Genomic DNA, 72,089 nt, shown 5'->3' on the forward strand with positions numbered 1-72,089 from the left:
ATTTTAATTATTTCCTGCCTTCTGGCTTTGGCATTAGGCTGTTTTTATTTTTCTAGGTTCTTGAGGTGTATCATTAGGTTGTTTATTTGGTGACTTTCTGTTATGTGAGCACTCAGTGCTATAATTTTTTCTCAACAACACCTTCAAATTGTCTCATAGATTTTGGTATGTCATGTCTCCATTTTTGTTTCATTCCAAGAATGTATTTGTCCTCTTATTTCTGTTCTTATCCACTCCTCATTCAAGAGTATATCATTCAATCTCCATGTATTTATGTAATTTCTTTTGGTCTTCCTGTTGATTTAAACTTTTGTTCCATTGTTATCTGAAAAGATGCAGGAAAACATATTACATATTTGAAATTTTCTGGTGCTTGCTTTGTGACCCAGGATGCTGCCCATGAAAATTCAAGTTTCATGGGCAGCTGAGAAGAATGTGCATTCAGCTATTGCTGGTTAAAATATTCTGTAATTTTGCCAGGCATGGTGGCGCATGCTTGTCATCCCCGTGCTTGGCAGGCAGAAACAAGAGGATCACACAGATTTGAAGTCAGCCACTCTTGTTTAAGAGACCCTCTTTTCAAATAAAAAGTATAAAACAGGTCCGGGAGTGTAGCCCGGAGGTAGAAGGGTTTCCAGGAACCCCAGTACCATATATATTATATATATATATATAGGCAAAAACAATCAATTACTGAGAAGGCAGCTCCATGACAAAAATGCAGCAAAGATATTTATGAATAAAAACACAATACAGGGAATCACAGCATAAGAATATCTAATACTCAGATCATGAGATCTACAGCAAAAGCCCAAGTGTGCAACTGACCCGGTGTGGGCACTGCAGCCCAAAAAATTCTGGCAAGTAAACCAAGGACTTTAAGTGCAAAAAGTGGCAGAAAATCTCCAACATCTTAAGTGACCAATACCACACTGCAGGAACAGTGAAGAAGATCCAAAAGCCTGTGTGTTCACCAGAAGTCAGCACCTACAGTGGCACAACATGCCCTCCAGAGACCTCGGCCCATAAACAGAAAGGTAACCACCACCCAGTGTAGCCACTGAAACTCTGGGGGCTAAGATCTGGCAGCCCACCCCTGAGGTGGTCAGGTTATAACATACAAACACAGAAAGGGCCCAAATGCCCAGGGTGCAGTACCAGCACAGGGTCACAGTGGGTTGCTCCATGATTACACTGGACACCCATCACTGGTGCAGGTAGGAAGGTGCAAGCCTAGGGCCAAATGGTACAGACCCCAGAGACAGAAGGCATAGATGCCAAGGGGCTAAAAGCACAAAGCTCAGAGCCAGAAAATGCAGAACCCAAACCCAGAAAAAAAAGCTGAGGGCTTGAAAGTGCAGAGCCCATGCCTAGAAATATCAGAGCTGAAGACCTGAAAGTAGAGAGATGATAGCCTGAAAGCACAAAGCACAGGGCCAGAGATATCAGAGCCCAAGGCCAGAAAGCATATAGCCCAGAGCTGGGGAGCATAGAGCCCAGGGCTGGAGAGCATGGAGCCCAGGGCCAAAGAGTGAAGAGCCCAGGGCTGGAAGGCACAGAGCCCAGGGTGAGAGAATGCAGAGCCCACAGCTGGAAAGTGCAGAGCCCATAGCTGAAAAACACATAATCCTGTGCTTACACGGAACCCATTTAAAGTGACACCTGCCATCCTAACACTTGAAAACAAAGAGGTCAGAGGCGAGAAAAGAACAAAAACACTCATGAAGTGGATCAAAAAAGTTACAAATAAGGCCGGGCGTGGTGGCGCATGCATGTAATCCCCGCGCCTGGGAGGCAGAGACAGGAGGATCGTGCAGGTTCGAAGCCAGCCACGCTGGCTTAAGAAACCCTGTTTCAAAAATATAAAAAATAGGTCTGGGAGTGTAGACCAGAGTTAGAAGAACTTCCAGGAACCCCAGTATCACACACACACAAAAAAAAAGTTACAAATAGGTTCAAAGAAATTGAGAGATATTGGAATTTACTCCAGAATCTACTACAGAGAACAGATATGGCCCTGTATATGTAAATTAGCCATACTAATTTTTTTGCTTTTTTATTGTTTGTTGACTTTGATTTATTTTTATAATTATTAGTTTTTGTTGCTTGTTTTGTTATTATATGCATGTTTGTTTGCTATATCTCCCATTCCTTTTACAAACTTCCTCCCTCTATCCTATCTACTGTCCTCTCAAATTCTTTTTATTACTTATTCTGTATCTCTTTGTTTTATACTCAAGCTATTTCATATTTTCATACCTAAATACATGTACTAACTACAAAATTCCTACTATATCACCATCCCTCATTCTCAACCAGACACTAACTCATTATACTTAAATTCTTTTTTTTTTTTTTTTTCGGTACTGGGGATGGAACCGAGGGGCAGTCTATCTCTGAGCTACACCCCAGCCCTAGTTTTTATTCTTTATTATAAAACAAGGTCTCACTGAGTTGCAAAGGACCTAAGTAGCTGAGGCTGGCTGCAAAATGGTATCCTCCTGTCTCAACCTCCCAAATGCTGGGATTAAAAGAGTGTATCACCATGCCCAGGTTATACTTAAATTCTTACTCAATCCTAACCTCCATTTACCCTACCCCTGTACCCATTACCCAAGCTCCTCCCCACTCACCTAACCCTCACCATTGAAAAAAACACTATTTACCCGTGAATGAACCTGCTAACACTTCTAAATCTCTACTGCTAGGATTGGATCAGACAGGTTATCCAAAGACTCAAAAATAAAAAGAAAGAAGATGTTAAGACAACAAAAACACAAACTCAAGAATTCTGAAAATATGAGAATAAGGAACAGTGATTAAATAAGGAAAATCACAAATATTGACCTATAAGAAATGACAAGAATCTGGATCTTCAATATGATGAAAGGCCTCACAGTAAGTGTACAGAAAATGAAAGAGGATATTAAGATGTTAAGAAATTTTCAGAAAAAGGCCTAAAATAAAATAAAAGAGTCAATAAATGAAATAAAATCAGTAATAGAAAAAATTTTGGGAGATTAGATGAAATGAAAAACAGAATATCACTGTTAGAAGACACTTCATTAAAAATCAAAAGCACAGTCTACAGAAAACATTACAACAGAATCTAAACATCCAACAACTATAGGACAATATGAAATATCCTAACTTATGGATAAAAGCCAAAGTAGAAGGGACAGAGGCACAGACCAAAGGTATCCATAATCCTTCAGAGAAATAATTTCACAGAATTTTCCAAAAATAGAAAGAGACATGGACATCCACATACAAGAGATATACAGAGCTTTGTTAAGACAACGCCAAAGAAGGACCTCCCCACACCATGTCATAATCAAAATAACCAACATAGAAACTAAGGAAAGAATCATAAAGGCAGTGAGAACAAAAAAAAAAAAAAAAACCAGATGACATACAGAGGCAAAACATAAAAATTACTCCAGACTTTACAACCAAAATCATAAATGCCAGGAAAGACTGATATGGTGTAATCCAGATCCTGGAAGACAACAACTTCCAACTGAAATTGCTATATCTAGAAAATTTAGCATCCAAAATTGATGGAGTGCTTCAAGATAAAAATCTCAAAAAACTTATGAACACTAAGCCAGCACTAGAGAAAATACTTAAAAAAATAAATTATAAAGAAGAAAAAAGAAGCAAATTTCAGAATCAGAGAAGAGTTGAGTTTGATTAACAGAGTAACTAATCAAAGAAAAATGACATTATATAAAACAGAATACAGAACACAAAATGACAGGAAACTTTCTTCCTCTATATATACAATTGTAGAGGTTTTTAACTTCAAAATATGTTCAAGGTTTAATAACCATTATTTTTGGTTATAAGTAAAATTAAAAATTAGGGAGGTTACATCATTTTCAGTTGGTGGGATAGAATAAATCCATTTGAGAAGATAAATATGCTCTCTCTTTGGCTTATCTTCCCTATGTATCCAATCTCAAAATTAGTAAAGCAGATGAAAAAAATATATACTTATTCAAAAATATTTAAGTTTTTACCTCAGTAAAACTTATAAGTATAATGAAGATCATAACAATAATATTAAAATATCACAAAAAAATTATGAAGAACTAAGATAACAGTACAAACTGAAAAGGCAAGAATTATTATATATATAATTTATATATTATATTATATATTATATATTACATAATATATTATATATTATTATAATATATAAATATATATAAATATAAATAAAATATACAAATATAAAAAATAAAATATATAAAATATATAAAATAAAATATATAAATATAAATATATAAATTATATAATATATATAAATTATATATATATATATATATATATATATATATATATATATAAAACCTCAAAAGGAAAGAGAAAGTGCTAATAGAAAGGCAGTACTACTATTATATTTCAAAGTCTCAGTAGTGTTTCCAAACCTCCAAACAGACTTTAATTTATTGTTGTACAGATAAAACCCATACAGAAGATAGCTCCTACATATATAATAATTGTAAATTTTCAAATAAACAAAGCTAAAAATATCTTATAAGACATTAAAACTTAGATATATGTAAATTGTGCTTTAACAATATATTTATACTGTTAATATTACAAGTTATGAGGCCAAAATCCTGGGTCATAATTGCCTAAAATACTTCTGAGAAAATTTTTCATCAAGTATTTTTCAGAAACTAGCAATAAAATAATTGTCACCATAATATTGGCTAACCTAAATAAAGAAATAGTAATCTTGATATAATTCTTGTAGACACTAACAGCTGTAAAATTAAATGTGGTTCAATACCAGTAGTGCTTTCGGTTATGCTGGTCTTACTTTCTTCCAACTCTGAGCTCTGCAAAATATAAGGTTGCATGGGTACTTAGGAGCTTCAACAAAATTCCTCTTCCTATTTATTTATTTCCTTTCTTCTTTTAAGTTTTGTCTGATTAATTCCAGCATACATATAAAGAATTAAATGGAAAAAGATCACATGATATCATCTAATTCCATTTTAAAGCATATACAACCATCTAAAATAAAGGTTCTTAAAGATAACAAGATTGAGCCTTCAAAATGTTCTTTCACAGACATCTGTATAATTATAAATTTTAACTATTTAAGTGCTCCTAAATTCTAAAGATAATATTTCAATTTTCTATTTTATGACTCAAGATATAAAATTGATCTAACATTTCTGTACATTTTTCAAAAATTAGAAAGAAGTGAAGATTAAGATGTTAATTCAGCATCTCCTTTGCAGGTTTCTGTAAGAGGGATCTTTCTGATGATAGTGAGGCAGATCCCCAGCTGTGTCCTTGAAGATGGCTCTTGGCTAAAAGCCTAGGAACAAGACAGAAGAATAAAGCCTTTTTTACATACCCCCTCTGAGGTGAGCAAAGGTCCCCTTAGGACCCCACAAGATAAGGAATGTAACTGCTAGAGAAAATAAATATAATGCACAGACTAACTGCTGTTCTGCTTCTGAATTCTGCGTATGCTAGGCAAAAGAAATTTCACACTCACTTCTCCCCCTTCTGAAAATTAAGTGAGCAAATGCATGAAAGGACTCACATGGTCTGACCTCGGGGGCTCAAACCCGGAGTTTCGCTTACTGAGCCACAACTGTCAAAAAAGAAACTTGCTGTCCTACTCTGGCTTCTGTTTCTTTTCTCCATAGATCAATTCTTCTGCAACAATGAAACAGTTCTGAATCTTAATTGTGGTAGTTATTGTACAAAATTGAATAATTTTAAATTTTAAAATAACATAATGCTATGCACAAACATAGCAATGCCAAATTCCTGATTTTGATATTGTTTTATGATAAAGGTATATAGTTCATCTTCATAATATCTTTGAAAATTTATGTACATCTATAATTTCCAAATAAAAAGTAAAAATGAGGAGAGAGGAATGGTGTGCCTCAAAAATCAGGTCTGTCACCAGTTAGCGCAGGACTGGCAAAGCTGTTACTGAAGCCTACAGAATGGAGTATATACTTTGTACAAAACTAAAACAAAAGCAACATCAAAATCCATCTTCTCTGCTCCACAGACTAACACTGTAATTCAATCTGCTGACTACTCCCCTCAGGATGTGAGCAGAAACCGACTGCTTATTTATCATTGAGGACGATGGAAGAGAAATGTACCAGAGACACAATGTTGTGTTTGCTATTTTAAGTGAGGCCCCAAACTATCCGGGAAAACAGGGGAAAAAAAAAGTGCTAAGGGTTGGAGAAGAAAAGTCTGAGGGGCAATGAGCAGCAGCCTCAGGGCAGACATCAGTGGGCCTGGCCAGACTGCGGGCTCTGTACTTGGGCTGTTGAGCTGCAGTCAGCGACAGCTCTGGGCGCGCCCGGGGGCGGAACGAGTGCTCATGCGCACGTGTGTGCCAGGTGGGCTCCGCTCCACAAGGCTCGGCTGCTTGGCAAGGGTCAATGTTCACAACCTGAAACTTGGCCCGTGGGCGCGTCTGGTCTAAAGATACGAGTTTCATTTATAGTTGGAATACATTTACATATAGTAAAACTTTTAAAAGTTTTTTTTTTTTTTTTTTTTTTTTTTAATGAATTGCTTCCAGGACCGCCAAATTGCTAGGTAGGTATAGCCTTGATGTTTCTGCAAGTTACCTGAGTTCTGCACCTTTGTTTCCCAAATGTTAATTGTTTTTAAATGGAGAGAGGGGGTAGTGAAAAGAAATTTGTTTGTTTGTTAGTACTTGGTATGTAATCCAGAGGCAGTGTACCTCTGAGCTACACCCCCAGCCCTATTTTTTATTCTTGGTAGGATTGGAATTAAGGTTAGGGATAGGGTTGGAATTAGGGTTAGGTTTAGGTTTTATATAACATTTATCTCAATACTTTTATGTGCATTAGATTTACTGCTAATTTTAAAAGCAGAAAATCATGTTTTACATATCATATATATTTGCAAAAATGTTAAGTTTCAGTGTTTTGTTTGAGTTTCAGTTATATTTAAGATTAGGGTTAGGATTAGGGTTGAGATTAGGTTTCGGGTTGGAATTAGTATTGTTAGGTTTACATTTGGAGTTGGAATTAAGGTTAGGGTTAATATCTTTAGGGTTAGGATTGGGGTTGTAATTAGGGTTAGAGTTATGGTTAGGGTTGGAATTTGGATTAGGGTTAGGGTTGGATTGTAATTAGCTTTAGGGTTCGATTAGGTTTGGAATTAGGGTCAGGGTTAGTGTTATAGTTGAAATTAGGTTTAAGGTTAGGGTTAGGGTTAGGGTTAGGTTTAGGGTTAGTGTTAGGTTTAGGTTTAGAGGTGGAATTAGGTTTAGGGTTAGGATGAGTGTGGGGTTGGAAATAGGGTTAGTATTAGGTTAGTGTTGGAATTAGGATTAGAGATAGGAATAGGGTTAGGGTTGGAATTAACCTTAAGGTTAGGGTTAGGATTTGGGTTTGGGTTGGAATTAGCATGAGCATTAGAGTTACAGGTTGGTATTAGGGTTAGAGTTAGTGTTGAAATTAGGATTAGGGTTAGGGTTAGGGTTGGGGTTGGAATTGAGGTTAGGTTTAGGGTTGAAAAAGGGTTTAAGGTTAGGATTATAGTTAGGCTTGATATTAGGGTAGGGATAGGGTTAGGGTTGATATTAGGATTAGGGTAAGGGTTAGGGTTAGTGTTGTAATTAGGTTAGGGGTAGTGTTAGGTTTAGGGTTAGGTTTGCATTGAAATTTGTTTTAGGACTAGGGTTAGGGTTAGAGTTGGAAATAAGTTAGTTTTAAGGTTAAATTTGGGGTGGAATATGCTTAGGATTAGGGTTATGGTTAAGGTTGAAATTGGGTTAGCGTTAGGGTTAGGGTTGGGTTTGCTATTAGGATTAGGGTTAGGGTTGGAATTAGGGTTAGGGTTAGGCTTGGAATTTGGGTAAGAATAGCGTTAGGTTTGTATTGTAATTAAGGTTAGGATTAGGGTTGTAATTAGGGTTAGGTTTAGGTTTAGGGTCAGGGCTGGTGTTGTAATTAGGGTTAGGGTTAGAGTTATGGTTGGAAGTAGGTTTAGTGTTAGGGTTTAGTTGGAATTAGCATCAGGGTTAGGGTTAGGTTTGGGTGGAAGTAGGGTTAGGATTAGGGTTAGTGTTAGGGTTGGAATAAGGTTAGGAGTTGGCATTAGGATTAAGGTTAGTGTTAGGTTTGTTGTAGAATGTGGGTTAGTGTTAGTGTTAGTGTTAGGGTTAGTGTTATGATTAAGGTTTGAATTAGGGTTATGTTTGGATTTGAAATTAAGGTTATGGTTAGTGATAGAATTAGGATTAGGGTTAGCATTAGTGTTAGGTTTGGAATTATGGTTAGGTTTAGGGATTGGGTTGAAATTAGGTTTAGGTTTAGGTTTTAAACATTTATCTCAGCCTGGCATGGTGCCGCACGCTTGTAATCTCCATGCTTGGGAGACAGAGACTGGAGGATCGCACAGGTTCGAAGCCAGCCTCTCTGGCTTTAAGAGACCCTGTTTGCAAATAAAAATATAAAAAGTAGGTGTCTGAGATTGTAGCCCAGAGATAGAAGGGTTTCCAGGAACCTCAGTACCACCAAAAAACAAAACAAAACAAAAACAAATTTATCTCAATTATTTTTTTGTGTTAGAGTTACCGCTATGAGTAAAATCTTGAAAAAGTGTTTTAAGTGTCATATATATTTGCAAAGACGTTCAGTTTCAGTGTTTTGTTCAAGTGTAAGTTGTATTTAAGTTTGGGATTAGAAGTAGCTTTGAGGTTAGGTTAGGGTTAGGCTTGCATACTATTTAGCTCATTGTTTCTATGTGCGTTAGAATTAGCACTAAGTGTAAAAGCTTGGAATAGTTTTATACTTGTGGTATCTATTTGCAAAGATTTTCTGTTTCAGTGTTTTTTTGTTTCAGTTGTATTTAGGTTTAGAGTTAGGGTTAGACGTTGCATAAGATTTAGCATAAAGCTTTTATGTCCATGAGAGTTACTGCTAAGTGTAAATCTTGAAATAGTGTTATACTTCACATATCTCCTTGAAAAGATGTTCAGTTTCAGTGTTTGGTTCGAATTTAAGTTATATTTATGATTAGGGTTACTATCAAAGTTAGGCTTTGCATCAGGTTTACCTAAAACTTTTATTTGGTATAAAGTTACAGCTAAGTGTAAAAACTTAGAATAGTGCTATACTTCAAGTATCATTTTGCAAAGATGTTCATTTTCAGCATTTTGTTCAAATATCAGTTATATTCACCTTTCAAGTTAGGGTTAGGTTTTTTTTTTTTTTGCAAATCATTTACTTCAATGCTTTTATGTGCATAGAATTATCACTAAGTGTAAAAGCTTAAAATAGTATTTTACTTGCCATATCTATTTGCTAAGATAATTAGTTTCAGTATTTTGTTTGAGTTTCAGTTCTATTTAATGTTAGGGTTAGGGTTAGGTTTGGGGTTAGGGTAGGGTTAGGGATGGGTTGGAATTAGGGTTAAGATTTGGATTAGTGTTGGAATTAGGGTTAGGATTTGGATTAGGGTTTGCGTTAGAGCTAGGGTTTGGGTTTGAACTAAGGTTAGGTTTAGTGGTAGGGTTGGAATTAGGATTAGTGTTACGGTTAGGGTTGGGTTTAGAATTAGGGTTAGGGTTAGGGTTAGTGTTGGAATGAGGGTTAAGGTAAGGGTTAGGGTTAGGATTGAAATTAGGGTTAGGGTTAGAGTTAAGGTTAGGGTTGGAGTTAACTTTAGTCTTCAGGTTGGAATTAGGGTTAGGGTTAGGGTTGGGGTTGGAATTAGGTTTGGGGTTAATTTTAGGTTTGAAATAAGGGTTATGAATATGATTAGGGATAGGGCTAGAGTTGGAATTAGGGTTTGGTTTAAGGTTGGGGTTGAAATTAGGGTTGGGATTAGGGTTATGTTTAGAGTTTTGGTTGGAATTAGGGTTAGGGTTAGTGTTTGAGTTGGAATTAGGGTTTGGGTTATAATTATGGTTGTGGTTGGAATTGGGGTTAGGGTTAGGGTTAAAATAAGGGTTAAGGTAAGGGTTAGGGCTAGGCTTTGAATTAGAGTAAGGGTTAGGGTTATGTTTTAGGTTGTAATTAGTGTTAGGGTTAGCTTTAGGCTTCAAATTGGAATTAGGGTTAGGGTTAGGGTTAAGGTTGGAATTAGGTTTAGTGTTCAGTTTAGGTTTGAAATTAGGGTTATGGTTATGGTTAGGGATTGGGTTAGGTTTGGAATTAGAGTTAGGTTTAAGGTTGAGGTTGTAATTAGGTTTATGGTTATGGTTAGGTTTGTGGTTGAAATTAGGGTTGGGTTAGGGTTGGAATTAGGGTTAGGGTTGAAATCAGGGTTAAGATTAGGTTAGGAGTTAGAATTAGTGTTAGGGTCAGGGTTATGGTTGGCATTAGGGTTAGGGTCAGGGTTGAAATTAGGATTATGGTTAGGATAGGTTTAAGGTTAGAATTAGGTTTAGGGTTAGGGTTAGGGTGGGTTGAATTTAGGTTTAGGGTAAGGGTTAGGGTTGGAATTAGTGTTTAGTTTAGGGTTAGGGTTATGGTTGTGGTTTAAATTAGGGTTAGGGTTGGAATTAGGGTTAGGGATGGAATTAGGGTTAGGGTTATTTTGGTGTTGGAATTAGAGTTAGGGTTAGGGTTAGGGTTGGAATCAGGGTTAGGGTTAGGGTTAGGGTAAAGGTTAGGTTTGGAAATAAGGTTAGGGTTAGGCTTAGAGTTGCAATTTGAGTTAGGGTTAGGGTTAGGTTTGGAATTAGTCTTAGGGTTAGTGTCCGGGTTAGGGTTGGAGTTAGTCTTAGGGTTAGTGTTCAGGTTAGGGTTGGAGTTAGTCTTAGAGTTAGGGTTAGGGTTAGGGTTGGAATTATGGTTAGGGTAAGGGTTGGAATTAGAGTTATGGTTAGGGTTAAGTTTGGGGTGAAATTAGGATTAGGATAAGGGTTAGGGTTAAAGTTGGAATTAGGATAAGGGTTTGGGTTAGGGTTGGGTTAGAAATTAGAGTTAGGTTTAGCGTTAGAGTTGGTATTAGGGTTAGGGTTATGGTTAGGGTTATGTTTGGAATTAGGATTGGGGTTAGGTTTTACATAACATTTGTCTCAGTGCTTTTATATCTGTTAGAGTTACAGCTAAGTTTAAAAGCTTGAAATAATGTGTTACATGTCATATCTATTTGCAGAGATGTTCATTTTTAGTGTTTTGTTCAAGTTCCAGTTTTCTTTAAGGTTAGGGTTAGGAGTAGTTTTAGGGTTAGGGTTAGGGTTAGGGTTAGGCTTTGCATGTGCATTAGAATTAGTGTTAAGCGTAAAAGCTTGGAATAGTGTTATACCTATTATATCTATTTGCAAAGATGTTGTGTTTCAATGTTTCAGTTTTTTTTGTTTTGTTTTGTTTTGTTTTTGTTTTTTTTTTTTTGCAGGTTTGGGGTTGGAACTCAAGAGCTTTTGACCTCCGAGCTACAACCCCTACCCTATTTTTTACTTTTTATTTTGAAACCGGGTCTCACTGAGTGGCAGAGGGGCTCACTAAGTAGCTGAGGCTGTCCTTGAATCACGATTCTCCAGGCTCAGCCTCTGAATGCTGGGAATAGAGCATGCACCATCATGCCTGGATGTTTCAGTGTTTTTAGTTTCAGTTGTATTTAGGTTTAGAATTAGGGTTAGAGTTTGGCATTGCAAAAGTTCAAGCATAATGTTTTTATGTGTATTAGAGTTACTGCTAAGCATAAAAGCTTAAAATAGATTTTATACTTGTCATATCTATTTGCAAAAATGTTCAGTTTCAATTTTTTTTTTTTTTTTTTTTTTTTTTTAGAGTTTCAGTTATATTTAGGTTTCAGAGTTAGGGTTAGGGTTAGGCCTTGAATAACATTTAGTGTAATGCTTTAATGGGCGTTAGCATTACCGCTAAGCATAAAAGCTTGAAATAGATTTATACTTGTCATATATGTTGCAAAATGTTCAATTTCAGTGTATTTTTGAGTTTCATTTATAATTATGATTAAGGTAACTGTTGATATTAGTCTTTGCATAAGTTTTTTTTTTTTTTAAGCTTTTATTTGGTTTAAGTTACCACTAAGTTTAAAACTTGGAATAGTGTTACACTTGACATAGGTATTTACAAAGCTGTTCAATTTCAGCATTTTGTTCGAATATCAGTTATATTCACTGTTAAGGTTCGGTTTAGGGTTAGGTTTTACATAACATTTAGCTGAATGGTTTTATGTGCCTTAGAGTTACTGCTAAATGCAAAAGCTCAAAATAGTGTTATACTTATCATATCTATTTGCACAAGTATTCAGTTTCAGTATTTTTTTTTAGAGTTTCAGTTACATTGAGGTTAGTTTAAGGTAGGTTTAGGGTTAAGGTTAGGGTTAGGGTTAGGGTTGGAATTAGCATCAGAGTTAGTGTTAGGGTTGGAGTTAGGTTTAGGTTTAAGGCTAGGGTTGGAATTAAGGTTAGGATTAGTGTTAGGGTTGGCACTGGAATTAGGGTTAGGTTTAAGGTTAGGGTTGGTATTAGATTTATGGTTAGGGTTAGGTTTAGGGTTGAAATTAGGGTTAGGATTAGGGTTAGGGTTAGGATTGGAATTAGGATAAGGGTTAAGGTTAGAGTTAGGATTGGAATTAAGGTTAGGATTAGCGTTAGTGTTGGGATTAGAATTAGGGTTAAGTTTAGGTTAGGTTTAGGGTTAGGTTTGGGTTTGAAATTAGGGTTATGGTAAGGGTTAGGGTTGGAATTATGGCTTAGGTAAGGGTTATGGTTGGGGTTGGAATTAGGGTTTGGTGTAAGGTTTACCTTGAAACTTTTATTTGGTATAAAGATACAGCTAAGTGTAAAAGCTTGGAGTGGTATTATTATTCACATATCTATTTGCAAATATGTTTGTTTTCAGTGTTTTGTTCAAATAATAGTTATATTCACAGTTAAAGCTAGGGTTAGTGTTAGGTTTTGCATAGCATTTAGCTCAATGCTTTTATGTGCATTAGAGTTATCACTAAGTGTAAAAGCTTGAAATAGTGTTTTACTTGCTATATCTATTTGCTAAGATATTTAGTTTCAGGGTTGTGTTCGAGTTTTAGTTTTATTTAAGGTTAGGGTTAGGGTTAGGGTTAGAATTGGGTTTGAATTAGGGTTAGGGTTAGAGTTAGAATTAGCGTTAGTGTTATGTTTAAGGTTGGGGTTGGAATTAGTGTTAGGGTTGGGGTTAGGTTTAAAATGAGGGTTAAGGTAAGGTTTGGGATAAGGGCTGAAATTAGGTTAGGGTTAGGGTTAGGGTTAGGGTTGGAATAAGGGTTAGGGTTGGAATTAGTGTTAGGGTTAGGGTTAGGGTTGGAATTAGGGTTAGGGTTATGTTTTGTTTTGAAATTAGGGTTTTGATTATGGTTAGGAATAGGGTTAGGGTTGGAATCAGGGTTAGGTTTAAGGTTGGGTTTGGATTTAGGTTTAGGATTCGGGTTGTGTTTGGAATTGGGTGAGGGTTAGGTTTGGAATTAGGGTTAGGTTTAGGGTTGAAATTAGGGTTAGGATAAGGGTTCCAGTTGGAATTAGGGTTAGGGTTAGGGTTAGAATTATGGTTATGATTAGGGTTAGGGTTGGAAATAGTGCTGGGGTTGCAAATTTGAGTTAGGGTTAGGGATAGGGTTAGGGTTGAAATAAGTCTTAGTGTTTGGTTCAAGGTTGGCATTGGGGTTGGAGTTAGGGTTAGGGTTAGGGTTAGGGTTAGGGTTAGGGTTAGGATTGGAATTAATGTTAGGTTACTTTTGGAATTAGAGTTAGGGTTAGGGTTTTGTTTTTTGGTGGAATAGGTTTAGGGTAAGGGTTAGGGTTAATGTTGGAATTAGAGTTAGGTTTAGCATTCGAGTTGGGTTTGGAATTAGGATTAGGTTTATAGTTAGGGTTAGAATTAGGGTTAGGGTTAGGTTTTACATACATTCATTTTAATGCTTTTATGTTTGTTAGAGTTACAGCTATGTTTAAAAGCTTGAAATAGTGTTTTACATACCATATCTATTTTTATTCAAATTTCAGTTTTCTTTAAGGTAGGCTTAGGGGTAGCATTGGGGTTAAGGTTAGGGTTAGGTTTAGGCTTTGTTAACCTTTAGCTCATTGCTTCTATATGAGTTAGAATTAGCGCTAAATGTAAAAGCTTGGAATACTCTTATAATTGTCCTATCTATTTGCAAAGATTTTCTGTTTCAGTGTTTTTTTTTTTGTTTCAGTTGTATTTAGGTTTAGAGTTAGTGTTAGAGTTTGGCCTTGCAAAAGATCTAGCGTAATGCTTTTAGGTGCATTAGAGATACCGCTAAGTGTAAATTTTAAAATAGTTTTATACTACACTTATCTACTTGCAAAGATGTTCAGTTTCAGTGTTTTGTTTGAGTTTAAGTTATATTTATGATTAGGGTTACCATTAAAGTTAGGTCTAGCATAAGGTTTACCTTAAAACTTTTATTTGGTATAAAGTTACAGTTAAGTGTAAAAGTTTGGAGTAGTTTTATTATTGACATATCTATTTGCAAATATGTTTATTTTCATGTTTTGTTTGAATATCAGTTATATTCATGTTTAAAGTTAAGGTTAGGGTTAGGATTTGCAAAGCATTTACCTCAATGCTTTTATGAGTATTAGAATTGCCGCTAAGTGTAAAAGCTTGGAATAGTGTGTCAAATCTATTTGCAGTGATGTTCAGTTTCAGTGTTATATTCAAGTTTCACTTTTATTTAGGGTGAGGGTTTGGGTTAGGGTTGGAATTAGGGTTAGGGTTAGAGTTAGGGTCAGAATTAGGGTTAGAGTTAGGGTTGGAATTAAGGTTAGGGTTAAAGTTAGCGTTGGGTTTGGTATTAGGGTTAAAGTTAGGTTTACTGTTAAGGTTAGAATTAGGGTTAGTGTTAAGGTTAAGGTTAGGATTGCAATTAGGCTTAGGGTTAGGATTAGGGTTAGGGTTAGCATTAGTATTAGGGTTGGAATTAGTGTTAGAATTAGGGTTAGGGTTAGAATTAGGTTAGGGTTAGTGTTGGAATTAGGGTTAATGTTAGCATTAGGGTTGGGGTTAGCATTAGGGTTAGGGTTAGGCTTAGGGTAGGAATTAGTGTTAGAGTTAGGGTTAGGGTGAAGGTTTGAATTAGGGTTAGGGTTACATTGGGATTGGAATTAGGTTTAAGATTAGGGTTAGGGTTTGGGCTGGAATTAGGGTTACGTTTAAGGTTAGAGTTAGGTTTGGAATTAGGGTTAGATTTAGGGTTTGGTTTAGGGTTAGGTGTAGGGTTAGGGTTAGGGTTAGCATTAGGGTTGGGGTTGGAATAAGGGTTAAGATTAGGGTTAGAGTTAGGCTTGCAATTAGAGTTAGGGTTAGTGTTAGGTTTGGGGTTGAAATTAGGATTAGAGAGGGTTTGAGTTTGTATTACTGTTTGCGTTAGCATTAGGGTTAAGGTTGGAATTAGGGTTAGGGTTGGGTTTGGGGTTTGAATTGAAATTAGGGTTAAGGTTAGTGTTATATTTAGAGCTGGAATTAGGGTTAGGTTTAGGGTTGTATTAAGGTTAGGGTTAGGGTTGTAATTAGGATTAGGGTTTAGTTAGGTTGGAATAAGGGTTAGGGTGGTGTTTGAAATTAGTGTTAGTGTTAGGTTAAGGGTTGGAATTAGGATTAGGATTAGGGTTAAAATTAAGGTTAGTGTTATGGTTAAGGTTAGGGTTGTAATTAGGATTAAGGTCAAGGTTAGGGTTAGGATGAGGTATAAAGTTGGGATTAGGATTAGGATTAGTGTTAAGGTTAGAATTAGTGTTAGGCTTAGGGTTGGAATTAGGGTTAGGGTTAGGTTTAGGATTAGGGTTGGAATTAGGGTTTGTGGTAGGGTTTGGTTTAGAAATGGAATTAGGGTTAGGATTAGGTTTAGGGTTGGAATTAGGTTTAGGTTTAGGGTTAGGGTTAGGACACGGGTTGGAATTAGGGTTTTAGTTAGGATTAGGTTTGGAAATTAGGGTTAGGTTTAGGATTAGGGTAGGACTTAGAATTAGGCTGAGAGTTAGGATTAGGATTGGAATTAGGATTAGAGTATGGGTTAAGTTTAGGTTTAGGGTTGGAATTAGGATTAGGTAAAAGTATTTAGGGTTAAGGTTGGAATTAGCTTTAGGGTTAGGGTTAGGTTTAGGTTTGGAATTAACCTTAGATTTACGGTTAGGTTTAGGATTGGAATTAGGTTTAGGTTTAGAGTTGGAATTAGGGTTAGGGTTAAGGTTAAGGTTGGAATTAGGGTTTAGGGTTAGGGTTATTTTTGAGTTTGGAATTAGGGTTAAAGTTAGGGTTAGCCTTTGAGTTGGAATTAGGTTTAGGGTTAGGGTTAAAGTTAGGGTTGTAATTAGGGTAAGTGTAAGTATTAGGGTTAGGATTAGGGTTGCAATTAGGGTTAGGGTTAGCATTAGGTTTGGAATTAGGGTTAGGCTTAGTGTTGGAATTAAGGTTAGGGTTAGCATTATGGCTGTGGTTGGAATTAGGGTTAGGTTTAGGGTTAGGATTAGGGTTAGGGTTAGGGTTAAGTTTGGAATATGGGTTTGGTTTAGATGAGTGTGAAGATTGGAATTAGTGTAAGGTGTAAGTTAGGATTAGGTTTGGAATTAGGGTTAGTATTAGGGTTAGCGTTGGATTTAGAGTTAGAGTTATGGTTAAAATTAGAGTTAGGGATGGAATTAGGGTTAGGGTAATGGTTGGGGTTAGGGTTGGAATTAGGGGTTAGGGTTAGAATTAATTTGGGGGTTGGAATTAGGGTTAGGGTTAGGGATAGGGTTAGGGTTAGGGTTAGGGCTAGGGTTAGTGTTGGAATTAGGTTTAAGGTTATGGTTATGGTTGAAATTAGATTTAGGTTTACGGTTAGGGCTATTTTTGGAATTAGCATTAGGATTAGCATTAAGTTTGGGTTTGGAATTATGGTTATGGTTAGGGTTAGAGTTTGATTTGGGGTTAGGTTAAGGTTAGGGATTTTGTTGGAATTAGGGTTAGGTTTAGGATTGGGTTAGGATAGGGTTAGTGTTTGGGTTATGTTTTACATAAGACTTATCTCAATGCTTTCATGTGTGTTTAGTTACCACTAATGTAAAAGCTTGATATAGTGTTTTACATGTAATATCTATTTGCAAAGGTTTTAAGTTTCAGTGTTTTTTCGAGTTCAGTTATATTTAAGGTTAGAGTTAGGGGTAAGGTTCAGATTAGGGTTAGGGTTAGTGTTGGAATTAGGTTTAATTTACAGTCAGTGTTAGGCTTTGCATAACATTTAGCTCAATGCTTCCATGTGCTTTACAATTACCACTAAGTATAAAACCATGGAATTCAGTTATACTTTTCATATCTATTTTCAAAGATGTAGTTTCAGTGTTTTGTTGGAGTTTAAGTTGTATTTAGGGTTAGGATTAGGTTTAGGCTTTGTGTAACATTTAGCTCAATTTTTCTATGTGTTAGAGTTACCACTAAGTGCCAAAGCTTGGAATAGGAATAGACTTGTCATATCTATTTGCAAAGTTGTTCTGTTTTAATGTTTTTTTGTTTTTTTTTTTTTGTTTGTTTGTTTTTTAGTTTCAGTTATATTTAGGTTTAGAGTTAAGGTTAGTTAGGCATTACATAAGATTTGCTGTAAAGCTTTTATGTGCATTAGAGTTACCGCTAAGTGTAAATTTTGAAATAGTGTTATACTTCACATGTCTATTTGCAAAGATGTTCAGTTTCTGAATTTTGTTCCAGTTTTAGTTTTATTTTTTATTAGGCTTACCATTAAAATTAGGCTTTGCATGACATTTACCTTAAAACTTTTATTTGGTATAAAGTTACAGTCTAGATTAAAAGCTTGGAATAGTGTTATACTTCACAGATCTATTCGCAAAGATGTTCAGTTTGAGTGTTTTCTTCAAATATTATTTATATCCATGGTTAAAGTTAGGATTAGGGTTAAGCTTTGCATAAATATTAGCTCAATGCTTTTATGTGCGTTAGAGTTACCACTAAGTGTAAAAGCTTGTCAAATCTATTTGCAAAGATGTCCAGTTTCAGTGTTTTGTTCAAGTTTCAGTCATATTTGTGATTAGGGTTACCGATAAAATAAGGCTTTGCATAATATTTACCTTATTACTTTTATTTGGGATACAGTTATGGTCAAGTGTAAAGACTTGGAATAGTGTTAAACTTGTGATTTTTTTTTTTTTTGCAAGAATGGTCATTTTCAGTGTGTTGTTCCATCTCAGTTATATCTAGTGTTAAAGTTAGGATTAGGGTTATGTTTTGAGTAACAGCTCAATGCTTTTATGTGTGTTAGAGATACTGCTAAGCATAAAATCTTGAAATAGTTTTATACTTGTCATATATATTTGCAAAATGTTCAGTTTCAGTGTTTTGTTCAAGTTTCAGTTAAGATTATGATTAGGGTTACCATTAAAGTTAGGCTCTGCATAAGATTTTTCTTAAAACTTTTATTTGGAGTAAAGTTACTGCTAAGTATAATAGCTTGAAATAGTGTTATACTTCACATATCTATTCAGAAATATGTTCAGTTTCAGTGTTTTGTTCGAGTTTATTTTGTATTTAGGTTTAGGATTAGGGTTAGGTTTAGGCTTTGCATAACATTCAGCTCAATGATTCTATGTGCGTTAGAGTTCCTTCTAAGTGTAAAAGCTTGGAACAGGGATTTACTTATATCTATTTGCAAAGATGTTCTGTTTCAGTTTTTTGTTTTTTTTTCATTTCTGTTACATTTAGGATTAGCATCAGGGTTAGAGTTAGGCATTATCTAAAATTTAGCATAAAGCTTTTATGTGCTTTAGAGTTACCGCTAAGTGTAAATCTTGGAATAGTGTTATACTTCACATGTACTATTTGCAAAGAAGTTCAGTTTTAGTGTTTTGTTCTTGTTTCAGTTATATTTATGATTAGGATTACCATTAAAGTTAGGCTTTGCATGAGATTTGCCTTAAAACTTTTATTTGGTATATAGTTACTGCTAAGTGTAAAAGCTTGGAATAGTGTTCTACTTGTGTTGTCTATATGCAAAGAAGTTTAGTTTCAGTGTTTTATTTGAGTTTCAGATATATTTATGGTTAAACTTAGGGTTAGCATTAGGCTTTGCATAACATTTAGCTCAATGCTCTAATGTGCGATAGAGTTATCACAAAATGCAAACTGTTGGAATAGTGTTACAGTTGTCAAATCTATTTGCAAAGATGTTCAGTTTCTGTGTTTCCTTTGAGTTTCAGTTCCATTTATGATTAGAGTTATCATTAAAGTTAGTCTCTGCATAAAGTTTTCCTTAAAACTTTTATTTTGGATAGAGTTACAACTAAGAGTAAAAGCTTGGATTAGGGAAATACTCATGATATATATTTGCAAATACATTAAGTTTCAGTGTTTTTTGGAGTTTAAGTTGTATTTAAGGTTAGGGTTACGGTTAGTGTTAGGCTTTGTATAACACTTAGCTCAATCATTCTATGTGCGTGAGAGCTACTGCTAAGCTCAAAAGCTTGGAATAGCGAGATATGTGTCATATCTGTTTGCAAACATGTGCAGTTTCAGTGCTTTTTTCATGTAAGTTTTATTTATGTTTAGATTTTGGGTTAAGTTTAAATGGCATTTTATAAGATTTAGTATAAAGCTTTTATGTGCTTTATAGTTACCACTATGTGTAAATCTTGGAATAGTGTTATACTTCCTATGTCTAGTTACAAAGATGTTCAGTTTCAGTGTTTTGTTCGAGTTTCAGTTATATTTATGATAAGGATTACCACTAGAGTTAGGCTTTGCATGAGGTTTACCTTAAAACTTTTATTTGTTACAAAGTTACATCTAAGTGTAAAAGCTTGGAAAAACTTGTAATATATATTTGCCTAAATGTTCAGTTTCAGTATTTTGCATTTCAGTTATATTTATGGTTAAGTTAGGGTTAGGGTTAGGTTTTTATTTGTTTGTTTGTTTTTGTTGTTTTTTTCTGGTAATGGGGATGGAGCCCTTCTTCCTCTGGGCTATACTCCCAGACCTATTTATATTTGTTTTATTTGGAAACACGGTCACTTAAGCCAGTGAGGCTAGCTTTGAACCTGCATGATCCTCCTGTCTCCACCTCCCAAGCTCAGGGATTACAAGTGTGCACCACCACACCAGTTGAGGGTTAGGATTTTTTTTTTTTTTTTTTTTTTTTTTTTGGTGGTGGTACTGGGGTTCCTGGAAGCCCTTCTACCTCTGGGCTATGATCCCAGACCTATTTTATACTTTTTTTATTTTTGGAAACAGGGTCTCTTAAGCCAGCACGGCTGGCTGGCTTTGAACCTGCATGATCCTCCTGTCTCTGCCTCCCAAGCATGTGGATTACAAGTGTAGGCCACTAGGCCCCAGCGAAGGTTAGGTTTTGAATAACAATCACCACAGTGCTTTTATGTGCATTAGACTTACTGCTAAGTGTAAAAGGTTAAAATAGTTTTATACTTGTTATATATCTTTGCAAAATGTTCAGTTTCAGTATTTGGTTCAAGTTTTAGTTGTATTTTTTATTAGGGTTACTTTTAAAGGTAGGCTTTGTCAGAGGTTTACCATAAAACTTTTATTTGGGATAGAGTTACAGCTAAAAGAAAGAGCTTTGATTAGTGACATACTTGTGACATCTACTGACATCATATTAAGATTCAGTGTTTTGTTTGAGTTTCTGTTGTATTTATGGTTAGCGTTAGTGTTAGAGTTAGGCTTTGCATAACATTTAGCTCAATTTTTCTATGTGTGTTAGAGTTGTTGCTACATGTAAAAGCTTGAAATAGTGTTTTACTTGTCATATCTATTTGTAAATATGTTCAATTTCAGTTTTGTTTTTTTTCTTAGAGTTTCAGTAATGCTTAGGGTATGGTTAGGGTTAGTGTTGGAATTAGGTTAGGGTTAGGGTTAGGCATGGGGTTGGACTTAGGGTTATGGGTAGATTAGGGTTAGGATTGGAATTAAGGTTAGAGTTACGGTTGGATTTTACATAACATTTATCTCAATAATTTTATGTGCATTAGAGTTACTATGAAGTGAAAAAGCTTGATAAAGTGTTTTACATGTAATATCTATTTGCAAAGATGTTCAGTTTCAGAGTTTTGTTTGAGTTTCTGTTACATTTATGGTTATGGTCAGGGTAGGTTTGGTAATAGGGTTAGGGTTGGAATTATTTGCTATGATATTCAGTTTAAGTGTTTTGTTTTTGGATTTTAAGTTGCATTTAGGATATGGTTGGGGTTAGTGTTAAGCTTTGCATAAAACTTAGCTCAATGATTCTATTTGTTAGAGTTACCACTAAGTGCAAAAGTTTGGAATAGGGATATACTTATCAAATTTATTTGCAAAGATGTTCTGTTTCTTTTTTTCATTTCAGTTACATTTAGGTTTAGAGTTAAGGTTAGGTTTAGGCATTGCATAAGATTTAGCGTAAATCTTTTATTTGTGTTAGAGTTACTGTAAGTGTAAATCTTGGAATAGTGGTTTACTTCAGGTGTCTATTTGCAAAGTACTTTGGTGTCAGTGTTTTGTTCGAGCAGTAATATTTATGATTAGGATTATTGTTAAAGTTAGGCTTTGCATGAGGTTTACCTTAAAACTTTGGTATAGCCAGGCATGGTGGCGCTTGCTTGTAATCCCCGCCCTTGGGAGGTGGAGACAGGAGGAGACATGCTGGTTTGGAGCCGGCCTCGCTGGCTTAAGAGACCCTGTTTCCAAGTAAAAAGATATATAAAATCAGTCTGGGAGTGTAGCCCGGAGATAGAAGGGCTTCCAGGAACCCCAGTACCAAAAAAAAAAAAAAAAAAAAAAAAAAAAAAAAAAACTTTGGTATAAAGTTACAGCTAAGTGTAAAATCTTGGAAAAGTCTTATACTTCTGATATATATTTGCCTAAATATTCAGTTTCAGTGTTTTCTTTGAGTTTCAGTTATATTTACGGTTAAACTTAGGGTCAGGGTTAGGATTTGAATAACAGATAGAGCAAAGCTTTTATATGCGGTAGAGTTACCACTAAGTGTAAACGCTTGAAATAGTTTTATACCTGTCATATATATTTGCAAAGTGTTCAGTTTCAGTGTAACCCTAACCCTTATTCCAACACTAACCCTAACCTTAAACCCAACCCTTACCGTAATCCAAATTCCAAACCGAAACAAATCCAACCCGAAAGGTAATGCTATCCCTGATCCTAATTCCAACCCTAAACATAAAATAAATTCCAAACCTACCCCTAACCCTAATTCCAACCTTAACCATAACCATAACCGTAATTACACACTAACGCTAACCATACACTAACCAAAATTCAAATTTAACCATAATCCTAATCCTAATTACAACCCTACCCTAACTCTAACCTTTCCAACCGTAACTATAACCCTAAGCTTAATTCCAACCTAAACCTAAAATTACCACTACCCTAATTCCAACAAAACCCCAAATCCTGACCCTAAGCTTAATTCCAATCCTAAACCTAACCCTAATCCTCATTCCAACCTTAACACTAACCCTTACCCTAACCCTAATTTGAACCATAACCCTGATGGTAAGCGTAAAACTAATTTAAAACCTAACCATAAAACTAACCTAGTCCAACCCTAAAAATAAAACTCACACTAATCCTAATTCCAACCCAAATCCTAAACCTAACCCTAACCCTAATTCAACCCTAACTCCAAATGTGCACCAAACCCTAAACCTAACCATAATTTCAACCCTAACTCAACCCATAATTGCAAATCTATTCCTAACCCTAACCCTAAAACTAATTCTAACACAAAACTAACCCTAACCCTAAACTTTAGGCTAACCCTAATAATAACCTTGATGCTAACCCTAACCCAAACCATTAATTCGAATTCTAACACTAAACCTAACCCTAATAACAACCCTAACCCTAACCCTAATTCAAACCCTAACCTAACCCTAATTTTAACACAAACCCTAACTCACACCCTATCCCAAATGAGAACACAAACCCTAACCCTAAACCTAACCCTAATAACAACCCTAGCCCTAAACCTAACCATAATTTCAACCCTAACCTTCACCCTAACCATAAACCCAAACCTAACTCTAACCCTAAAAATAATTCCAACCCAAAACCTAACCCTAATTCTAACACTAACACTAACCCTAACCCTAATAACCATCCTGATGCTAACCCTAACCCTAAACATAATTCCAATACTAACACTAAACCTAAACCTAACCCCAAATCCAACCTTAACTTTAACTATAACCCTAGCCCTAATTCCAACCATAACTCTAACCCTAAATCCAACACTAATCCTAACCCTATCACAAATTAGAAAACAAATTTTAACCTTAAACCTAAACATAATTCCAACTCTAACCCAACCCAAAACCTAACCCAAATTCCAAACCTAATCTTTAGGCTAACTGTAACACTAATTCCAACCTGAACCCTAACCCTAATACCCACCTTAACCCTAACCCTAACTGTAACCCTAAACCTAATTAAACACCTAAATGTAACATGAACCCTAATTTCAACCCTAATCCAAACACTAACACTAATTCCAACCCTAAATCTAACCCTAACAATAATTCCAACACTAACACTAACCCTAACACTAACCCTAACCCTAACCATAATATCAAACTTAACCCTAACCGTAATAACAAGCCTAACCCTAATTACAACCCTAACCCTAACTCTAATTCCAACCCTAACCCTAATTCCAATCCTAACTCTAATTCCAATCTAACTCTAAACGTGCCCCTAACCCTAATTTCAACTCTAACATTAACCTTCATCCTTACCCTAGCTACAACCAAAACCATAACACTAATTCTAATTCCAAAACTAAGCTTAACCCTATCCTAACCCAAATTCAAATCCTAACCCTAACCCTAAAACTAATTCCAACCCTGAACAAAGCACTAACCCTAACCATAATCTTAATTCCAACCCTGAATTTAACCCTAACCTTAACTCTTATAATTCCAACCCTAACCCTAACACTAATTCCAACCCTAATCTAACGCTAATTCCAACCCTAATCTAACACTAATTCCAACCCTAACCATAATCTTAATCCATATTCCAAAAAACCCTAACATTTTATCAATTCCAAGCCTAACCCTTACCTTAACCCTAACCCTAAACCTAATTCCAAGCCTAACACTAATCCTAACCCTAATTCCAACCCTAACCCTAAACATAACTCTAAAGCTAACCCTAATTCTAAACCAAAATCTAACCCTAGCCCTAATTTGAAGGCTAACCATAACACTAACCTTAATTCCAACCCTAACCCTAACCATACCCTAACACTAATTCCATCATACCCTAACCCTAAACCAAACCCTAATTTCAACCCTAACTGTAATGCTAACACTAACCCTAATTCGAACCCTAACCCTAACTCAAAAATCTAATTCCAACCCTAACCCTAAAACTAATTACAACTTTAACACTAACCCTAAACCTAACCCTAATTCCAACCCTAACAATACACCTAAACCTAATTCCTACCCTAACTCTAACCCAAAACCTAACCCTAATTCCAACACTAACCCTAACCCTAAATTTAACCCTAACTCTTTCACTTACTGTAATTCAAACCATAAACCTTACTCTAATACCAACATTAATTCCTACCCTAAATCTAACCCTAATCCTAAAATCAACCTTACCCTAAACTTTATCCTAATTCTAATCCTAATCATAACCCTAACACTAATTCCAACCCTAACTCTAACCCTAACCCTAACTCCAACCATAACCCAACCCTAATCCTAATTCCAACACTGAACCTAAAACTTTCTCTAATTCCAAATCCTAATCCTTACCCTAAATATAAACCTATAATATATTTCCAAACCTAAAGTTAATCCTAACCCTAATACAATCCTAAACCTAACTCTAAACCTAACCCTAATTCTAAACCTAACTCTAACCCTAAACCTATTTTGAACAACTGTAAATTTAACACTAATTTGATTCCTAACACTAAACCTAAACATAATGCTAATTCCAACTCTAACCCTAAACCTAACCCTAACCCTAATTTCAACCCTACCCTAACTATAATCATAATTCCAACCCTAACCCTAACCCTAATTCCAAACATAACCCTATCACTAATCATAACCCTAATTCCAAACTTCACCCTAACCCTAACCCTAATGCCAACCCTAACCCTAACCCTAACCCTAATTCCAAACAACCTAAGTGTAACCCTAATTGCAACACTAACCCTAAACCTAACCCTAATTCCAATTCTAACACTAACTGTAACCCTAACCCTAACCTTCATTCTAAATCTATCTCTAACCCTAACCCTAAATCCAATGTAACCCTAACCCTAAACCTAACCTAATTCCAACCCTAACCCTTATTCCAACCTTAACCCTAACCCTAATTCTAAGATTAAAGCTATCTCTAACCCTAACCCAAATTCCAACATCAATGCTAACCCTAACAATAAACTTAATTCTAAACCTAACCCTAACTCTAAACCTAATTCCAATACTGAACTGAAACCTAAACGTAAACCTAATTACAATGTAAACCTAACACTCACCCTAACCTTAATTCTAACCCTAACACTAACCCTAATTATAACCATAAACCTAACCCTAAACCTAACCGTAATTGCAACCCTAAACCTAAACCTAACCCAAACCAAACCCTAATTCCAGCCCTACATTAACCCTAATCCTAATTCCAATTCTAAATTTAGTCCTAATTCCAACACTAACTTTAAACCTAATTCCAACGCTAATACTAATCCTAACCCTACTTCCAACCCTAAAGCTAACCCTAGCCCAAATTATAACCCTAAATCCACCTGTAAACCTAAACCTAATCCTAATTACAAACCTGACCCTAACCCTAAACCTAATTCCAAAACTAAACCAAACCATACACTAACACTAACTTCAACCCTAACCCTAACCCTAATTCCAACTCTAATCCTAAACCTAAACCTAACTCTAATTCCAAACCTAACTCTAAATCTAAACCTAATTTGAATGCTAAGAGTAAACCTAACCATAATTTGAACCATAAACCTAACCCTCATTCAAACTATAATCCTAATCATAACCCTAATTCCATTGCTAACCATCACACTAACTCTAACCCTAATCCCAACACTAACACTAACTCTAACCTTAATTCCAAACTTAATCCTAACCCTAATTAAAACCTTAAACTTAACCCTAACCCTAATTCAAAACCTAAACTTAACCCTAACTCTAATTCTAACCCTAATCCTAAAACTAACCCTAATTCCAGCCCTAAGCATAACCCTAAGCCTAACCCAAAATCTAACCCTAACCGTAACCCTAATCATAACCGTAATTGAAAACCTAAAACTAACACTAATGCTAATTCCAACAGTAACCATAACCCTAACACTAACTCTAATTCCAAACCTTACCCTAACCCTAGCCCTAACTGAAACCCTAACCCTAATTCCAACACTAAACCTATCCGGCCCTAACCCTAACCTTAAACATAATTTCACCCTTACCCTAAACATAAACATAATTTAAAATCTAACTCTAACATCAACCCTAATTCCAAAAATAACCCTGAATTTAACTGTAATTCCAACCCTATCAGTAACTCTAACACTAACGCTAATTCTAACCCTAACACTAACCCTAACCCTAACACTAACCCTAATACCAACCCTAACTGTAAACCTAAGCCTAATTGAAACTTTAATCCTGACCCTAAACTTAACCCTAACCCTAATTCAAACCCTAACCCTAACCCTAATTTCACCCCTAACCCTCTCTCTAACTGTAATTCCAACACTAACATTAGCCCTAAAACTAGCCCTAATTCTAACCCTCACCCTAATTACAAATCTAACCCTAACCCTAATTCCAACCCGAATGCAAACCCTAACCCTAACTCTAAATCAAACCCTAATCTTAACCCTAACCCTAATTCCAACCCTAACCCGATCCCTAACCTTAACCCTTTTTCAAACCCTAACCCTAACTCTAACCCTTACTGTAATTCTAAAAATAACACTAACACTAAACCCAAACCTAATGCCTAACCTAATCCTAACCCTATTCTAATTCCAACCATAACCCTAACACTAACACTAATTGCAATCCTAACCCTAACCCTAACCCTAATTCCCAAGCTAACCCTTAACCTACCCTAATTCCAACCCTAACCCTAATCTTCACCCTAATACCAACCCTAACCTAAATCATAAACATAAACCTAAACCTAACCCGAACCCTAAACATAACCCTAATTCCAACCCTAACACAAACCCTAACCCCAATTCCAACTTTAACCCTATCCCTAACCCTAATTGTAATTCCAACCCTAACCCTAACCCTAATTCATACTCTAACCATAACCCTAACCCTAATTCCAATGCTAACTTTAATTCTAAATACAACTCTAACCTTAACTATATCCGTAATTCCAACCTAACAGTAACCCAACCTAAACATAATTACAACCCTAACCCTATCCCTAATTTCCAAACCTAACACTAACCCTAACCTAACGCTAATTCCAACCCTAACACTAACCCAAACCTTAGCCCTAATTCTAACCCTAACACAAACTCTAATTACAATGTAAACCTAACCCCAACCCAAACCATAATTCCAACCCTAACCCGAACTCTAATTCTAACACAAACTCTAACACTTACTATAATCCCAAACCTAACCCTAACACTCCACAAATTTAATTCCTACCCTAACCTAAACTGTAATTGTAATCCCAATTCCAACCCTAATGCTAACGCTAACCCCAACCCTAATTCTAACCCTAACCCTAATCCTTACCCTAATTCCATTTAAAAAATTTTTAATACAAATTTTTTTATTGAAAATAAATTGTATATATTTAAACTATACTTGGTGCCCTCTCCCCCCACCCCCATTTTTCCTTCTCCCCTCCCACCAATGATTGTCCAGGGTAACCATACCATATTCATACTTTTACACATATTCTATGTAGACCCTCATTAAACAAATTCAGCCTTCCTCCTCTCCTATCTTTCCATTCAAACTTTGCTGATATTTCCCCTCCATTATCTGGAGTCCCTCTGGTATCCTCTATGTTCCCTAGTTTGGGCATATTAGAGGAAACATATGTACCTTCTCCTTCTGTGCTTAGCTGATTTAACTTAAGATAATGCTCCCCAGGACTTTCCATTTTCCTGCAAATGGCATGATTTTGTTCTTCTTTACAGAAGGATAGAATTCCATTGTGTGAATTTCCCATAATTTTGCAATTCATTCATCTGTTGATGGAAACCTGGGTTGGTTCCATATTTTGGATATTACGAATTGTGCTGCTATGAACATAGGTATGCATATGTTGCTGTAGTTCTCTGATTTTAATCTCTTTGGAAAAATACCCAGGAGTGGTAGAGTTGGATCATATGGTGGACCAATTCCCAGTTTTCTTAGGAATATCCACACAGGTCTCCATAGTGGCTGAACTAGTTTGCACTCCCACCAACAATGTAAAAAAGTTCCTCTTTCCACACATCCTGGCCAGCATTTGTTGTTATTTGATTTCATTATGCTTGCCACTCTGACTGGGTTTAGATGGAATCTCAGTGTAGTTTTGATTTGCATCTCCCTGATGGCCAATGATGTAGAACATCTTTTCATATATCTATTGGCCCTTTGTATCTCTTCTTTTGTGAAGTGTCTAGTTAGTTCATTTGCCCATTTCTTGATTGGGTTGTTTGTTTAGCTAGTGTAGAGTCTTTTGAGCTCTTTGTGTATTCTAGATATTAGATCCCTATCATAGTGGTGGCTGGTGAAGATATTTTCCCATTCTGTAGGCTTCTTCTTTAGGTTATTGATGGTTTCCTTTGATGAGAAGAAACTTTTTAGTTTGATGCCATCCAACTTGTTAATTCTTTCTTTAATTTCCTGAGCTTTGGAGGTTTTGTTGAGAAAGTTACTGCATGTGCCAATATGTTGTAGTGTTGAACCTATGCTCTCCTCTACTAACTTCACAGTCTCAGGTCTAATTTCTAAGTCTTTGATCCATCTTGAGTTGATTCCTGTGCATGGAGAGATATAGGGGTTTAAATTCATCTTGTTACACATGGTTAGCAAGTTCTTCTAGCTCCATTTGTTGAAAAGGCTGTCTTTTCTCCAGCGTATCAGTTTGGCTCCTTTGTCAAAGATTAATTGACTAAAGATGTGTGGATTTGTTTCTGTATCTTCTATTCTAATCCACTGCTCAGTATACCTGCTATTGTGCCAGTACCATGCTGTTTTTACTACTATTGCTCTATTGCATAATTTTAAGTCTGGGATTGTGATGCCTCCTGCATGTTTCTTATTGCTGAGAATTGCTTTGGCTATTCTGGGTCTTTTCTTTTTCCATATAAAGTTCATTACTGATTTTTCTAGATCTATGAAGAATGTCACTTGTATTTAAATGGAAATTGCATTGAATCTATATATCAGTTTTGGCAGATCTTTCCAATTTCCAAGGTCTTCTTCAATTTTTTCTTTAATGTTTTATAGTTTTTGTTGTAGAGGTCTTTTACATCCTTGTTTAGATTGACTCCTAGGTATTTTATTGGTTTTGAGGTTATAGTGAATGGAATTGTTTTCTTTGATTCTTTCATTGTGGATTCATTGTTGGTGTAAAGAAAAGCCACTGATTTCTTTAGGTTGATTTTGTATCCTGCAACTTTGCTGAATTTGTCAATCAGCTCCAGAAGTTTTTTTTTTGGTTGAGTTCTTTGGGTCTTCCAGATAAAGGATCATGTCATCTACAAATAAGGATAATTTTAATTCCTCTCTTCCTATGTGAATTCCTTTAATTTCCTTCTCTTGTCTTATTGCTGTGGCAAGAGTCTCAAGGACTATATTAAAAAGGAGTGGTGATAGTGGGCATCCTTGTCTTGTTCCTGATTTTAGAGGAAATTCTTGCAGATTTTCCCCATTCAATATAATGTCGGCTTTGGTTTCCCAGTATATTTCCTTAATGATGAAGAAGTATATTCCTTCTATCCCAATTTTCTGCAGTGTTTTTTAACATGAATGGGTGTTAAATTTTGTCAAATGCTTTTTCAGCATATATTGCTATGATGATGTGTTTTTTGTTCTTGGTTCTATTTATGTGGAGAATAACATGTATTGATTTGCGTATGTTGAACCAGGCTTGTTTTTCTGAGATGAAACCGACTTGGTCATGATGTATTATTCTCTTGATATAGTTTTGAATGTGTATAGCTAGTATTTTGTTTAGAATTTTTGCATCTATATTCATTATTGGTCTGTAGTTTTCCTTTCTTGAAGTATCTTTATTTGGTTTGGGGATTAGTGTGATACTGGCCTCATAGAAGGAATTTGGGAAAGTTCCATCTCTTTCAATTTCCCAGAATGTGTTATGAAGTATTGGTATTAGTTGTTCACTGAAGGTTTTGTAGAATTCAGCTGGAAACCTATCTGGGCCTGGGCTTTTTTTTTAGTGGAAGAATTTTCATTGCCATTTCTATTTCTTTGGCTGCTATTGATTTTGTTGCTATTGGTTGCTATGTCCTATTGGTTGAGTTTAGGTATGTTAATGTGCTTAGAAATCTCTCAATTTCTTCCATGTTTTCAAGCCTATTGGAGTATAAATTTTTAAACTGGTTTCTGATAATCTTTTGAATATCTTCACTATCTGTGGTGATATCTCCTTTTTCATTTCTAATTTTGAAAATGTGAGTTGATTCTCTTTTTCTTTTGGTTAGGTTGGCTAGGGATTTATCAATTCTATTAATCTTTTCAAAGAACCAACTTTTTGCTTTATTGATTCTTTGAACTGATTTTTTGTTCTCTATTTCATTTATTTCTGCTCTAATTTTAATGATTCCTTGCCTTCTGCTGGCTTTGGGAATAGACTGTTGTAGTCTTTCTAGGTCCTTAAGTTGTGCCATTAGATTCTTTACTTGGTGGTTCTCTGTCCTTCTTATGTGGGCACTCATTGCAATAAACTTTCCTCTTAGTACTGTCTTTATAGTGTCCCATAGATTTTGGTAGGTTGTGTCTCTGTTTTCATTTGTTTCCATAAATTTCTTTATTTCTTCCCTAATTTCCACTCTTACCCATTCATCATTCAATAGTGTATCATTCAATCTCCATGTATTTGAATAATTTCTTCTGAGTTTTCTGTTTTTGATTTTTACTTTAATTCCATTATGGTCTAAAAAGATGCAAGAAATTATATTACATTTTTTGAATTTGCTGGTACTTTCTTTGTGTCCCAGGATGTGGTCTATTTTGAAGAAGGTTTCATGGGCTGCTGAGAAGAATGTGTATTTTGTTGTTCTTGGCTGAAATTTCTGTAAATATCTATTAGGTCCATTTGGTTTATGGTTTTCATTAGTTCTTAGGAGTCCTTACTCATCTTTTGCCTTGAAGATTAATCCAGTGGTTTGAGAGGTGTAATAAAGTCTCCCAGAATTATTGTATTTGGATCTATTTGGGATCTGACGTCCAGAAGGTTTTGTTTTACAAATGTGGTTGCACCTGCATTTGGGGCATAAATATTTACTATCATTATATCTTCATGGTGTATTGTTCCTTTTAATGAAAGGAAGTGCCCTGATTTTTCTCTTCTAATGTGTTTCAGTTTAATGTATGATTTGTTGGATATCAGGGTTGCTACCCCTGCTCTTTTTTTGGTCTCCAATAGCATGGTATATCTTTTTCCATCCTTTCACTTTCAGGCTGTGAATGTCTTTGACTGTAAGGTAAGTTTCTTGCAGACAGCAAATATTTAGATTATGTTTTTTTTTATTTTATTTTATTTTACTTTATTTTTTAATTGGTGCATTGTAGTCATATAAATCACATTGGAGTACAAGACTTGAGAGAATATAAAAGCACACATCATCCAATTAGCCCTCATCCAGCCCCCATCCCATTCCCTCCCCCTCCCTTGATCCCATGCTTGTTTGGTGATTAACTTTGATACATTTGTTTATGTGCCTCCTGCATTTTAAAGAGGCTCCATCCTCCCCTATTCCATACCCTCTGATTGGTCACCTTAGTTGCTTCACTATAGGGCCCTTTCTATAGCTCAACCTCTTCCTGTTACCCCTTTCCTCCTAGTTATTGCTGATTAGGGGAAGCATCTGATTTTTATTTTCTGTGATATTTCTCTGTGCATGCTGCATTGCAAGTTCCGATCCCACTCTTGATGGCCCCAGTAGTGGCCTGGCTACCCAGAGGACTGATCCAGACCTTGTTGGCTCAAGCAGCGGCCTTTCCTCATGGGAGGCCCTGATTCTATTCTCGCTGGCCCCGACAGCAGCCTAATCCCTCAGCTGGCTCTGTTCCCAGCCTCGGAGGCCCCAGCACCGGCCTAGCCTCATGCAGGCTCTGATCCTAACCTTGCTGGCCCCGGCACCAGTGTAACCCCTTGGCAGGCTCCGATCCCAGCCTTGGAGGCCTCAGTAGCAGCCTTGCCTCACGGCAGGCTCCGAAGCTGGCCTCTGGCCCCAGCCCCAGTCTAACCCCTCGGAAGGCTCCAATCCCGTCCTCAGAGGCCCCAGGACCGGCTTTGCCTCATGGAAGGCTTCAATGCTGGCCATTGGCCCCAGCACTGGCCTAACCCCTCAGCAGGCTCTTTTACCGGCCTTGGAGACCCAGCACTGGCCTTGCCTCACGGTGGGCTCCGATGCTGGCCGCTGGCCCCGGCATTGGCCTAGCCCCTTAGTAGGCTCTGATCCCAGCCTCAGAGGCCCCAGTAGCGGCCTTGCCTCACAGCAGGCTCCGATGCCAGCCATTGGCCCCAGCACCGGCCTAACCCCTCAGCAGGATCTTATCCTGGCCTCGAAGTTCCCAGCACCAGCCTTGCCTCACGCAGGCTCCAATGAGGGCCTCACTGGCCACAGCACCGGCTTAAACCCTTGGCAGGCTGCAATCCTGGCTTCGGAGGCCCCAGCACTGGCCTTGTCTCACGGCAGGCTCCGATCTCAGCCTCACTAGCCCCAGCACCGGCCTAACACCTTGGCAGGCTTCAATTCCATCCTTGGAGGCTCCAGAAGTGGCCTTGCCTCCTGTCAGGCTCCAATGCTGGCCATTGGCCCTGGCATCGGCCTAAACCCTCAACAGGCTCTGATTCCAGCTTCGGAGGCCCCAGCACCGGCCTTGCCTCACGGTGAGCTCCAATCCCGGCCTTGCTGGCCCCGGCACCGGCCTAACTCCTCAGCAGTCTCCGATTCTGGCTTCGGAAGCCCCAGCCCCAGCATTGCCTCATGGTAGGCTCTGATGACAGCCTCACTGGCCCCAGCCGTGGTCTAACCCCTTGGCAGGCTCCAATCCCGGCCTTGGAGGCCTCAGTAGCGGCCTTGCCTCACAGAAGGCTCCAATGCCGGCTGCTGGCCCCAGCACCAGCCTAACCCCTCAGCAGGCTCCAATCCAGGCCTCGGAAGCCCCAGCACCGGCCTTTCCTCACAGTGAGCTTTGATCCTGGCCTTGCTGGCCCTGGCACCGGCCTAACCCCTCGGAAGGCTCCAATCCCGGCCTTGAAGGCCCCAGCACCGGCCTTGCCTTACAGCAGGCTCTGATCCTGGCCTCCTTGGCCCCAGCATCAACCTAACCCCTCGGCAGGCTCCGATCTCGGCCTCACTGGCCCCAGCATCAGTCTAACCCCTCAGCAAGCTCCGGTCTCCACCTCAGAGGCCCAAGTAGTGGCCTTGCCTCACAGCAGGCTCCAATGCTGGCCATTGGCCCCGGCACTGGCCTAACCCCTTGGCAGGCTAGGATCCCGGCCTCAGAGGCTCCAGCACCGGCCTTGCCTCACAGTAGGCTCCAATCCCAACTTTGCTGTGTCCTTCACCGGCCTCACCCCTTGGCAGGCTCCAATCTGAGTACCCTCTTCACCCAACCAATTGTCCCATGTTCTTGAGGTTGCGTGGTGGTAACATACTGCCTCTGGGGTTATTATTTCAAATGTTCCAGGTGTAATGCATCAGATCTCTGCCTCCCCTGAGTACTGGCCACTGCCATTGCCAATGCCTCCACTATTTCAAATCCTTCCCAGGCTCTTTTTCCACTCTGAATGTTGTCCAGTGTTCCTAAGCATGCATGGCAGTAGCATTCGACATTGCTGTAATTTCTCCAAATCAATAAGGTTGGTAGGATCCAATTTCTGCTTGTCCTGAATACAAGTCTCCACTGCCATCGCGGAGACCACTTTCAACACTGCCTTTCTCCTTGGTCTCTACTAAACTCTCTCCTTACAGGTGATTTCCAAGATTCTTAAAAATATAGAGAAACAGCAGTCATCCTTCATGGGGAATTTTTCCACGAGTTCCAGTGCATTTGGATAAGTTTTGTCTGCATCTCCAGTGTCCTGGCATCCACCATGGCTTTCTTAACTCCTCTGTGATATTTTTCCTTTTTCTCTGTTTTTTCTTTTCCTTTTCCTTTTTTTTTTTTTAATAAGAGAAGACAGTATATGCGGTTTGAGGAGGTAGTAGGATCAGGCACTCAGTAGCACTGTGACCCGTTCAGTTTCCCCATGGGTCCAGCATGCTTCACACTACTCCACCTGGGGCCCAGAGTCCCACAACCTGGACCCCAGCTGGCATGCTCCGCACAACCCCCACCCGGGACCCAGAGTCTTACTGTGCCTGGCTTTTCCAGGGATCTGGTTTGCTACACTCTGTCCAGCCTGGGACCCAGAGTCCTGCGACCTGGGTCCCAGCTGGTGTTCCCCGTGTGACCCCCGCCTGGGACCGGGCCCAGTTTCCCCAGGGGTCTGGCATGCTATGAAGTGGTCTGGCCCGGGGCCCAGAGTCCCTTGACCTGGGCCCTGGCTCTGGATTATGTTTTTTAATCCACATTGAGAGTCTATGTCTTTTGATTGGTGAGTTAAGTCCTTTGATTTTAAGAGATATTGAAATATGATTTTTGTTTTCTGTCATTTTGTGTTCTGTCTTCTATTGGGTGGTTTGGTCTTTCTTCTTTACTTAAATGACCCACTTATTAACTTCCTCTCTTCTCTTGTTCTGAAGTCAGTCTGCTTATTTTTTCCTCTTTATGAGTTATTTCTTTAAGAATTTTCTCTAGTGTTGGCTTTGAATTCATGAATTTTTTGAGATTCTGTTTATCTTGAAACACTACTGTTTCTCCATTGATTTTGAATAGTAGTTTTGCTGGATAATGTAGTTTTGTTTGGAAGTTATTTTCTTCCAGGGTCTGAATCACATTGTACCAGTCTCTTCTAGCATTCATGACCTGGGTTGTATAGTCTGGGGTGATTCTTATTGTTTTGCCTCTCTATGTCACCCATTCTTTTGTTCTCACTGCCTTTAAGATTCCTTCCTTGGCCTCTATGTTGGTCATTTTGGCTATTATGTGGTGTGGTTAGGTCCTTCTTTGGTCCTGTCTTAATGGTGCTCTGTATGTCTCCTGGACATGAAGATCCAAGTCTCTTTCCATTATTGGAAAATTCTCTGAAATTATTTCTTCGAAGAGATTATGGATGCCCTTGGTCTGTACCTCTATCCCTTCTTCACTGCCTATTATCCGTAAATTAGGATGCTTCATATTATCCCATATTTGCTGGATGTTTAGGTTTTGTTGCTGTAAGGATTTCTGTATATCAGTTTTGAATGTACTGTCTTTAACAGTGATATTCTGTTTTCCATTTTATCTAATCTTCCAGAATTTCTTTCTATCGCTGTCTTCATTTCACTTATTGACTCTTTTATTTCATTCTAGACCTCTTTCTGATTTTTTCTTAGTATTTATAACTTATCTTTCATCTCCTCTAGACTTGTTTTAAATTCTTTCATCATATTGTAGAACAAGATTTGGAATTCCCCTTCTTACATTTCTTGTTGGTCAATATTCGTGACTTCTGTCATTTCTCCACTCTTCCTGGTTCTCATATTTTCAAAGTTCTCAGGCCTGTTCTTCTGTCTTCCCATGGATTGTGGGTATTATGTATAGTCCAGTCTTAGTATTAGGAATTTAGAAGAGTAAACAGGTAAGCAGTACTTTTTCAATTGGTTAGGATTGGGTGATAGTGGAGTAGCTAGGGTGATGGGTGCAGGAATCAGGTAAGGTAGAAAATATAATTAGGTTGTGGAGGAATTTAAGTATAATGGGTTTGAATCATGTTGAGAATGGGAGAAGTTTAGATAGTAGGACTCTTGTATTTATTAGAATATTTAAGTATATAGATGTGAGAAACTTTGTGTGCTAAAGAAAGAGATACAGTTAGGGAACAAGGTGAAAGATTTGAAGGAAGCTAATTGATAGTCTGAATTGTAGACTTTTGTAGAGGGAGTGGGGGAAAGGAGCACACACTGATGGATAAAGTAACAAAATAAAGTAGAAAGACTATTATAATCACATATAAACAACAGCATCAACAAAACAAAAATGAACCACCAGAAGAGAACAAAAAGGGTTAATTAAGAGAATAAACGGGATAAACATAAGGTAAAATAAAACAACCTAACAACCATGTGATATGAATTGAAAGATCCAAACAAACATGAAACCCAAATAAAAATAAAATAAGAAGAAAAATAAAGGAATAACACAAAAAACCTGAAAAACTGAAAAAATACCCAGAAACCACAAAACGAATAAAAAACAGAATAAAACAAAAATTGGCAAAAAAGAGGAAATTTTTAAAAATAGAAAAGGAAACAGTTCTACTATTTTAATAACATATGGTGTATATGCCAATTTATTATATTTGCTTGGAGCAATCCCTTGTGGTCCTGTGCAAGTATTATGCCTTAAGCACCCTTGCAGTGTCAATGGGGTTGAAGGTGTTCCCCTGTGTGGACACTGGCACCCTCAGATGTTGCAGTATCTAGTGATACTCACTGCATGCCCACTGGCTCTCGTGGCTCATCTGAGCTCACACTGTACCTGGCAGCCAAGTCAGGGGCTCTGAAGAGCTGGCAGTTCTTCCATATCTGATTCTCCAGGGGTATGGCAGGTCCGTGTCAGAGACCCTGCAGGTCTCTCTGTGTCCCTGTGTTTTCTGGTGCGCCAATGGTGCTGCTCAAGGGTTTGGGTAATCTTGAAGCTTAGGATGTTAGAGCTCTGTGATCACTTTCAGACTCTTAGTTCACAGGGCTGCCAGCGTTGCCATTCCCCAAAATCTTTTTTGGGCTGGAAGCTCAATATGGCACCTTTTGTGTATGTTGCAGTGATTCTCGCAGGTCAAAATTACTGGATTCCTTCCACAGTAGTCCCAGAGTCTGTTTTGGGACATAAGTTGGGCTGGGCTGTGCCCAGGCCTTGGATCTTCCAGATGGGACTGCGCGGGTTCAGGCTTGGGCTGAGTCTGTACTGGGGCCAGAGGCAGCAGCGGCTGAGATGGCGCTTGTGCCGGAGCTGTGTTGGAGTCAGAGGTAGCTGAGTCTGGAGCAGTACTTGTGGCGGGGCTGGGCCAGGACTGGGCTGGGGCTGGAGGTGGCAGCGGCCCAGATGGTGCCAGACGGAGTGGAGCCTGAGCCTCCTCGCACCCCTGGGTGTCTTACTGGCAGCGGGCAGCCTGGCACGGTGGTGGCTCAGCTCCCTGGCACCCTTGTTCCCCAAAAGACTTTTCCTCTTGGGTTATGTTTCCACATTGGTGTAAGTCAGATCCAGGTACTGCGATTTGGGCTGACAGCCCGCGCTGATGCAGGCAGCCCCACTGTGGCTGTAGCAGATCCAATACTCGACCTTTTTTTTTTTTTTCTTTTTTTTTCAACAGTTCAGAGTTCCTGGATTTCTTCTGCCTAGGATCCTGGGTCTGTTTTGGTTTCTGAGATATATTTATTTTGTTGGTTAAGACACTGCTTTCTTGGTAGTTGAACTTTATTTGAACTACTGAGAAGTGCTGTGTTCCATGGTCGCCAATTCTTACTTTAACCCTAATTCCAATACTAACCCTAACTCTAACTCTAATTCCATCCGTAATCCTAGCCCTAACCCTAATTCTAACCCTAAAACTAACCCTAAGCCTTATTCCAACCCTAACCCTATCCCTAAACCTAAAACTAAACCTAAACCTAATTTCAGCCCTAACTCTAAACCTAAACTTAATTTGAATGGTACCCCTAACCCTAATCCTAATTATTATTTTTTTTTAATTTTTTATTGGTGCACTGTATTCATACATCATAGTGGGATACAAACTTTTGTAGACATACATGCACACATTGCCCAGTCAGCCCCCACCCAATCCCCACCCCATTCTCTCCCCATCCCTCCCTCCCATGCTTGGCTTAGTGATTGACATCTAGTATTATAGCAATTTATCCAAACTTAAAAATGATAATCTCACATAACAGTTTCATTTGTCTGATACCAAGCTTTTGATGACTTAAAGATAACATTTCAATATTTCTTTTTACTTTCTTTCTTACCAGAGAATATTTTTTTTCTATTTTTTAGGTGAAACTATCATATATTTATATATTTATTTTTCAGAAAAAAAATCTATCCTAATATGGAATATGGACTCTAGATACCCACAACAATCTTGAAAAAGAACAAAGCTAGAAGATGTATATTTTCTGGTTTCAAACCATATAAAGCTACAATAATTGAAACAGTGTAGTACTGTTCTAAAGGCAGAATTATAAACCATTGGAGTTAAATACAAGCCTAGAGCTAAACTCTTCCCTATATTGTCAAGTTATTTTTGACAAGGTTTCCATGAACATTTGGAGGTGGAAATAATAATCTTTTAACTAAATATTGCTGAAAAATAATAATTACATGGAAAAGAATAAAATTGGACCCTTACCTAATCCCATATACAAATATTAACTCAAAATAGATAAAATACCTAAATATAAATCTTAAGACTATAAACTTTTAGGAGAAAATCTGGGTCATTAAACCTCACAACATTGAAATTGGCAGTGATTTCTTGGATATGATTTCAATGGCACAGGCAACAGAAGAGTATACAAACTCCCTAAAAAATAAAAAATATATATTGTGTATCCAAAGACAATGTAAACAGAGTTAAAAGTTACTAATAGAATGGGATAAAATAGTTCTAAATGCTTTATCTGAAGGTATATTAATATTCCAACTAGAAATCCTAAAAATTAACAATAAAGGCAAACAATACAATTTAGAGATAGGTAAAAGACTAACGAAAGTAATTAATCTACACAGATAACTAATCTTAGTTGTCTGTTGGATGGAAAATCTTGTTTCTATAGTTCTGGAGTGTGTTACCTATTTCTTCTTTGTAGTTAATCTCTTTGAGTATTTTCTCTAGTGCTGGTTTTGAAGACATAAATTCCTTCAGTTTCTGTTTGTCATGGAAGCTTCTTATTTCTCCATCTAATTTGATAGAAAGTTTTGCTGGGTAGGAAATTTTTGGCTGGAAGTTGTTTTCTTTCAGAGTTTGGAATATGTTACTCCAAGCCCTTCTGGCTCTCATGACTTGGTTTGGGAAGTCTGGAGTGATTCTAATTGGTTTGCCTCTGAATGTCACTTGGCCCTTGGATTTTGTTGCCTTTAAGATTATCTGCTTGGCTTCCACATTGGTCATTTTGACAATTATGTGGCGTGGGGACCCTCTTCTCCGATCCTGTCTAAAGGGAGTTCTATAAGTTTCCTGGACCTGTGTATCAACCTTTTGCTCTATGTTTGGAAAATTTTCTGCTATTACTTCCTTGAAGATATTATTGATCCCTTTGGTTTTACTTTCTTTTCCCTCCTCTATTCCAATTATTCTTAGGTTAGCTCTCTTAAAATGGTCCCATATTTCTTCAATATCAGATTCCTGCTGTCGGATATTTTTTTCTAGATTAGAAACTATGTGTTCATTTCTGGAATGATCATCTTCTAAAAGCGAGATTCTGTTCTCCATGTGGTCTAATCGGTTGTTTGTGCTTTGAATTGAGGCCTTTACTTCATTAATTGCATCCTTTATCTCTTTTTGACTCTCTCTGAGTTCTTTTCGAAGCACCTCTATTATTTCTACAGTTATTTTCCTGATTTGATCTTCTAGAAATCTCTGATTTTTTGTTTTATCGGGTTCTGATGTTGTGGGGTTGTGGGTGTTCATTGCTCTAGTATTATTCCTCTTTCCCATGATTTCAGAAGTTTGTGCCTTCTCTGGGTTCTTCCCTTGGGTCACTATGACTTCACTTAAGGTGTTCTGGATCTCGAGTCAGTAGTATCTCAGACCCCACTACTCCTTTACTGGATTGTATCACAGAGTCTCCAACCCAGAGAGTCGATAGAGGCTGCTTTAGACTGTGGAGGGTGCCAGGTTGCACGTTCTCTTATGGTGTGCTATCTCTGCCACCACCACTCCCCCACTGGGTCAAGTCCCAGGGAGTACAGTACTGGGATTTCTCCTCTGTGGCCCGCAATTTGACTCACTGTTCTTGAGTACGCAGATGTAGCCGTACTGAACTTGGTGAATTCGCTGCTGCTGCCACCGGTGGCAATATGGCGCTGCTGCCACGCCCTCGGCCGTGAGGCTGGCATATTTCTTCTTGGTTTTGATTTCCACTCTGAATCCCTGCAGCGTGTGTTGAGCTCAGCCACTGGGAGCTTTAGATTTTACCTGCAGCGAGAAATCCCGCCTGGCTGTTCCGCAGCGGCTCACCTCGGCTTGCTGTAGCCGTCCGGTGAAATTGACGCTGCCGCCAGCAGTATGGTGCTGCTGCCGCGTCCTCGGGGGTGAGGCTGGTGTATCTCCTCTGTGGCTCTGAGCTCTGTTCTCAGTTCGCTTTCTCTCTGGAGCCTGGTGATTTTTTTGTTTCTCTGATGATGGTGTTTTCTGGCTATGAAAGGCGCTGATTTTGTGGTAATGGAGATTGGTTATTAGCGGGGCTCTTAAGCCCCGCTTTTCTCGGTCGCCATCTTCCCAGAAGTCTCCAGTATTCCCTAACCCTAATTATAACCCTAAACCTAAACCTAACACAAATTACAACCTTAACACTAACACTAACCCTAACCAATTCTATTTCCAAATCTAAATCAATACCTAAACCCAATTCCAACTCTAACCAATATGTAACAGTAATTCCAATCCTAACAGTAACCCTAAACCTATCCCTAATTCCAACTCTAACCCTAACCCTAATCCTAACCTAATTCCAAATCTAAACCTAACCTCACCTTATTCCAACCCAAATCTAAACCTAACCATATTTCAAACCCTAAGAGTAAACCTAACCCTAACTCTAATTCCAAACCTAACTCAAACTTGACCCTAATTCCAACCCTTTCCATAACTCTATCCTTAATTACAACCCTAATCCTAAACCTAAACCTAAACCTAATTCCAAATCTAACTCTAAACCTAATTCAAATGCTAACCATAACCCTAACCCTAATTTGAATCCTAACCCTAACCCTAAATCTAACCTTAATTCCAACAGTAAGCCTAATTCCAAAACTACCATAACATTGACCATAAACGTAACCCTAATTCCAACCCTGAACCTACCCTAAACCTAATTCCAACCTTAATCCTAAACCTAACCATAATTCCAACACTAACAGTAACCCTAAACCTAAACCTAATTCCAAGCCTATCCAGAACCTTAATCCTAATTCTAACTCATATTCCAAACCATGTTAACCCTAATTCTAACCCTAATTCCAAGTCTAACCCTCACCCTAAACCTGTTATGGATTGGGAAAATATGGTTTGAGGAAACTGTTCCCCAGGAACCCCTGTGAGGGTCCCAGACACACTTTCCCCCAACCCATAACAAAAGCCAAAATGACCAAACACAGAAAATTACTGCGGATTCTTGTCCTAAGATAAGAATAAATATGCATAGCTTGGACAGTTGCTGAAGATTTAAAGAAGTTTATTAGAAAGATAGAAATACAGAAAATAGAAATACAGCTCCATATCAGACTGGCATGGAGGGGTGACTCGAAATGAGTAGACCAAAGGGCTTACACATGGACCAGAATTTTTATACCCATGACTTCCATCTTGTTTGCATGACACTGACGTAGTGAACATCCCTGTAAATTACCTCCCCTTAACCTGAAAGGTACCTCCCCCAGCAAGGTGTGGCAAGGTGTCTTCTTTCATGAAGGGCAAGGTCAAACCCTGCTTCATCCTCCCTAGATCATCATGTAGATCTGTCTTTAGATAAAAGCCTAGTTCTCCTCAACTAAGATCTGTCTTTAGAGACAGGCCTAGTTCTCCTCTCCTATTGACTGGTTAATTACTTTGAGCTAGGTTAATTTACGTTAGAATAGCTGCCTGTTTTAGGAAGAAATCAAGTCCTTTCTTTACCCATGTCTGCCGCCATTTTGATACAGCTATTTTGAAATATATCAATTATTTTCTTTTGAAATATATTAATAATCAGAGCTTTCCCAAATCTTCCTAGGTCATTCCCAGTACTGGCACATTCCCCCCTTTGTCTAGTAACTTCCTGACAGGCCAAAGGTAGATACAGAAAATACATTTTGACATTTACAATTTTAAAAACATTTAACATGAGCTCAATTCCCATTAACCCCCCCCCCATTTCTATCACTTGAATGTACCCTTCAGCAAAGGAATAAGGATGTCGAGTCTGTCATAAACTGCTTCTAGCTGTACAGGGGTGAAGTTGGGGGGCCCCAGCTTTAGGGTAGCATTCATGCATATAGTTGGATGGGGGATTCAGATGGGTCCATGTCATGTGCATCTATGGCGATCCAAAGGGCCTGGGTAGATGTCTGTCAGGTTGTCTGTCAGAAAGCTTTGACCCTATGAGACAATACCCAATACAGGTTAACCATGAAAATCTAAACATAGCACTTAAATGAGAAATTAAAACCTGTTTTTCTGACTTAGACTGAAACACATAAAAGTGGGATGTATTGAGTTTAATTTGCACCACATGAATCCAGAAATTAGTGCTGTGGAAACCTGAAATAGGCTTTAGAATAAAGATTTTAGATGATTTGATGAGTGTTGTAATTTACCACAGAAATCCACGACATCATAAAGACATCCCTAGTGTTTTAAAACATTGATTTTGTCAAAAAAGAAAATATCTTTATTTAATCACCTCTCACAGGAGTCTAATTGGACAACTTTTCTGAAGTAACCATTTTAACTAAGACTGATAGAGATAAAAAAAAAATCTTTGAGCAATAACTTTAGTGCAGCCAGCAAAAAGGAAAAAAAAAAAAAAAAACTTTTGTTAGCAGAAGAGCTGACATCTCTGGGACAGCTAGGAATGGTAGAATGGGGAAGGTCATTCTGGATGCCGCAGGCTAAATCTTGAGTAAAGAGATGGCTCAGGGCTGGCCTGTTAAGCCCCCCAACCCTGACTAAGCTTTTGGATCTTGGGTCGGGAAAGAAGGGCAACGCCTTAGAACTGGCCTCTGAGATTTCACTGCGTGATCGCCTAAGGCTCTTTTAGTCAACTCAGGTGGTGGTAATTTACTGGGTACCTAGGTCTAGGGACCCCATTTCCCTTTGGAACTGGGGGCACTCAGCCATGTAATGGTCCCCCTTTGTACTGTGAGCCAGGCCTTGAAGGGCCTATTTGGCCTCCTGGTTGAAAGCACTACTCCAGAGATGCCCTTGCTCTCCATCCTTAAGCAGACTTGAGCCTAGGCTTCTGTGCTCAGCCAGAGTTCTAAAATGGCTTTTGTCCATCTCTCTTTCCCTTTTCAAGTCCCTACTAAACCAAATTGGCAGCCTGCAGTCTGAGGATGGCCTCCCGCTCTACCAGGTAAAGATTTAAGAATGCTAATACCTATTGCTTGAAGTGGTGATATCACTCTAAACTCAGCTCATGAAAAAAGAAAAACTACCGTATATGGACAGATTGAATTTTAAACTCTCCCTCCCCATACTACCTTAGCCAAGGCTACCACAATTGTCTCAGCCCTGCAACCATTAAAGAAATCTGGGTGGTCTCTGAAGTTAAAGAACAGCTGAAGATAAGCTACTTTAAACCTCCCTGATGCAGCCATGTGTCTCTGTCCCCCAGCACGTAGTGTGAACATACTTGAGTACAGGGGAAAAAACAAAAACAAAAACAGGAGAGCTTTCTTAGCGTTTGGGATCCAGATTTTCCCCCTTGCTTTGGAGAATGCATGCGAGTGGAGATCCAGCTTTCACTTAGGATTTCTGGGGTCCCATTTGAGAGAGAAAGGGTGGGGTTTTAGTGGCCTGTCTGAGCAAGTCACCCTGCCTTCCCAGAGCTTCCCAATCTAAAACCAACTACCCTAGCATTTAGGATATTGCTGGAATCTCATTTTAAGACAGAAAGAGGTATTCTGTGCTCAGAAGGTCATCCTGTTTCTGCACCCTGTGTGTGTGTGTGTGTGTGTGTGTGTGTGTGTTTGTGTGTGTGTGTGTGTGTGTGTGTGTGTGTGTGCCTTGAGGGTGGCCTCATTTCCCACCAGTTTGCTGCCCACCGGGAGGGTATTAAATGGGAAGGGGCTTTGCCACCCTTTCCCTTTGCTCCATGTTCCCCTGTCAAATTGAGCTGCATGGTCCTTCTCTGTCAGGATGAAGTTTCCTGCATTTTCTAAAGCCAGTAGCCCAACTGGGGGCATCCAGCTAGAATGTCTGTGTTGCTGGAGCCATGAGAGTGGCCTCATAGTCCATCAGAAGACCAGGGTAGGCTTGAAGTTTTGCCACTCTTACTCCTACCCTACCTCTGAACCTTCTTCCCTTTAAGTCCTTTCTCTTTCTCTGGAGGAGGTTTCCCAGATGAAAACATTGCTGTATTAATTTGCCTCCCTGAAAATGTTTTCCAATGTTGGTGTGCCTAAGAACCCCTAGCTAACAAGAGGTTAGGAGTAGCTCTCTCTCTTTGGCTTCCTTTCCTGAGGGCTTTCTTATGCCAACAGAGCTGTATCTGCCAGCTACCTGCAACCATACAATCACTCCAGGGTGCGGCCGTTCACCAAAAAGGCATGGCTGGCTGTTATCTAACTGAGATTTACTAGCTGGCTTTTTTTTTCTTGAGCTTTCAGAGGTGCTTAGCCATTCAGTCTTTTAACAGCTGCTAGGAGTTTTGGGGCTGCTGAGGGCTACGACCTGCCATAGTGACCAACAGGTTGCACGTGGCTGCAGTTGCTAATGGCCATGCTTCCTAGACTCAGCCGCTAAAACAAAAAACTAGCTTATCTCCCTAGAACTGGTTTTTAACCACCGAAAAAAAACCCCTTACTATTTGCTGGCTTTTGTCTCCTGTTTAGGAGACATTTATCTGTGTCCATTTATCCTCCTTTAGCTTATTTCCCTAGAACCTGTTTCCCATTGCTGGGGGAAAAACTCGCTGCTATTTAGAAATGGGTGCTGGCTGGCATTTCCTGTTTGGGAATTTTTTTCTGGAGGTGGACCATGGGCATTTCTCTTAGATTTAACTTTGTGTAGGGCTTTTAAAAGTGTCACATCTGTGATGTGGGCAGAATGGATGGACACTCATTGGGCCTATCAAGCCTATGCTATTTAAAGAAATTTCTTCCTGGAGGTGATTCGGCCGCGGGCTACTCCCTTGGTCGGGGGTTCCCCACGAGCCAAAATTTCCTCCCAGATGCCAGACAATCACAGTCATTCTGGGGGAACTCCTTATCGTTCCAAGAAGGTACATACCTTTTGGGGTGCAGTGGTACTAGGCCCACTGATGAGATGCCCTGGAAGTCACTTTCAGAGATGCCATGATTCAAAGGCTGCTCTATAGTTATTTTAAAGCTCAACAGCTTTAAAAAAAAAATCAACAGCTTAAAAAAAAAAAAAAACTTTAAAAAAGCTCAACAGCTTTGGCTGGGGCTAAAACTGCTGCTGTTCCCCACTGGACAAAAAGCCCCGTGAAAAATACAGAGCCACATGTCCCATGTTGCCCCAAAATATTGGGCACCAAATTATGTTATGGATTTGCGGAACTGTCCCCAGGGATCTTTGTTAGACCCCTGGGAATAATTTCCCAAAAACTCCCCAAAGAAACAAAAAACCAGGAAAACAGAAAAAGAGGAAAAGAGAAAAAACAGAAAAAAGTGGAAAAATATAGAAATACAGAGAATAGCAATACAGCTCCATACCAGACTGGCATGGAGGGGTGACTCCAGAAAAACAGAAAAAGAGGAAAAGATAGAAAAAACAGAAAAAGTGGAAAAAGATAGAAATACAGAGAATAGCAATACAGCTCCATATCAGACTGGCATGGAGGGGTGACTCGAATGAGTACACCAAAGGGCTTACACGTGGACTTGGCCTTTTATACCCATGACCTCCATCTTCTTTGCGTGACTCTGATGTGGTGAACATCCCTATAAGGTACCTCCCCTTAACCCTGTAAGGTACCTCCCCCAATAAGGTGTGACAAGGTGTCTCCTTCCATGAAGGTCGACCCCTCCTACCATCTTAGCTAGCTTATCCAATCATGTAGATCTGTCTTTAGATAAAGGCCTAGTTCTCCTCAACTAAGATCTGTCTTTAGAGACAGGCCTAGTTCTCCTCTCCTATTGACTGGTTAATTGCTTTGAGCTAGGTTAATTTACATTGGAATAGCTGCCTATTTTAGGCAGAAATCAAGTCCTTTCATTACCCACGTCTGCCACCATTTTGACACAACTATTTGAAATATACCAATTATTTTCTTTTGAAATATATTAATAATAAGAGCTTTCCCAAATCTTCATAGGTTATTCCAATACTGGTACACTAACCCTAAACCTAATTCCAACACTAACCCTAACCTTGACCCTAAGCCTAATTCTAAACCTAACCCTAATTTGAATGCTAACCATAACACTAACCCTAATTTCAGCTCTCACCCTAAACCTAACCCTAATTCCAATGTAACCCTAACCCTAAATCTAAGCTTAATTCCAACCCTAACACTAACACTAACCTTAATTCCAATGCTAACCCTTATCCTAAACCTAATTCCAACCCTAACACTAAACCTAACCCCAGTGTTAATTCCAACCTATACCCTATCTCTAACCACAAACCTAATTAAAACCCTAACCCTAACCTAATTCTAATGTTAACCATAACCCTAATTGTAATTTCAACATGAATCCTATCCCTAACATTAACCCCAACCCTAATTCCAACCCTAACATTAATCCTAAACCTAACCCTAATTAAAGCCTAAAACTAACCCTTACCCTCTTTGCAACCCTAAACCTAACCCTAAACCTAATTCAAACCCTAACATTAACCCTGATGCTAATTCCAACCATAACCCTAACTCTAACCCTAATCCAACCCTAAACCTAACCATACCCTAACCCTAATTCTAACCCTAATTCCAAGCCTAACTGTAACTCTAAAACTAACCCTAACCCTAATTCTAAATCTCTCACCCTAATCCTAATTCAAATGCTAACCATAACATTAAGTGTAATATCAACTCTAACCCTAACCCTAACCATAACCATAACCATAATTCCAATGTAACCCTAATGCCTAAACCTAACCCTAATTCCAGCTCTAACCCTAACAATAACACTAACCTTAATTCCAACCCTAAACCTAACCCTAACCCTAATTCCAACCCTAATACTAACAATGACCCTAACACTAATTATAACCCTAAACCTAATCCCAACACTTACCCTAACCTTAACCCTAACCCTAATTTTTATTTTTTTGGTGGTACTGGGTTTCCTGGAAGCCCTTCTACCTCCGGGATACGCTTCCAGACCTATTTTTACATTTTTATTTGGAAACAGGGTCTCCTAAGCCAGCGCACGCAGCTGGCTTTGAACCTGCATGATCCTCCTGTTTCTGCCTCCCAAGCATGGGGATTAGAAGTGTGTGCCACCATGACCAGCAACCCTATCTCTAATTCTAAACCAAACTCTAACCCTAATTAAAATGCTAAACATAACACTAACATGAATTTCAACTTTCAACCTAACCCTAACCCTAATTCCAATGTGACCCTAAACTTAAACCTAACCCTAATTCCAACCCTAACCCTAACACTATTACTAATCCTAATTCCAACCCTAACCCTAATTTCAACCTAACCCTAACCAAATTAGAACCTAATGTTAACTTTAACCTTAATTCTAACCCTAACCCTAACCCTTTTTTCCAACTCTAACCCTAACCTTAAACATAATTCCAACACTAAATCTGACTCTAACCCTAATTCTAACCCTAACCCTAAACCTAAACCTAACCCTTATTCTAACCGTAACTCAAACCTTACTGTAATTCAATCCTAACACTAACCCTAAACCTAACCTTAATTTCAAACCTAAACTTAACACTAACCCTAACCTTAATTACAACCCTAACCCTGACCCTATCCCTTTTCCAACCCTAATCCTAACACTAACCCTGAGCCTAATACACACCCTAACCCTAACCCTAACTGTAAACCTAAACCTAATTCCAACCTTAACCTTAACCCTAAAACTAACCCTAATTCCAACCCTACCCTAACACACACCCTAACACTAATTTTTATTCCAACTTTCAACCTAACCCTAAACTTAATTCCAGCCCTAACCCTAACTCTAACCCTAATTCCAACCCTAACAGTAACCCTAGAACTAACCCTAATACCAACCCTGACCCTAACCACAATTCTAACTGTAACCCCATTCCAACCCTAACCCTAACTCTAACCATAATTCCAATCATAACACTAACCCTAAACCTAATTACAAACCTAACCCTCCCCCTAAAACTAATTCCAACACTAACCCTAACTGTAAACCTTACCCTATTTTGAATACTAACCCAAACCCTAACCCTAATTCCAACCTAACCCTAATACTAACCCTAACCCTAATTCTAACCCTAACCCTAACTCTATCCCATATTGTAATTCCAAAACTCAACCTAACCCTAACCCCAGTCCTAACTCCTATCCTAACCTGAACCCTCATCCTAACTCTATACCATATTGTAATTCCAAACTTCACCCTAACCCTAACCCCAAACCTAAATCCTACCCTAACCCTAACCCTCACCCTAATTTCAATTCTAACGTTAACCTAATTCCAACACTAATCCTAACCATAAACCTAATCCCAACCCTAATCCTAATCTTAATTCCAATCCGGTTCTAAACCTAAAGCTAACCCTAATTCCAAACCTAACTCTAAACCTAAATCTAATTTGAATGCTAACCCTAACCATAACCCTAATTTTAAACCTAACCCCAACCCTAAATCCAACCCTAACCCTAAACTAAACCTAATTCCAACACTACCATGAAACTTACCCTAACTCTAACACTAATTCCAACCTTAAACCTAACCCTAAACCAAATTCCTATCCTAACCCTAAGTCTAATCATAACTCCAACCTTAAGAGTAACCCTAAACCAAACCCTAATTCCAACCCTAAAATTAACTGTAATCCTAACCCTAAACCATATTCTAACCATAACCATAAACCTAACCCTAATTCCAACCATAACACTAACTCTAACGCTAATTAAAAACCTAAACCTCACCCTAAACCTAATTCATACACTAAACCTGTCACCCTAACCCTAACCCTAACTCTAAACCTAACTCTAAACCTAAGCCTATTGAACACTAACTGTAACACTAAGCATAATTTCAACTCTAACCCTAACCCCAATTCCAATGTAACCCCAACCCTAACACTCACACTAATCTTAATTCAATCCTAACCCTCACCATAACTCTATTTCCAACCCTAACACTAACCCAAAACCTAATCCTAATTACAACCCTAAACCTCACCCTAAGCCTAATTCCAACACTAACCCTAACAGAAACCCTAAGCCTAACCCTAACTTCTAACTGTAACACTAACTGTAATTTTAACTCTCACCATAACCCTAACCATAACCCTAATTCCAATGTAACCATAAACCTGAACCTAATCCTAATTCCACCCCTAACCCTAAAACTAATACTAACCTCAATTTTAACCCTAACCCGAACCATAATTTTAAACTCTAACCCTAACCTTAACCCTACCCTAATCTGAACCCTAAACCTAAACCTAAACCTAACCCTAATTCCCAAACAACCCTAACCCTAAATGTAACCCTAATTTTAAGCTAACCCTAATCCTAACCCTAATTTCAACCCTAAACCTAACCCTAATTCAAACCCTAACCCTAACCCTTACTGTAACCCTATTTCAAAACCTAACTCTTACTCTAACCCTAACCATAATTCCAACCATAAGTCTAACCCTAATCCTAACAATAACCCTAATCATAACCCTAACCTTAAACATAACCCTAATTCCATCCCTAAATCTAACTTTAACCCTAAACCTAACCCTAATTCCAACCCTAAACCTAATTCTAACCCTAATTCTAAACCTAACCCTAACACTAACCCTAAACCTAATACAAACCGTAACCCTAATCCTAACTATATTTCTCATCCTAACCATAATAAAAATGTATACTAAACCCAACCCTAATTTTAATCCTAACCTAACCCTAATCCTAACGCTAATTCTAACTTCAACCTTACTGTAATCTAAACATAGTTCTAACCCCAACCCTAATTCCTACCCTACCCTAACCCTAAACCTAACCCTAATTCCAACCCTAACCTTAAAGCCCACCCTAATTCCAAATGTAACTTTAAGCCTAATTCCAACCTAATCCTAACCCTAACCCTAATTCCATCCCTGACCCTAACACTAACCCTAACTCTATTTCAAACCCTAAACCTAACCCAAACCCTAACACTAATCCAAAACTTAACCTAACGATAAAATTAACCCTATTCTGCGACAGACTGGCTCAGATGGGCACTGAATATGGGCACTGAGTCCGTTCGGGACCAAGTTTCTCAGAAAGGTGGGCAAAGGTTTTGGTTGTATTTCTGCAGCCACTTATCTACAGCGATTTTTTTCCCTTTTTATGAAATAAACTCCTCTAAGTTCCTGTTCATGGCGCTAAAAGTGGAGATTACTCTCCGGGAAAAAATCTGAAATGATTGACATGGACAAATGCCTCTTGTGAAATTGACACTTTATTACAAGAACCCAGGAAAATTTATATCCTTCACCAGTGAGATTAATAGTAGAGAAATAAAAAAGTGTAATCACCACAAAACAACAGTGAAGGACATGTAAACAAAGTAAAAAGACACTAGTCTGGCATTCAAGATTAGCTCTAGATCCTGTGACTAAATCCAGCCCCCTGCCCTTGAGCCCCCTGCCCTTACAAACAGGCGGCTCCAAAGGGCAAATTCCAGAAGGCACAGGCACGGCCCAGGGCTTGGAGAATTCTGCCTCTCATGGAATCTCCTTTAACTCTTTTCGGAACTTTCCATTCCTAGAGCTTAGTCCATATGGCTGGCATGGGGAGATATGGTGATCCAAGGGGCTGCGATGGAGGTCTCCTGGGTTTCATCTGCATTGCCATCTAAAGTCTGAAAGCTTAAAGAAGCTCACAACACAGTTTAGCAGATAAACACCAAAAAGTAACATAAAGTTTTTAGATAGTTGTCAGATGTACTTCTCTAGCTGCTGAGCACTTTTCCTCAAATGATAGGCTTATTAGAAGCCTATTCCTCTTTTAATAATCCATTTTCCTATCACAAATCCTCTGCAACTTCCCTTTATTTTCTGATTACCCTGATTCTCTCTTTCCCATTTTGGACAATCTTAGGATAAGCTCTTCTTCATACAAAAATGCTTTCTTATTCTCACCATATTTCCTTTCTTCACACTTACACATTTATTATATCTGTCCTTTGTTCTGACATATTAATTTCTTAACCACGTGGCACCTCCCTGTCTCAGGCAGCGCACATACTGGTGTAAAGGTCAAGAATCTTCCTAGCCTTTTGGCTCTATTGTATCGGGCAGTATTGGCTACTCATCAACTAGACTGCTTTGAAGTCACACACAAAGTTTATCTTCTCTGTATCTAGGCTGGATCACAAGGGGAGGGAGTAAACAGAGGCACCGGTTTCTTCCTTTGCAGGTTTTTAAGGCTAATGGCTTCATCTGACTCTTAAGGCTTTTACTATAGGTTAATGATTAGAATGAAGGTCAGAGATAGAGAGGAATTCTGCACTTGTAAATGCTGTAGCCACGGCATCTGGATTCTGACTAGATATACTAGATATACATCTTGAGCAAAGCCGAGGGCGTTTAGAGGCTTAGACAAATTACTAGAAAATTTATTTTCCATGGACTCAGTTTCTCCCACAGTCCTAATTCTTGCGGTCCCATTTTACATCATTGGAGCTTATTACTATAGAATTCTTATCAAAAGAATAATATCTTATATCTAAGAGCATGGAGTACTTTGGCCAGAGGCAATGCTCCCTCAGGGCTTCTCCTTGAGATGCCTCATCAGTCATGCATGGGGGCACGTGCAGACATCAAGGAAAAGGGGCTGTGGAACTATTCTAATGCTAACATGAAACCTTACTGTAATTCAGTCCTAACCCTAAACCTAACCCTAATTCGTACCCTAATTCCAACCCTAACACTAACCCTAACCTAACCCTAATTGCAACCCTAACCCTAACCCTAACCCTAATTCAAATGCTAACTGTAACCCTAACCCTAATTTCAACTGTAACACTAACCCTAACCCTAACCCTAATTCAAACCCTAACAGTAATTCCAAATTAGCCTTTAACCTTAACCCTAACTTTAATTCAAACGCTAACCCTAACTCTAATCCTAACCCTATTTCCAACCCTAACCCCAAACAAACATAATTCCAACCTAAAACCTAACCCTAAACCTAAACCTAACCCTAATTCTATCCCTAACCCTAAACCTTACTTTAATTCCAATCTGAACCCTAATCCTAAACCTAACTCTAATACCAACCCTAATCCTAATGCTAACCTTAATTTCAACACTAACCCTAAACCTAATACAAACCCTAATCCTAACCCCAACCATAACCATAACCATAACCCTAATACAACAGTAACCCTAACTCCAACTCTAATTTTAACCCTAACCCTAACCCCAATTCTAACCCTAACTCTAACACTTACTGTAATTCCAAACCTAACCCTAACCCCAAACCTAATTCCTACCCATACCCTGTGGTGATTCCTCTCTAGGACTTTGGAGGGAGAGACCTGAAATGAAGGACCTGAACAATTGCCTCATGTGCAACTGACAATCTTATTCTATAAAACTAGGATTTTTATACCCTTTTTCCAAATAAGTTATGAGTCACATATTCATGGGAAAAAACAGACATCCCAATATCATGAGGAATGTTAGAGATTAGGGAAGGTGCCATAAATCACTAAGATACAATCATCAAAGAAAACTAACAAACCCAGGGTGGGGGAGGGCAGAGCTGCTGAGTAAAGGATTAAGATAAGCTCCCTCTTTCAATGGGGAGCCTTAAAGTGTGAATTCCTGAGGGAGTGGAGTTCTGCCTGGAGTTTTGGAGGAGTCTGGCCTTTTCCCAGCCCCTCTTTTAACTCCTTCAGAATATTTCTTTTGTCAGGCTTTGCCCATGTCCCCGGTCATCTCCCCCTCTTTTGTTAATTTGAATGGTGGCTACAGTAAGAGCGAGGCTAGAAGATTTTGAGCTGGATAGGGCTCTCTGAATCCACCTGAATCCTAAAAATATAAGTAAAAAACATAGTCCAGTAAGTAACAATTATAGTATTCCATCTGGCATTTTCACTAAATTCAACAAAGGTTTATTAGTCATAATACTGTTTAAGGCATTGAAAAATTTATCATCATATTCTGAGGAAAGTACATGAGCAAATGTTTCTTTGATATCTCTTTTTTGGGCAGTGATATCAAAGGAATTATTACCAGAAATACTGACCAGGTGCTGACGAATAGAGTCCCAATTGTATTTTGTCTGATTGTATTCTAAATTAGTAACACAAAATTGACTAATGTTCCAATGACATCTCAAAGATAATCAATACTGTGTTTCTACCAATTGATTTCCTATCCATTGGAGAGCTCCTCTGAACTCATTTACTTCCTCTAATAACTGTTGATCTACTCTAGTTGCCTTTCCAACAAAGTATGAGATTATGTCAATTGGTTATAAATCCCTCATTTTGGATAGAATTATGCAGCACCATACCTGCAACAGCACCCACAGAGGCAACAGTTATAAGTACTATTATTCCTAAGATGATCCATTCTATAAAATGCTTCCCCCTATGGAGGATATGCTGATGAAAAGCATGAACAAAACATGATTACTCCCAGGGGCAGTTTAAAGTGACAGGTATCCAAATGTGTGATCTCTGTCTAAGAATCATAAGACTTTCTTTAGATCTATTAAAGTTAACGGACACATTAACACAGGTATATAATCTACAATTATAACATTTTACATTATCTTTTTGATCTATCAAAGTGCCTATGGCTAGCAGGTAGGGGGGTTTTACACACACCTGTATCTAGAATTCTGTAGTGTAATTTATAGAGTACCTTCGTGGAGCTACCACAGAAGCATATGCTTTAGCCAATTTTAATGAGTGTAAGGCAGCCACAAGCTTCCATATATGCCACTGTTCTGGCCCTAAAAGGCCAGCAGCTACAATGCAAGGCCTAGGTGGATCCAAACCCCTATTGTGCCAGGAAATCACACCTACTTCTTGCCACCAAAGGGAAACATTCACCTGGTTTGGGAACCAGTAATATTCCAGTGCAAAGTACTATTATTAAAGTAAACATTATCATCATGTTCTTCCTCACAATTAGTAAAATATCCATCTGGGCCCCAATATACAAAAGTGAAATTTTTATGAGTAGCACACTGGGCCAGCTTTGCTCTACAAGTACTCCATTACAATGGAGCATAATCTCTTTTCTTTCAGGAGACTGCTTCACATGGTAAATTTGAGGGGACTGAGAAAGTAGTGGTATAATTGCTCATGCAGTGGGGAGCTCTCAAATCTGTAGCATCAAGCAGGAAAGAAGAGGCAGCAAAACGTCTAGTGTGTAATCCAGTTCCATTATTAGCATTGTACCCCCACCATTGAGGAAATATTGGGGGACATATGTCAATCCTTATATCCCTATGTGAAGTTTTATCAGTTTTTCTTCTTCATCAGAATGTCTCTGTGGTGTCTTCTTCCAAGGAGCTGGCATCATTCCTGAGTGGTTAGTAAACACTAGTGGTGCATTATCTGTTTAGTCAACAAATTCTGCTAGTGGAGGGAAAGGAATATAAGTCCAAAATGTGTAATTGTCACCACTCACCGCTGAGGCATGGGATAATATAGCAATCATTGCTAAAAACATCTTGTCTGGCGTTACCAGTCCTACAGCTTCTTTCGCTATTGTCTCCGCCTTCCTACTCAGATTCTTTATTTGTGCCCACATTGGGTAGAGTTTCTTTTCTGATATCTGTGTCTGGTGAAGCCAGAACCATCTATTCTTCATCTTTCTTTCTCCACTGAAGTTTTTGTTTGGGGATCCAGAATTGCTCACCATTTTCTACAGAAACAAGAGCATAACCTTTGCCTAGAACATGTAATTTTCCTGGCTTCCATTCATTAGTATAATCTTTAATCCAAATAGCTTGAAGTTGTAATGCCATCTTTTTGTATGGAAATGTTTTTCTGCTCTGGTAATGTCAGAGGAATTTTTCAAGTTTAGATAATTTATAGAGGGTTGTATATAAAACTTCTCTAGGGTCCATACTCCCCCTATTTTGTTTAGAAAGAAGAAAAGTTTAATAGTAGCATTAGCACACTTGACTAAAGCTTGAACTTGTGGGTTGTATGGGATTCCGGTAACATGAGAAATATTCCACTTATCAAGGAATTGTTTAAATGTTTTGAAAGTCAAAGCAGGTTCATTATCTGTTTTTATTTGGAGAGGCACTCCCATAACTGCAAAAGTATTTATTAATGATAATTTTGCTGCCCTAGAGGTTTCACTTTTAGTAGGTACTGCCCATATGAAAGAATAGGTATCTATAATTACTAGAACTAGAAATAAAGGGGTAAAGAAAGAAGAGTAAAGTCTACCTGCAAGAGATTATTAGTTTTTAGACCCCTGGGGTTAATACCCACAGATTTTTCTGTTAGATGAAAAAGCCGGCATACTGGGTGATTTGTTTAGCTTGAGAAAAGGGGATTTTTATATGCTACATGTAGCCTATTGTCATTAGAAGGAAAAAACATATGCTCCTCTTGAGGTGAAGAAAAGACATCTCCCAAGAGGGCGTTGGCATTTGTATTTCCTTGTGCTAATGGGCCAGGGAGATGGGAATGTGATCTTATATGAGTAATGTAAAAAGACACAGACAGATGTCTGGTTAGATATTGGAGCCTGAGAAAAAGTTGTGTGATAGGTGCAGGGCCATCAGGAATATATGCAGTTTCAATACCAGGGAACAAATTAACTACATAAGCTGAGTCAGATACTATATTTAAAGCACAGGAACATCTTTCTAACAGGGCAATTAAAGCAAACAATTCATTTTTCTGCATAGATTGAAAAGGAGTTGGGAGGTATAATTCTAAATCAGGACCATAAATAACTGCCTTTTGTTGTTTAGTAGCATCAATATATTAAGTAGGAACTTTGGAAATGGGTTGTAGGACAACAATGGAATTAATGATCCAGTCACATCTAGTGAAGAAATTCCATAATTTTTCCCAGGGTTAATGAAAAGTAATATCACCAACAAAATCAGCCAAAGCTATTTGTAGTGAAGTATAGAGACTGAGAAGAGTATAGAAGGTCTCTTTATTAAATGATATAGTAATAAATCTGGTATCATATCCAGAGAGACAAATAATTCTCTTCCTGCCTGAGACAATTAATGTGGATAAATGGTCACTGTAAGTGGTGGCTTTTTTTTTTAACCCTCTATAATTCCTGTGGGTGTTTCAGAAGTGACTATAATCAATAGTCCTATTTCTTTATCATGTTGATATCGTTGAACAAATGCCTCAGAGATTCTTTGTTCTACCAATTTTAACTCTTGTTTTGCTTATGCTGTGATCATTCACGGACTGTCCAGGGAAGGGTCTCCTTCTAAAATGGCAAAAAGATGTTGCAAGGCATAATTTGGAATTCATAGGGTGGGTCAAATCCAGTTAGTATCCCCAAATAATTTTTGCATATCATTTAAAGTACAATTTGCTGGGATATTTATTTGAGCAATTTTTTAGTTTCACCATCTGTCTTTGTATCACATAACCTAAATAATCATAAGGAAGCATACTTTGATTTTTTTCTGGGGAAATTCTCAAACCCTGACCCTGCAATTCTTGAACTGTTTCTCTAAGAAGCTCAAGCAAGATTGTTTTCTTGGGGTAAGCAATTAAAATATCACCCATATAATGGAATATATATGCCTCTGGGCACAATTCTCTGATAGGCTGTAATGTTGCATCAACATAATACTGACACATAGTTGGAGAGTTAGCCATGCCTTTAGGCAGTACTTTCCATTGAAATCGTTTTGTAGGCTGAATATTATTATTAAGAGAAGGAAAAGTAAAAGCAAATCTCTGATGATCCCTATGATGTAGAGGAATTGAGAAAAATCAATCTATCAAATATAGCTATCTCCCATTCCTGAGGTATCATGGATGGGGCAGGCATGTCTGGCTATAATGTACCCATGGGTTGAAGAGTCTTATTAACACTTTTAGATCAATTATCATACTTCATTTTCCTGTTTTCTTTTTTATTACAAATATAGAATTCCAGGGTGATGTGGAAAGTTCGATATGCCCACTGTGCAACTGCTCTTGTACAACAGTATGAAGAGCCTGTAATTTTTCTTTGGTAAGGGGCCACTGAGGAGTCCATACAGGCTCATCTGAATACCAAGTTAATGGTAGTGGTTGTATTTTCTCAATAGCCCCTGTCAAAAATGTTTATTCGGAACTAAAGTAGCTTTTGTCTGTTGCAAAAAATATCTGCCCCAAAGATTAATAGGCAGATCTGTAATACATGGCCAGAGCAAAATATTGGCCCCATTGGCAGTCTCTATAGGTAGAAATTTTTTACTTTGATATATGCTATCTTGTATCCCCATACCTAAGTGGTGGGGGCTTTTTGTTTAGGCCATCCTTTTGGCCATTTGACTGTTCTAATAATGGATATATCTGCTCCAGAATCTAACATTCCTATAAAAGGCTGCCCTCTAATGGTTATAGTGAGAGTAGTCTTACTATTTTCTTGTAAGAAGGTAGTTAACCCTATGATACTAGTACTTCCAAACCCTCCTGTCCATTTTCTATTTTTGGTATTAGGCTTAACATAGGGGAGAATTAACAATTGAACAATGTATTCCCCTTTCCTTATCCCTATATTATTAGAAACATGAACCATGACAGAAATTACCCCTGCATAATCCTCATCAATCACACCAGTATTCACGAAGAGACCTCTTAAAGTATTGCTGCTGTGACCAAGGATTAACCCTACAGTACTTTTTTGAAATTGGGCCCACATATTAAAATCTATTTTATAAGGAATATTAGTAATTAACAATTATTGAGAATGAGGAGTCGGTAAATCTATAGCAGCACTCCCCTTCGTGGCCTCAGTAAATGAATGTCATTATATTTTGCAAAGTTATAGGAGTGGTCTTATTTCTGACTATCATACCTTTTAAAAGATTTTCTGATTTTTTAGGCTCCTGTTCAGAAAATTGTTTCCCATTTTGTTTGGGGCTGAGAGAACACTGCCTTATTATTTTCCCTGATTCCATTGTAACTCATTTCTGTCCTTATCAGATTTTGATCTAAATTCATTTTTCCAATGTTTCCCTTTCTTACACCTAGAGCATATTCCAGGGAGTGGATGTTTCCCCCCCCCTTTTGTCTATCTTCTTTTGCTTGTAGGGAAGCTCTACATTCCTTCTTCATATGGCCTGGCTTTCCACTTAAACCACTTTTGTTTACTCATATTCTGCATCCTTTTTGCTTCTATTTCTGCTATCTGTGCCTTATGTCTCACTGTCCCTATGTTTTGACATTCTTTCATATAATCTAAAACACTCCTAATGAGCTGAATAGCCACCTGACAGTCTTCATCAGCATTATCAACATTTCTGACAACTCTGCACTCCTTATAGTTTTTTTAAATAAAATCCTGTAGTTTTCTGATGAAACAACTATATTCCTCAGTGGGTCCTTGTAAAATTTTTGTAAATGGCTCTCCAGTTTCCATATCAATTTTTTTCCAAGCTACTATAGCAGCTTCTCAAATTCAGTACAAATGCTGTGGTTGTACATTTTGAATCTGAACTTTTGGGTCTGAACAAGTCCCAGTGTCAGTATGTAACTTGTAAGATAACTGAGCTTGGGTTCCCTGAGCCATTTGATCATGCATAATTTGTTTTGCCTCCTCACTAAGCCACATCTGCCACTGCAAATATTGTCCTGTAAGGACCATCTTTGCTACTGTGTGGAAATCACAAGAGATTCAGTTCTCAGCCCAGGAGTGCAAGAAATCAATGCAGTAAGTAGAAACAGGCCCATATAGCATGTATGCTTTTTTGAAAGAAGAGATAGTATCAAATTCAAGTCCCCACCATTCTGTTTGCTACAGTGGACCTGTGTTAAAAGTGACAGGGAAGGTGAAGGCTAAATGAGCAGGATAGTCTCGAGATTTAAAAGACATAGATCTAAGCAGAACTGGATCCATCCTGTGTTCTAAAGGATATATGTTTTCTGCCACAGGGGCTGAAGGGGGAGCGAGTGCTGGTGCCAAGGTGCTTACTCCAACTCGTTTTCCTGGGCTTTCTGAGGCAAACATCATTTCCTTCTGTCTTTTGGCATGATCTAAGTCTTCTTCTGATAATTCATACCCCTGGAGTGTTTTTTCAGTTTCACTTTCTATGTCTAAAATCCTGCCATAATTAGTTGAATAATCATTTAGATTAAAGACCATGTGACCCAACACTGAGGGGTATTTTCTCCTGTTGCCAATATACTCTCATAATATTCTTTCAAACTTTATCTCATATTTCTTCATCAGAAGACCAGGGAATTCTTCTTGTGATATCTTTACCTTATATTGCTTTAAAAAATGATGTATTATCTTTACAAAAAGATTTTTACTTACTTGATGTCCATGGCTACTTACCTCCTGCTGCAGCAATTTCTCCCTCTTTTCAAATTATATCCTTCAAATCCCTGTTCATGGCACCACCTGCGGAGATTCCTCTCCAGAACTTTGGAGGGAGAGACCTGAAATGAAGGACCTGGACAATTGCCTCTTGTGAAACTGACAATCTGATTTTCTAAAACTAGAATTTTTATACCTGTTTTCCAACTAAGTTAAGAATCACATTTTCATGGAGAAATACAGACATCACAATACCATATGCAATGTTAGAAATTAGGGAAGGTGCCATAATTCACTAAGATACAATCATCAAAGAAAACTAACAAATTAACAAACTCAGGGCAGAGGAGGGCAGAGCCACTCAGTAAAGGATTAGAATAAGCTCCCTCTTTCACTGGGGGGCCTTGAGGTGTGAATTCCAGAGGGACAGGAGTTCTGCTTGGAGTCTTAAGGGAGTCTGGCTTTTGCCAAACCCTATTTTAACTCCTTGCAGAATCTTTCATTACTAAGGCTTTGCCCATGTCCTCCATCATTACCTTAACCCTTACGCTAACTCTAATTCCTACCCTAACCCTTCACTCGACCCTAATTCCAATTCTAAGTTTAACCCTCATTCCAACCTAATCCTAACCCTAACCCTAATTACAACCCTAAACCTAACCTAAACCTAACTATATTTTCAACACTAAACCTAACCCTACCCTAACCCTAATTCCAACCCTAAACCTCACACAACTCTAAACCTTACTGTAATTCAGTACTAACCTTAACCCTAACCCTAACCCTTACATCAACCCTAAACTTAACCCTAAACCTAATTCCAAACCTAACCCTAACCCTAACTGTAATTCTAACCCTAACAGTAACCTTAAACCTAACCCTAATGCCAAACCTAACCCTAAACGCAATCCTAACTGTAACCCCATTCCAACCCTAACCCTAACCCACACCCTAATTACAACCCTACACTAACCCTAAACCTAATTACAAACCTAACCCTCCCCCTATACATAATTCCAACACAAACCCTAACCATAAACCTAAACCTAATTTGAATAGTAACCCTAACCCTGTGACCCTAAGCCTAATTCCCACCTTAACCCTAACCCTAAAACTAATCCTATTTCCAACACTACCATAACACAAACCCTAACCATAAAACTAATTCCAACCCTAACCCTAACACTAAACCTAATCCTAATTCAAACCTGAAACCTAACTGTAACCCTAACCCTAACCTTAATACAACCCTTACTCTAACCAGAACCCTATTTATAACTCTATCCCTAAACCTAACAATAAACCTAATTCTAACCCTAACTCTGAAATTTAATATAATTCCAAACCTAACTGTAAACCTAACCCCAACCCTATTTCTAACCTATCCCTATCTCTAATTCCCAAACCCTATCCCTAACTCTAATTCCAACACTGACCCTAACCTCACTCTAATTCCAATTCTAATTTTAACCCTAATTACAACCCTAAACTTAAACCTAAACCTAATTCCAACTCTAACCCTGACACTAACCCTAAACCTAATTCAAACACTAACCCTAACCATAACCCTAACCCAAACCCTAATATAACTCTAACCCTAACCCCAAACCTAATTCCATCTCTAAACCTAACATTAACCATAAACCTAATTCTAACCCTAACTGAACCCTTACTGTAATTCCTAATCTAACACTAACTCTAACCCCAACCCTAATCCTACAGTAACCCTAACCCTAAACCAAATCAAACCCCAACCTAACCCTAACTCTCACCCTAATTCCAAGTCTAACTTTCAACTTAATTCAAACATAACCCAAACCCTAACCCTAATTTCAACCCTTACCCTAACCCTAACAATAATTCAAACTCTAAGCCTAACCCTATTTCTAGCCCAAACCCAATCCTAAAACTAACAATAATTCTAACCCTAACACTAAACCTTACTGTAATTCCAACCCTAAACCCTGACACTAACAATAATTACAACCCTAACAATAAACATAACCCTAACCCTAATTCCAACACTAACCCTAACCACAAACCTAACCCTAACCCTAATTTGAACACTAACCCTAACCAACCCTAACCCTAATCCTAATTCAAACTTAACCATACCCCTAACCCAAATTCTAACCCTAACACTTACTCTATCCCTAACTCAAACCCTAACCCTAAACCTAATTCAAACCCTAACCCTAACTGTGAGCCTAACCCTAACCCTAGTACAACCCTATACCTAAGCCCAACCCTAATTTTAACTCTAACCCTAGCCCAAACCTAATTCTCACCTTAACTCTAACCCTTACTGAAATTCCAAACCTAACCTTAACCCTAAACCCAACCTTAATTCCAACCCTAAGCCTAATTCCAAAACTACCCTAATATTAACCCTAAATCCAACCCTGAACCTAACCCTAAACCTAATTCCAACCCCAACATTAACCTTAATCCTAACTCTAACTCATATTCCAAACAATATGCTAACCCTAATCCTAACCCTAATTACAATCCTAACTCTCACCCTAACCCTAACCCTAAACCTAATTCCAACTCTAACCCTAACCTTAGTCCTAACCCTAACCTAATTCTAAACCTAACTCTAACCTTAACCCTAATTTGAATACTAACCATAACACTAACACTAATTTCAACTCTCACCCTAACCCTAACCCTAATTCCAATGTAACCCTAACCCTAAATTTAAGCCTAATCCCAACCCTAAAGCTAACACTAACACTAACCTTAATTCCAACCCTAAACCTAAACCTAAACCTAATTTCAATCCTAACCCTAAACCTAACCCCAACACTAATTCCAACCCTAACCTCAACACTAACTGCAACCCTAACACTACACCTAACCTAATTAGAATGCTAAATGTAACCCTAGCTGTAACTTAACCCTATCCCTAAGGTTAAACCTAACCAAAATTCCAACCCTAACCCTAATCCTAATCCTAATTCAAATATAGCCCTAACCCTTACCTTCTTTCCAAACCTAACCCTAACCCTAAACCTAATTCAAAAACTATTCCTAATCCTAACCCTAATTCCAGCCCTAAACCTAACCCTAATTCCAACCCTAACCCTAATATTAGTCTTAAACCTAATACAAACCCTAACTGTAACCATAACCTAACCCGAACCCTAATTCCGACCCTAACCCTAACCCTTACTGTAAATGCCAACATAAACCTAACCCGAAACACAGCCCTAATTCCTACCCTAACCGTAACACTAACCCTAACGGTAACCATAATTCCAACCCTAACCCTAACCCTCAACCTTATTTCTATACTAATTTTAATCCAAATTAAAACACTAATCCTAACACTAAACTTAATTCCCACCCTAACCCTAATTCCAAAACTAACCTTAACATTAACCTAAGCCTAATTCCTACCCTAATCCTAACCCTAATTCTAATTCCAACCCTAATCCTAAACCTAAACCTAACCCATATTCCAACCTAACTCTAAACCTAAACCTCATTCGACCACTAACCCTAAATCAAACCCTAATTTTAACCCTAAACCTAGCCTTAATCCAACCCTAACCCTAAAATTATACCTAATTCCAACCCTACCATTAAACAAACCCTAACCCTAACCTTAATTTCAACCCTAAACCTAACCCTAATCCTAAAACCAACCTTAGCCCTAACTCTTACCGCAATCCCAACCCTAACAGTAACCCTAAACCTAACCCTAATTCCAACCCTAATCCTAACTGCAATCCTAACCCTAACCCATATTCCAACCCTAACCTTAACCCTAACCCTAATTTCAACCATAACACTAAACCTATCCCTAAATAAAAACCCTCACCCTAAACCTAATTCCTACACTAACCCTAACAGTAACTCTAACCCTAACCCTAATTCTAAACCTAATTCTAACCCTAACCCTAATTCGAATGCAAACCATAACACTAACTTTAATTTCAACTCTAACCCAAACCCCAACCCTAATCCTAATTCCAATGTAAGCCTAACCCTAAACCTTACACTAATTCCAACCCCAACCCTAACACTTACACTAATCTTAATTCCATCCGAACCCTCACCAAATCTCTATTTCTAGTCCACACTAACCCAAACTTTAACATAATTACAACCCTAATCCTCACTCCAAACCTAATTCCAACACTAACCCTAACCATAACCCAAAACCTAACTGTAATTCTAAACCTAACACTAACCCTAATTTGAACACTAACCATAATACTAACCCACTCTCACCCTAATCCTAAACCTAACTCTAATTTCAAGGTAACCCTACACCTAAACCTAACCCTAATTCCACCCCTCACTTTAAATTTTAACCCTACATCAACCCTAATTACAAACCTAATTTTAACCCTAAATCTAATTGGAAAGCTAACAGTAACCCTAAATGTAATTTTCACCCTAACCCTAACCCTAAATGTAATTTTCACCCTAACCCTAACCCTAACCCTAATTCTAAATGAAACCTAACCGTAAACCTAACCCTAATTTCAAGCTAACCCTAACACTAACCCCAATTACAACCCTAACCTTAATTCAAACCCTAACCCTAAATGTAACCCTATTTCCATCCCTAACCCTAACTCTAACCCTAACCATATTTTCATCCATAAATGTAACCCTGAAGCTAACCCTAATTCCAACCCTAAAACTAACCCTAACCCTAATTCCAAACCTAACATTAACAATAACCCTAAACCTAATACAAACCCTAACCATAACCATAACCATAACCCTACCCTAATACAACCTTATTCCAACCCTTTACCATAACACAAACACTAAACTTAATTCCAACCTTAACCCTAACACTAACCCTAATTCAAACCCTAACCCTAACACTAATCCTTATTCCAACCCTAACATCAACCCTAACCCTAAACCTAATTGCAACCCTAACCCTAACCCTAACCCTAATTCAAATGCTAGCCATAACCCTAACCATAATTACAACCCTAAAACTAACCCTAACCCTAATTCTAAAGCCAACCCAAACCCTAACCCTAAACCTCACCTTAATTCCAACCTAACCCTAACCAAATTAAAAACTAACCTTAATTTAAACCCTAACCCTAACCCTATTTTCAACCCTAACTGTAACACTTAACTTAAACATAATTCCAACCCTAAACCTAACCCTAATCCCAATTCTAACCCTAACCCTAAAACTAACTGTATTTCTAATCTGAACCCTAACCCTAAGCCTAAGCCTAATACCAACCCTAACCTTAACCCTTACCCCAACACTAACCCTAATTCCCACCCTAACTCTAATTACAACCCAAACCCTAACACTAACCCTAAACCTAATACAAACCCTAACCATTACCCTAACCATAACCCTAACCTTAATACAACAGTAACCCTAACTCCAACCCTAATTTTAACCCTAACCCTAACCCTAATTCTAACCCTAACTCTAACCATTACTTTAATTCCAAACCTAACCCTAATCCCATACAAATTCCTACCCTTACCCTAAACCTTACCCTAACCCTAATTCTAACTCTTACCCTAAACTCAACCCTAATTCCAATTCTAACTTTAACCCTAATTCCAACCTAACCCTAACCCTAATTACAACCCTAAACCTAAACCTAACCTTAACCCTTATTCTAATCCTAACTCTAAACCTTACTGCAATTCAATCCTAACATTAACCCTAAACCTAACCCTAATTCCGAACCTAACCCTAACCCTAACCTTAATTCCAACCCTAAACCTGACCCTATTCCTATTCCAACCCTAACCTAACACTAATCTTAAACCTAATACATACCCTAATCGTAACCCTAACCGTAACCCTAAACCTAACCCTAATACAACCCTAACCCTAACCATAACCCTAATTCTAACCCTAATTCTAAACCTTACTGTAATTCCAAAACTAACCCTAACCCTAACACCAAGCCTAATTCCTACCCTGAACTGAACCCTATCCCTAACCCTAATTCCAAACCTGACCCTATCCCTCACCCTAATTCTAACTTTAAGCCTAATTCCAATCCTAACTCTAATCCTAAATTAATTCCAAACCTAACCCTAACCTAACCCTAATTGCAACCCTAACCCTAACTCTAATTCTAATTACAATCCTAACCCTAACCCTAAACCTAACACTAATTCCAAATCTAACTCTAAACCTAAACAAATTAGAACGCTAGCCATAACCCTAACCCTAATTGGAATCCTAAGCCTAACCCTTAATCTAACCCTAATTCCAACCTTAACCTTAACACTAACCCTAGTTCCAAACCTACCCTAACTCTAACCCTAACCCTAACCTTTATTTCACCCCTAAACCTGGCCCTAAATCTAATTACAAACCTAAACCTAAACCTAACACTAATTCCAACCCTATCCCTAACCTAACCCTAATTCTAACCCTAACTCTAAGCATTACTTTAATTCAAACCTAACCCTAACCTTCACCCCATACCAAATTCCTACCCTAACCCTAACCCTAACCCTAATCAAACTCTAACTCTAACCCTAATTTCAGTTCTAAGTTTAACCCTCATTCCAACCTAACCCTAACCCTAACCCTAATTACAATCCTAAACCTAACCTAACCCTAACTATATTTTCAACACTAAACCTAACCCTACCCTAACCCTAATTCCAACCCTAAACCTAAAACAACTCTAAACCTTACTGTAATTCAGTACTAACATTAACACTAAACCTAACCCTAATTCAAACTTAACCCTAACCCTAAATTTAATTCCAACACTAACCCTAACCTTATCCCAATTCCAACCCTAACACTAACACTAACCCTAAATCTAATACACACCCTAACCCTAACCGTAACCATAACACTAAACCTAACCCTAATACAACTCTAAAACTAAACCTAACCATAACCCTAACTCTAACCCTAACTGTAATTCCAAACCTAAACCTAACTCTAACACCAACACTAATTCCTAACCTGACCTTAACCCTATCCCTAACCCTAATTCCAACCCTGACCCTATCCCTCACTCTAATTCCAATTCTAACTTTAACCCTAATTCCAACCTTAATCATAATCCTAAATTAATTCCAAACCTAACCCTAACCCTAACCCTAAACCTAACCTACCCTAACCCTAACTCTAATCCTAATTCCAAACCTAACACAAATTCCAAACCTAACTTTAAACCTAAACAAAATTTGAATGCTAACCATAACCCTAACCCTAATTGGAACCCTAACCCTAACCCTAAACTAATCCTAATTCCAACCCTAACCCTAACAGCAACATTAAGCCTAACTGTAATTCCACACTAACCCTAAAACTAATCCTAACTCTAATTCCAAATTTAACCCTAACCCTAACCATAATGCTCATTCTAAACCTAATTGTAACCCTAACCATAACCCTAATTCCAACACTAACTGTAATCCTAATTCCAACACTAATCCTAACTGTAACCCTAACCCTATTCCAAACCTAACTGTAACCCATACCCTAACCCTAATTCCAACCATAAACCTAACCCCCACACTAATTCAACCATAAAAATAAGTGTAACCCTGATTCCAACCCTAAACCTAATCCTAATATTAACCCTAATTCCAACTCTAACCCTAATCCTAAACCCAACCGTAATTCAAAACCTAACCCTAATACTAACCCTAATCAAAAGCTCACCCTACCCAAGACCCTAATTAATACCCTAACCCTAATGCTAACCCTAATTCGTACCCTAACCCTAACCATAAGCCTAACCCTAACCCTAATTCTAAACTTAACTCTAACCCTAACCCTAATTTGAATGTTAACCCTAACACTAATCCTAATTTCAACCCTAAACCTAACTCTTAACCCTGATTCCAAGCCTAACCCTAATTTTAACCCTGAACTTAACCCAAATTCCAACACTTACCCTGAATCTAATGCTAACCCTATTCCAATCTCAACCCTAAATCTAACCCTAATTCTAACCCTAACCCTAATCCTAACCCTAATTCCAAACCTGACCCTAGCCCTAACATTAATTTCAACTCTCATCCTAAATCTAATTAAAATTCTAAGCCTAACTCTAACCATAAACATAATTCCAACCTTAAACCTTACCCTAAACCTAATTCTTACCCTAACTCTAAACCTAAAGCTAATTCCAACCCTGAACCTAACCCTAACCCTAACCATAATTCCAATGTATCCCTAATACTAACCCTAACCCTATCCCTAATTCCAACCCTAAATTGAACCCTAATTCCATCCCTAACTCTAAACCTAACTGTAACTCTAATTCCAAACTTTACCTTAACCCTAACCACAATCCAAACCTAACCCTAAACCTAACTGTTACCCTAACACTAAACCTAATTCCACCCCTAACCCTAACCATAATTCCAAACATAACCCTAAACCTAATTCCAACCCTAACCTTAAAGCTAAGCCTAACCCTAACCCTAACCATAATTCCAAACCTTACCCTATCCTTAATTCCAACCCTAACCCTCACCCTAACCCAAATTCCACCCCTAACCATAATCTAACCCTATTCCAACTGTAACCCTAACCCTAATTGGAAACCTCAACCTAACCCTAACACAATTCAAACCTAACCATAATCCTAAACCTAATCCTAATTACAACTCTTACTCTAACTCTAACCCTAATTTCAACCCTAACCCTAAACCTAATTGAAACCTTAAAAGTAATCCTAATTCCAAACCTAAATCTATCCCTGAACCTAATTCAAATTCCAACCCTAACACTAACCCTAAGCCTAATTCTAACCCTAAGCCTAATTGCAATCCTAATACTAACCCTACACCTAATTCTAACCATGAATTTAATCTTAACCCTAACCCAAATTCCAACATAACCCTAAAACTACCCACCCTAACCCTCATTCTAATCCTAATTTGAACCTTAACGACTATTGTAAACCTAAACCAAACCCTAATCCTTATTCCAACCCTGACACTTACACTATTCTTAATTCCAACCCTAACCCTAACCCTAACCCTACTTCCAACTCTAACACTAAACCTAACCCTATCCCTAATTCCAACCTTAATGGTAACCATGATTCCAACCCTACCCCTATCCCTAACCCTATCCTAAATTCCAACCCTAACCCTAGTCTAACCCTAACCTTAATTCCAAACCTAACCCTAACCCTAAGCCTCATTCGAAGCCTAACCCTCACCCTAAACCTAATTCCAACCCTGAACCTAACACTAACTCTAACACCAATGTAACACTAACATTAGCCCTAACCCTAACCCTAATTTCAAACCTAACCCTAACCATAATCATAATTTAAACCCTAACAATAACCCTAATTCCAAATCTGACCTTAACACTAACCCTATTTCCAACACTAACTGTAACCCTAATTGCAACCTTAACTATAACTCGAATTCCAAACATAAACCTATCCCTGAACCTAACTCAAATTCCAACCCTAAACCTAACCCTAAGCCTAATTCCAACCCTAACCCTAACCCTGAACCTATTCCAACCATGAATTTGATGTTAACCCTAACCCAAATTCCAATGTAACCCTAAAACTAACCCAACCCTAACCCTATTTCCAGACCTATCTTGAACCCTAATGATTATTCTAAACCAAACCCTAAACCTAACACTTATTCCAACCCTGACCAAAAAACTAATCCTAATTCCAAATCTAACACTAACCCTAACCCTAACACTAATTCTAACCTTAACCCTAACCATAATTCCAACCCTATCCCTTTCCCTAACCTCATCCTAAATTCTAATCCTAACCCTAATCTTAACAGTGATGCTAATCTCAAGCCTAACCCTAACCCTAAAGCTAATTCGAACCCTAACCCTAATCTTAAACCTAATTCCAACCCTGAACCTAACCCTAACCCTAACCATAATTCCAATGTTACCCTAACACTAACCATAACCATAACCATAATATCAACCCTAACAATAACCCTAATTCCAACCCTAAATTTAACACTTACCCTAATTCCAACCCTAACCCTAAATCTAACCCTAATTCCAAACCTAACCCAACACAATTTCTAATTCTAAACACAACTGTAAACCTAAACCTAATTCCAAATCCAAACCTAACCCTAACCCTAACCCTAATTTCAACCACATCCCTAACCCCAACCCTAATTCCATTCTTAATCCTAATCCCAACCCTTATTTTAAACCCTAACACTATCCGTAACATTAAGGCAAATTCCAACCCTAACCATAACCATAATTCCAAACCTAACCCTAATCCTAACCCTAAACCTAATTCCAACCCTAACCCTAACTCAAACCCTACCCCTCATTCCAACCCTCACCCTAACTCTAATTCCAACCCTAACCCTAACTCTAACCCTAATTCAAACTTTAACCCTAAACCTAATTCCAACCTTAACCCTAACCCTAATTACAACTCTAACCTTAACTCTAATTACAACCTGAACCCTAACCCTTTACATTAACCCTAACTCTATTACCAAACCTATACCTAACTCTGACCCTAACCCTAATTCCAACACTAATCCTAACCCTCAATCTAATTGCAACCCTAACCCTAAACCTAACCCTAATCCAATTACAACACTAACTCAAACACTAACCCTAATTTCAATGCTAACCCTAACACTGACCTAATTCCAAACCTAAACCTAACCCTACACTAACCCTAATTTTAACCCTAACCCTAATCTTAAACATCATTCCAACCATAACCCTAATCCTAACCCTAATTACACTTTCAACATTAACCCTAACCCTAATTCCAACACTAACTTAAACCCTGACCCTAATTCCAATCTTAAAATTATCCCTAAACCTAATGCTAATTCCAACCTTAACCCTAACCCTAGCCTTAATCCTTATTCCAACCCTAACTCTAACCTTAACCCTAATTCTAATTTCAAACCTAACACTAACCCTAACCCTAAATACAACCCTACCTTAATCCTAACCCTAATTCAACACTAACCCTAACCCTAATATCTATTCTAACCTTAACCATAACCTTAATTTCAAACCTAACTGTAACTCTAACCCTAATTTCAAACCTAACCCTGCCCTAATCCTAATTTCAACACTAACCCTACTCTAACCCTAATTACAACTCTAAGACCAACCATAACCTAAACCTAATTCCAACCCTAACTATAACCCTAACTCAGACCTAACCCTAATTCTAATTCCTACCCTAACCCTAAGGCCAATCCTAACTCAAATTCCAACCCTAACCATAACCCTAATATGATTCCTATCCCTAACTCCAACCCTAACCCTAACCATCACTCTAATTCCAACCCTAATCATAAAACTAACCCTAACCAAATTCCTACCCTAACCCTAACCATAACCCTATTTTTAAACCTAACACTAGCACTAACCCTAATTCCAAACCTAAACCTAACCTAACATTAACACTAATTTCAACCCTAAACCTCACCATAAACCTAACCTTAACCATAATTCCAACCACAACCCTAACCTTAATTCTAATTCTACTTCCAACCTTAACCCTAATCATAACCCTAACCCTAATTCCAACCCTAAATTTAACCCTAACGCTAATTCCAACCCTAAACTTAAAGCTTAACCCTAACCCTAATTCCAACCTTAATCCTAATGCTAAACTTAATCCTTATTCCAAACCGAACTTTAACTCTAATCCTAAATTTAATTCTAACACTAACCCTAATCGTAATTCCAAACCTAACCTTAATCCTAACCCTAATTCCAACTCTAGAAATAACCATAACCCTAATTTCAAATTAACTGTAATCCTAACCCTAATTCCAAACCTAACCCTACCCTAACCTTAATTTTAACATTAACTCTAACCCTAATTCCAACCCTAACCCTAAACATAACCTAAACCTAATTTAAACACCAACCCTAACCTTAACCCTAATTCCAAACCTAACACTAACACTAACTCTAAATCCTACCCTAACCCTAACCCTAATCCTAACTCAAATTCCAAGGCTAACACTAAACCTATCCTTAATCCTAAATCCAACCTTAACCCTAATTCTAACTAAACGTGATACAAAACCTAATTCTGACCCTGACCCTATACATAATTCCACTGACACTAATACCAAACCTATACCTAATCCAAAACTTAACCCTAATTCCAACCCTAACCTTAACCCTCACTCTAATTTCAACCCTTACTCTAAACCTAACACTAACCAAATTCCAATACTAACCCTAATCATAACCTTATTACAACACTAACCCTAACATTAACT

This window comes from Muscardinus avellanarius (assembly GCF_963383645.1).
Source record: "Muscardinus avellanarius genome assembly, chromosome: 5".
In the NCBI taxonomy this organism is placed as follows: Eukaryota; Metazoa; Chordata; class Mammalia; order Rodentia; family Gliridae; genus Muscardinus; species Muscardinus avellanarius.